Source organism: Schistocerca gregaria, chromosome 6, assembly GCF_023897955.1.
Source record: "Schistocerca gregaria isolate iqSchGreg1 chromosome 6, iqSchGreg1.2, whole genome shotgun sequence".
Lineage (NCBI taxonomy): Eukaryota > Metazoa > Arthropoda > Insecta > Orthoptera > Acrididae > Schistocerca > Schistocerca gregaria.
Genome location: NC_064925.1, coordinates 406,865,326 through 406,937,414, shown reverse-complemented (window position 1 = coordinate 406,937,414; position 72,089 = coordinate 406,865,326). Strand labels below are relative to the sequence as shown.

General features: G+C 39.9%; 1 protein-coding gene across 1 annotated transcript; it reads right to left on the bottom strand.

The window, feature by feature from the left end:
* Positions 1-22,191: 22,191 nt before the first annotated feature.
* Positions 22,192-67,364, bottom strand: LOC126279096 (ATP-dependent RNA helicase me31b). The gene is made up of 11 exons (XM_049979565.1): positions 66,846-67,364; positions 66,121-66,288; positions 65,674-65,752; positions 65,367-65,601; positions 57,261-57,404; positions 57,077-57,171; positions 44,177-44,299; positions 29,155-29,283; positions 24,455-24,635; positions 24,153-24,364; positions 22,192-24,045 (listed from the first exon to the last, which is right to left on the bottom strand). Exons 2-11 carry the CDS (start codon positions 66,195-66,197, stop codon positions 23,968-23,970), a joined length of 1,353 nt encoding a protein of 450 aa, XP_049835522.1. The 5' UTR covers positions 66,198-66,288; positions 66,846-67,364; the 3' UTR covers positions 22,192-23,967.
* Positions 67,365-72,089: the final 4,725 nt, after the last annotated feature.

Genomic DNA, 72,089 nt, shown 5'->3' with positions numbered 1-72,089 from the left:
CAGTGAACTATTTGTTCTTACTTAGGGTAAGTTTAACACAGAAAGATTAAGAGGAAAGTAAGATTTTTTAAAGTGATGCTTCCCCAGCTGCAGAACGTAGCTGTTATTTCTCTGTTATTAGTATTATCCACATAAGCTGACATATATTTATCATAAAATAATAGCTATAGAAACAGAACACAAATCTAGTTATCTCATAGTTGTAGCATGTGGAAGAAGTGCCTGGAATGCTATGTTTTTAAATTTTCTTGAATATCAACCTATTTTCAGTGTTCTCCATTATTTCAAACTGTAACTAGTTGAATGTAACTTACATTGAAATATCTTATATTTTACTTGTGTGAAGTACCATTTTTCTGAAATTGATGGCCTGTTATAATTGTTTAATGTAACAAAAAGTTTGATAGCACACTAATGCCCCTTTCTTGTGTGTATTCAATATACGTTTAACACAGTAAAATTAATAAGAAAGTAGTTTTTTTAAAGAAATCTGTAGCAGCTAGCTACTGTATTTCTCATAGTATTATCCACATAACCACATACGTATGTATTGTAAAGTAATTATCTCTGTGTGACAAGAACATAGGTACTATTCATTCAGTTAACAGGAAGTGTTAGTTATTGGATCAACATAACCTTAGCAGTGGAAGGAGTGGCTACAAATTATGTTTTTATATTTCTCTTCAGTTGTGTCATACCATTATTTTCTTTCTTTCAGAAATGACTGTGTTCTACCAATGAACAAGCTACTACAGACGCTCAGGTATTTTGCCCCTGGTGATTTTTTTCTGTCCATTGGATACTTTACTGGTGCTGACAAAGGGATAGCCAGCATGATTATTAAAAGGATGTGTATGACACTTGACAACATGCACAAGAGACAGTTTTTTAATTACTTCAGTTCTTAGATGTAATTAAAAGAAAAGAAATAAATATGCATTGATAAATTATTTTTATTCTGAAACCATTTGTATTAATTCTTAATTTCTAATCCTTGAGCTTTATGATCCTTTTTTAACCAATACGATTCTTTTCCCTTTTCTGGTTCTTGTCAAGCCAAGGTACCTGTCAGGTATTCTGCAGGCATTCAGCCAAAAGGCCACCTCACACCAGACTTTTTGGGGATGAGGTGTAACGGTGAAGACCAGGGGCAGTCAGACGGTCGCATGATGCCCTCTATGATCATGTTATCAAACTCAGCCTCGGCTGCCTTCAAATGGTCCAGCGCCAGTGGCCATGGTCGGCAGGAGATCGGTGGCCCCTCGGTTGCCTTGATATAGTGCACCGTGTTGTCCTGACATCCTTCAGTACACCCAGTGCCTTTGTTAACGCTGGAAAGTCCTTAAATAGCATGGCATACTCATCGTCAGTGGCGGTAATCAGCCATGCAGATTGGGTGGATGACTCTGGAAAGCCTCGGCCGTCAGCCCAGTGGTCTGGTCTACAAGGCAGGTGTTGATAATATCTGGCAAAAGGTTACAGTACGCCATGAAATTCGCTTCTATTATTGGCTCTGTCACATCCGCCACCATAAAATTCCAAAGGAACACAGAGCAGAGGCCAAAATTCAGCTCTGTTCTGTGCAAGCTGTATGTTGCAATAGGTGAGTTATTCGCGACCACCAGACAGAACAATGTACGTGGTCGGCGCTGGTGTAGCGTCGTACGTAGGAAAATACATAAGTTGCAACCAGTATCAATCAAGTACTTAGAGCAGGCGTGTCGATCACTGATGAATAGGAGCTGCGATGTAGGCCAGAAATCGGACGAAGCGCCTACCTTCAACTGCCGCTGACATTTGGAAATGCACACGGTTTGGTGCAGTGCTGCGTACATTCGCCAAAATGCCGGTGGTACCAGCACACATCCTACGGTGCGTCAGATGACGACGCAGGCGAGCAGGACACGGCTCTGGTGCAGGAGCGTCTCATGTATCTTGGCCAGCTGCAATCTCCACCAACGCTGCTGCACACTACCAGCTGGCTAGTCTGTTGCGTCAGTTGATCGACCTTCACCGCTAATGCATCATACTCAGCTCGCGCTACTGTGGTGGCTGTACTCATGCACTGTGTGGCTGATACTGTGATAGACTTGGGTGAGACGGCGTCCAGCACCTTGTCGGTTAATTCTGCCATGGCGTCTAAAGAACTCCTTGACTGCGTCACAATAATCATCTTGATAGATGGAATAAGTGACTGCTCCAGACTGTACGCAGCAGATGATCTGGTATGGTACCAGTGTCAATTTTACTTCCAAGATGCCGCAGATACTATGATGGTCTTTGGTCTCCAACATCTTCTTGAGTTACTACCTGACCGATGCACTCTTCTTGTGATGCAGATACATAACAGATCGGTTCCATATTCAACCTTTCGTATGCATTCTTTTCAGGTGGCATGACAGTGATATCTTGTACTTCTGCCACGTATTGCTGCTCCAGTTGGCTTACCACCAATGCAAATTTAGATGCGTTTGCGGTAAGGCCTTTTAATTTATCGGCTCTTCCGGTCTGGTTTGTGAATATCAGCCAACAGACATAATAGATAATGACAATAGTATGTGGTCAGAGTATAAATTTCTAATGGTGCTTAATACATACTTTGGGCGCTTGACAGTGGCTTTTTCCGTAAGGTCCATTCACTGTAAGTTTGACCATGAGTGACTCTTCTGAAAGTATTTATTTACAGGACTTTGTACATTGAATAATTCCAAAGGATTGGCTCATGCTGGACCATTCATAATATTTGTTACACAGATCCTTTAGCTATGCCAAGACGCCATTTAATTGGAATAATAGCTTGCAAGATAAATTAAATGAAAAATTAAATAATATCAGTGTATTAACAAAATATTACACTATATTTAATTACATAGACACTTAAAATAATTCTGTTGCTGTGTGTAACTATGAGTACAGTTAGTCAGATTGCGACTCAATAAAATATTAATAATGGCAGTGTGCCAAATAATTACAGGCAGCGATGGCAGATATGCGTCCATACTGGAACAAAACAAGAAAAAAAGGCGCTGTCTTCTGAGATAGACAACTGAGCCTTGTAATTATTCTAATGTTTCAGCGGTTTCACGCCACAATCGATACAACTGCTTATACTAGTTAGTATCTTAAGTAATTCTTTATTTATATTCTCAACTTATATCTACGTTTTTGCAATATATCAATGCCCATCCTGCAAATGTGGCTTTAAATTGCCCCCTGAATTGGGAGGCGAAAGGACGCACCTGCAGACGAGCAATTCACCCTAAAGCACATTCAGTACATTATTTACATACATATTCAAATACAATTCATGGTATACAATATTTGAATGAGGTGCGTGAATGTTGGTATTGCAGCTGCTATGCATGTGCAGTCGTGTATATTTCAGTGTGGGAGTAAAATTTTAGATTGCTAGTTGAACTTGCAACACAGTCATCACAGTTTATATACAGTATGTATGTGGAAGTGCGCAAGACGTCACTGTGACATGACACTCCACAAAGTTTTTACAAAAAATATACACTCTAAAACAGGTATAATAACCTCAAAACTACTACATATGTTAAAGCAAAATACATTTCATTTTTGGTCATTGTCTCTCATGAACAGTATTGCATTTAAAATGTCTTTCTTTGTTTCAGATTAGCTTTCTTTGCATTATGTGTCGTCTTTTGCAGTTCATATTCATACTACGTACAAAATAACGCAAAGGTAAGCATTGTTTCCGTAATTTGTATAATGTAAATGTTATTGCATATCAGCGTCACTGTTCACGGATTTGGCAGCCGATATGTGGGAATCAGTGATGGTGGGAATATTCACTCTTGCATTGTTTATTTTCACTGATAACACTGTTTTTCCTAGGTCATGCATCATGTGATTGTAGACCAGTGGATTTCCATTCCACAATGTATGTTCTATGAAGACATGGATGTAGGACTTTGGATGGCAAAAAGCTGGCATCGATCCTCAATTTGTCCATGTGAGAGGGGCCATAGTATTTCGAGAACATTACATTCCCGGAAGACCCATCCAAAATTCCTCCACCCGTGGAATTGTCTTCAAAGCTTTTGTGCATCGAGACAGCAGGTCCAGTGGTTTACCAGTGAGTAGGCACCAATACTTGCATGCCTACCAAGAATTCGTGCTTTCCCTACTAGAGTATTATCTGTTTCTTGCACTAGCATGCTGCATCAGTGTTGTTAGTTCTTCTCTTACTTTGCAACAGCTGCTGAGATAAAAGCTTTGGCAATGGACGGCTCCATTCATTTGATTCTTTGTCGTCAAACATAAGCTCGTTAGGCGTATAGGTTGCGTCATATACAATAAGGTTTTTGTGGACATTTTCAAATAGTGACAAGTAACTCACCCAATTAGAATTCTGTATATATGTACTCGTGAAACTGTTCAGTTCTCTGAAACTTCGTTTAGTAGCATTAGATTGTGGCCTAAACTTCGAGATAAAGATGCTCTTAATGGTATTGTCCTTTAAGAATTTACGTCATTTGTGGCCTGAATCGTATGTGGCGTTGTCAGAAAAAATTGCCTTGGGTTTTCCCACACGAGGCATGTAGTCACGTGACAATCGTCTGATGATTGCGTTAGCAGTTGCAGGTTTTATGGCATACAGTGTAACTTGTTTACAAAATATGTCATAAAATACTAAAATATACTTCACACCAACACTACTTGTTGGATGGGATCACTTATGTCCATACTTAGAGTTTCCAGAGGTTTGCTGGGTAATATGGAATGTAGACCTGTCTTAGAAGATAGGTTCTGAGATTTAGATTTCTGACAAGATACACGTTTTAAGTGCATTGTGAAACTTTCGTCTCATATTACTGTGTGTTACTGTGAAGACTTTGTGATAGGCTTACTCTTATCAGAATCGAGAGCAAAGGAACACCAACAACGATAGCTCAGGTATTTATGCCGACATTGCAAGCTGAAGATGAAGAGATAGAGAAGGTGTATAAGGATATTGAAAGGGTAATACAGTATGTAAAGGGATATGAAAAGCTAATGGTAATGGGAGTCTGGAATGCAGTTGTAAGGGAAGGAGTTGAAGAAAAGGTTACAGGAGAATATGGGCTTGGGACAAGGAACGAGAGAGGAAGAAGACTAATTGAATTCTGTAACAAGTTTCAGATAGTAATAGCGAATACTCTGTTCAAGAATCACAAGAGTAGGAGGTATACTTGGGAAAGGCCGGATAATATGGGAAGATTTCAGTTAGATTATATCATGGTCAGACAGAGATTCTGAAATCAGATACTGGATTGTAAAGCATACCCAAGGAGCAGACGTATAATCAGATCACAATACAGTAGTGATGAAGAGTAGGTTGAAGTTTAAGACATTAGTCAGGAAGAATTAATACACAAAGAAGTGGTATGCAGAAGTACTAAGGAATGACGAGATACAGTTAAAGTTCTCTAAGACTATACATACAGCAATAAGGGATAGCTCAGTAGGCAGTACAGTTGAAGAGGAATGGACATCTCTAAAAAGGGCCATCACAGAATTTGGGAAGGAAGACATAGGTACAAAGAAGGTAACTGGAAAGAAACCATGGGTAACATAATACATACCTCAACTGATCAATGAAAGAAGGAAGTACGAAAATGTTCCTGGGAACTCAATAATGGAGAAATACAAGTCGCTGTGCAGCATTTGATATGACCAGAAAAATCTGCGTTCATAAACAAGGCGTGTTTTATTGGTATTTTTATATATGACCCGACAGGTATGCACTGTGTAACCCCATAATGTTCTTAAAATTTGTATATTCTGTCGGTTGGTTTTATATATCACCAGACTGTTGTTCTGTGTATAAACCTGCAGATCCCATGAAATATCTATGTATGATCGTATTTCCGACCGCAGTGGCCGAGCGGTTCTAGGCGCTACAGTCTGGAACCGCGCGACCGCTACAGTCGCAGGTTCGAATCCTGCCTCGGGCATGATGTGTGCCTCGTCCTTAGGTTAGTTACGTTTAAGTAGTTCTAAGTTCTAGGGGACTGATGACGTCAGAAGTTAAGCTCCATAGTGAGCAGAGCCATTTTTCATGATCATATCTTATTAAGTATAGGACCACACAGATGTACATTTTTGTAATTCTGCAGTTCTCATGAAATTCGCATTTGCTTTCCGATATTTCCTATATGTGACCAGGCAGATGTGCAATTGTGTAGGTCTGCGTTTTTCATAAGTTTTGTATATGTTTACGTGATACAGTAATCTCTAGAGTTATGTACAAGCCTTAATGACGTAATGTTACCAAACACACACAGAGCGTTCTGACGTGAGCTGTGACATTCATTGGCACCTCTTCTGCTATCGCCATCTCGCGATGCTGCCTGTAGTGTAAGAACAGAGCCAGAGTTGCGATAGTACCTAGATTGCGCTTGTATGTGATGGAGACACTTAACATTTATAATGTCATCTCTCTTGGACGTCTATGTGCTACTTATGACAATTTTGTAAGGCCTGCATGTTGCAGGCAACGATTAATATCATCATTGTTTGCATTTATGTTGTAACCTGTATGTGTCCTATGGTATGTAACTAAATTTACCTGTATGCATGTTATACAAGTGGAATCCAAGCCCACTTTTATGGTGTTTTCTGCCCTCCCTAGATCTGATGATGGCGGCTTTAGTTTCGCCGAAACCGGTAATAGTGGAATAAAAAGAATTCATGTGATCTTGGCTACCACTTTATTGTTTTACTAGCATCTAGATCATTCCCACTTGAGCACAACGTGCTCCCTACAAAACATTTGCATTTGTCATTTCTTGCGGTGTAGAAAGACCATTTTCTGTGTTAAACAATTTCCCAGCAGATAAACGCATGAGCCTAAATAAAGAGAATTTGGATTATTATGAATTTATCATATAGCTTTTAGTGTGGAAGTCTCCAGAGAGATGCTGGCTCATGTTTGACGCAGAGCTCTTTCCATATAAGCAGAGAGGCTGCATCTCTAAGGGAATTGAATCCTGTGAGGAAAGAAGGAGGAGGACAGTAGTGTTTAATGTCCTGTCGGCAGTGGCGTCACTAGAGACGGATCACAAGCTCGGAGTAGGGAAGGATGGGGAAGGAAATCAGCCATGCCCTTTCGAAGGAACCATCCCAGCATTTTGCCTGAAATTATTCAGGGAAATCATGGAAAACCTAAATCAGGATGGCCGGATGCGGGTTTTTACCATTGTCCTCACGAATGTGAGTCCCATGTGCTAACCACTGCGCCACCTTGCTTGGTTGTCAGGAAAGAAAGGAATGAGCTGCGGTCGATAATAAGGGACTATTCCCGGTATTTGCCTATACTGAAATAGGAAAGAGCCCAGTGAAAATCATTTTCAAGGTTGTCGGTGGTTGGATTCCAAACATCTCACCTCCTGAATACACGGATTTGTCTCATCTCAGCTCAGCATCCCAATGCGCACGGCTACCCTGTACAGGGGAGAATTTAGAAGAACTGGTTGTTGTACAATGTTCTAAAACAAAGTAAAATACATCACTACAAAAGTCGGAAATCTGATATTCCATGTTTTTCCTTTAATGGTGCACGTTTGGTCATTTGATTGTGTACGAATGCATGCACGTTTTCGATTTACTTGTGCATGGAATTCCTGGCTTAGTTATTGTAATATTATGATGGCATAACTAAATTTTAGACGAAAGTGTGGGGGTTGGAGGGAGGCTACTGCCTTTTGTGTTCTGCGCCAAGTCATTTTGTCACTGTTGTGACAAAATTTGAGCTGTTGGCCATGTTAATCGATTTGCCCGAACAAGAGGTGGTGTCTTTTGTTATTAGGGGAATGAGCGCGGCGGGTAAGTCACACTTTGTCTTCCGTAATCAGCCTTCAACTTGGGAAGAGCTCTGTACCGCGGTTGTAGCGAAATCGGCGTTGCCGCTTGGGAACGATGTATGTCATCAAGTTAAGAGGCAGGCCACTGGTGCTGGCAAGGGAAATTCTGAAGTGTCGATATCTGCTGGAGCCGTAAAAACGAAACCTTGGCGTTGTTTCGGATGCGCTAGCACGACTCATTTGGTGCGCTCTTGCGTTCGCCCTTGCGCACCCAGAGCCGATAAATGACGCAGGGCTGGGCAGCGACCTCGGTATCAAGCCTTTAGACCCTGGCGTACCCATGTTGTCGCTCCCTCATCACCGCCCTTGCCTTACGTTTGGTCTCGAGTAGGTGACGAACCGATTTGTGCTCTTTTGGATTCTGGTAGCTCCTTTTCATTATTGAACTTCGAGTGGTTTTTGGAATTTGGCCATCTTACGAAAGTTCGGTGCAGAGATGTTCGGTGGCCAATGGCCAGGTGTTGCCTCTGCATGGTTGGGTCTGAAGGATTTTCCCTAGCCCTTGTTGTTAGCCTTGATCAAGGAGCTGCCCATAGATATAATTTTAGGGTGTGATTTCATCACCAAGACGGGCTTAGTCTTGGATTATTCTCGCTCCTGCGGAGAAGTTTGGTTTCTGTGAGTGCGCTAAACGTATCATGCATCAAAAAACAGACGCATTGGCCGTTGAGGCTGTGGCTAATGTGTTTGATCTTACCTATCTCTCATCACATCAGGCTTCTCAATTGCAGGGTTTGTTACACAGTTTTCCTGAGCTTCTTAGTGATAACTTGGGCGTTACTAATGTTCTTAATTACCATATCCTTCTATCCGGCGATATTCCTGTTAGGCAGTCCTCATATCGCCTCTCACCCCCTAAGGTGAAGATACTGAAGGCGAAAACATCACAAATGCTGCAATAAGGAGTTACTAGGCCTCCTACATCTGCTTATTCTTCCCCAATATTCCTTGTTCCTAAGGATCAGGAGCGCGATTTCAGACCTATGGTTGACTACCAGCCCTTGAACACTAAGATTGGCCTGGAATCTGTGCCTCTGCCTGATCTCAATAACTCTTTTACCTGGTTTGCCGGTGCTAATTGTTTACTGTTCTTGATTTGAATCAAGCCTATTATCAGATTCCAGTAGCTGAAGAATGTAAACATGTTACCAAAATTTGTACTGATTGGAATTCGTTTGAGTTTAACAGAGTTCCCTTTGGTTTGACAACAGGTGCGGCTGTTCTTACTCGTTTAATGGATAATATCCTTGGAACTTGAAATTAGTATGTGTGTGTATAATTATTTGGACGACTTAGTCATCTATAGCCTTTCGTTTCAGGATCATTTGGATCATATCCAGCAAGTTCTTTTGAGGTCACAGGCAGCTGGGCTCACTGTTAAACCTAGTAAGATCACATTAGCCAGGCAGCAGGTGTTCTTATCAGGTCACCTAGTGTCAGGTCAGAGTATTCGCATTGAGCAAGAGCTAACTAAGGCCTTACAGGCTTTGCCTCTGCCTACCGATAACTGTGGAATTGCTAGGTTCATAGGCATGGTGAACTATTTTAGGCGTTTTCTCCCTAATTTTTCTCAGTTCACGGCGCCCTTGAACGAATTGCGTTGGAAGGGAGTGCGTTTCGAAAGGGACCTGCCCAGGCCACGTTTGAGCATATTAAGGCAGCTATTACCAATCCTGCCGTTCTCGGAGTACCAGTCTTTAATAAAAGGTTTATTGTCCAAACTGACGCATCTAACGCTGGTATTTCAGCTGTCCTACTCAAGGAGTTCGAAGGTCAGAGGCAGCCATTAGCTTACGCATCTCATCGGTTAACTTCAGTACTCCTTCTATGAAAGCGAGGCGTTGGCCGTTTTGTTGGCATTAGAGAAGTACCGCTTCTACCGCTTCAGTTAGAAACAGACAATCAGACTTTGAGCTGGGTGTTGACTAGGCCACGTAAAACTAGCCATATTGCCAGATGGGCGGTACGCATTTCCGCATTTCAATTTGAACACTTGAAAGGCACTGAAAATGTCCTTGCGGATGTCCTCAGCTGGATGTTTGCCGAATTTACACCTAGTGAGGTTACCGGGGAGACAGATGGAGGCAGTCTAGGTTGTATCGTGTTGGGTGAAATTCCTCTTTTGTTTGATGATGTCGCGCAGCATCAGTATCAGGACCCTATTAGGGGCCCGATTAAGCAACGCCTTTTGCCTGGGGAACTGTCGGTGTGTGTATTATTAAGAGTGGCATTCTGTGTAAAAGGGTGGCGCATGCGAAGCAGCTCAAGATCTGTTTACCAGTAGCTCTGGTGCACCCAGTTTTTCGTTACTTTCACGATTCATTGGCGGTGGCCTCTTAGGAACTTATAAGACTCTGCAAAAAATCAAGGAGTAATTTGACTTGGCTCTCCATGAACCGAGATGTCAGAGAGATAGTATCCCAATGTCGGTTGTGTAATGTAGCCAAACGCGAGAATGAGATTTTCAGTCTGCAGCGGTGTGTGTGCTGAGATGAAACTTCCTGGCAGATTAAAACTGTGAGCCGGACCGATACTCAATCTCGGGACCTTTGCCATTCGCAGGCAAGTGCTCTACCAACTGGGCTACCTAAGCATCACTCACGCCCCGTCCTCACAGCTTTACTTCTGCCAGTACCTCGTCTCCTTCCTTCCAGACTTAACAGAAGCTCTCCTGCAGAACTTGCAGAACTAGCACTCCTGAAAGAAAGGATATTGCAGAGACATGGCTTAGTCACAGCCTGGGGGATGTTTACAGAATGAGATTTTCACTCTGCAGCGGAGTGTGCGCTGATATGAAACTTCCTGGCAGATTAAAACTGTGTGCTGGACCAAGACTCGAGAACTTGCCCGCGAAAGGCAAACGTCCCGAGTTCAAGTCTCGGTCCAGCATACAGTTTTAATCTGCCAGGAAGTTTCAACCCAAGAATGCTCTTCAACAGGGTTTGTTGAGTTCTGAGTGTGAGTCCTGTCCTATTCACGAAGTCTATATCTATTACCTAGGACCCTTACCTCGCATTAAGAAAGGTCACCGATACATGTTAGTTAGTATTGACACATTCTCCAGATTCACTCGGCTCCTTCTGAGTGGTAACGTCACTGCTACTACCACTATTTCTCATTTACCTAATGTTTTCGGTGTTTTTGGCCCACCTAAGCAAGTTGTCAGTAATATTGCACTGGCCATTCTTTCGGCTCCCTTTAAGGCATTCTGTTTTCAGAACTGTGTCAAGCATATCACAACTACGCCATATTATCCGCAGGGATCCTTTGCGAGAAGGTTAACAGAAATATTAACTCTGCTTTGATTGTTTATCATCAGAAAATGCCTAGTAAATGGGACTCTAGTCTTCCTTGGCTTGGTTTTGCCTTTAATACCGCCAGTCATGAAGGCTTCAGAGCTACTCCCGCCTCTTTGATCTTTCCCCCTATCCTGTTAATACCCTTTTTTCGAACTTGTGGGGGATTCAAGATTTAGTTCCGGTAGTTATTACTCCTCAAGTCATCAAGGAAAACTGGAACCGTGCCAGATGTAATATACTCCCGGCTCATAATAAACAAGCTAAGCGTTACAATCGTAATCGATGAGCCTTAACAGGGAGGCCAGGAGATCCGGTCTATGTCCATAATTTCCCCAGTAGGCAGGTGCGTGTCAGAAATCTGAGTAAATTTACTCCTCGTTTTCTCAAGCGATGCACCATTGTACGAATTTTAGGCCTAGTAAATCTGATGGTTAAGTATAACCAGCTCTGGTAAGTAGTACCGGGTTCACCTTAGCCTGGTTAAATGCAGTTGGTCTGATGATTGAGTCATCCCTCCCTGGCATCGTGTTTACGGGGGGGAGGTTGAGCTGTGGCTGGCTCGCATCATGTCTTTTTTTTTTAATTATCATGGTTGCAGTCCTGTCATATCTTACTTCTTCTTCAGTTACCACCATCGTCCTAACTGCCGTCTACTTCACGTCTGCTGTGCAGCGAGCTACCTTAATTTAAGCATTAACTGTATTTTTCTTACCTGTCACTTCTTCTTCTGTGTGTTTTTGCTTTTAGGGAGGTTTAATTGTCGAGTACTATTAATAGTGTTCCATAGATTTCGTGTTTGTTTTGAATGCAGTCAGAAAGTCCCTTTGGTCAACCATAGTGCAAGTAGTGCTACTGTTTGTTTTCAATACAGTCCAGGAACAGGTAGTGCTATTTTCACTGTTTTCTACACGAACTGGCTAGGAATCACAGTTTAGTCAATAATCAGCCGCCTTTAGTGAATTAGCAGTCTTGTTAAAAGTTGATTAAGCCTCTCCAGTAAATTGATTCCTTAGGATGGATAGGATGTGTGACTGCTGCGTACGGACGCAGGAGGAGCTGGCCACTCTTCGGGAACAGCTGAGCGTCAGCCATCTTCAGGTTGCTGCCTCGGAGTGTAGCGGCAGTGGGGAGTCTGGTGCGCTGCAAGGTACATCCCAGGTGTTACTTGCTTCACCCACTGTCCCTGCTGTCGAGACATCTTCGTGGGTACCGAGCGTGGTTGGGCCACCCTCTCCCCAAGGGGAGTGGCGGGTTCAGCGGCGTTCGCGGCGCACGAGGCGGAGGGTAAATGTGGAGGCTGTCCGTGTGGCGTCGCCCGCTCTGCCTGGGAGTGGACATGTGGCTGCTCCTTCAGCAAGGTCCGAGCAGGCATACGGGGGGGGGGGGGGGGGAGGGGTTTATTAGTTATTGGGAGCTCCAACGTTAGGCGGGTGATGGAGCCCCTTAGGGAAATAGCGGAAAGGTTGGGGAAGAAGGCCAGTGTTCACTCTGTCTGCTTGCTGGGGGGGGGGGGGGGTCTCATCTGAGATGTGGAGGAGGCCCTACCAGCGGCGATAGAGAGCACTGGGTGCACCCGACTGCAAATTGTTGCTCATGTCGGCACCAATGACTCCTGCCATCTGGGTTCAGAGGTTATCTTCAGTTCATACAGGCAGTTGGCGGAATTGGTGAAGGTGGAAAGCCTCGCTCGCGGGGTGGAATCAGAGCTAACTATTTGTAGTATCGTTCCCAGAACCGATCGCGGTCCTCTGGTTTGGAGCCGAGTGGAAGGCTTAAACCAGAGGCTCAGACGATTCTGCAGAGATCTGGAGTGCAAATTTCTCGACTCTGCTATCGGGTGGAGAAATGTAGGGTCCCCCTGAATAGGTCAGGCGTGCACTACACGCCAGAAGTGGCTATGAGGGTAGCGGAGTATGTGTGGAGTGCACATGGTGGTATTTTAGGTTAGAGAATTCCCTCCCTAGGCCCGACAAGACGCCTCCTGAGACACGGCAAGGTAGGAATAGCCAAAATGCAACAGGGAATAACAATATTAATGTGTTAATAGTAAACTGCAGGAGCGTCTATAGAAAGGTCCCAGAACTGCTCTCATTAATAAACAGTCACGACGTCCATATAGTACTTGGGACAGAAAGTTGGCTGAAACCAGACGTAAACAGTAATGAAATCCTAAACTCAGATTGGAATGTATACCGCAGAGACTGGCTGGACAGTGAAGGGGGAGGCGTGTTTATAGCGATAAGAAGTGCTATAGTATCGAAGGAAATTGACGGAGATTCGAAATGTGAAATGATTTGGGTGAAGGTCACGGTTAAAGCAGGCTCAGACATAGTAATTGGATGTCTCTATAGGCTCCCCAGGCTCAGCAGCTGTTGTGGCTGAGCACCTGAAGGATAATTTGGAAAATATTTTGAGTAGATTTCCCCACCATGTTATAGTTCTGCGTGGAGATTTTAATTTGCCGGATATAGACTGGGAGACTCAAATGTTCACAACGGGTAGCAGGGACAAAGAATCCAGTGAAATATTTTTAAGTGCTTTATCTGAAAACTACCTTGAGCAGTTAAACAGAGAACTGGCTTGTGGTGATAACATATTAGACCTTCTGGTGACAAACAGACCCGAACTATTTGAAACAGTTAACGCATAACAGGGAATCAGCGATCATAAAGCGGTTACTGCATCGATGATTTCAGCCTTAAATAGAAATATTAAAAAAGGTAGGAAGATTTTTCTGTTTAGCAAAAGTGACAAAAAGCAGATTACAGAGTACCTAATGGCTCAACACAAAAGCTTTGTCTCAATTACAGATAGTGTTGAGGATCAGTGGACAAAGTTCAAAACCACCGTACAATATGCGTTAGATGAGTATGTGCCAAGCAAGATCATAAGAGATGGAAAAGAGCCACTGTGGTACAACAACCGAGTTAGAAAACTGCTGTGAAAACAAAGGGAACTTCACAGCAAACATAAACATAGCCAAAGCCTTGCAGAAAAAACAAAAATTACGTGAAGCGAAACGTAGTGTGAGGAGGGCTATGCGAGAGGCGTTCAATGAATTCGATAGTAAAGTTCTATGTACTGACTTGCCAGAAAATCCTAAGAAATTTTGGTCTTATATCAAAGCGGTATGTAGATCAAACCAAAATGTCCAGACACTCTGTGACCAAAATGGTACTGAAATAGAGGTTGACAGACTAAAGGCCGAAGTACTAAATGTCTTTTTCCAAAGCTGTTTCACAGAGGGAGACTGCACTGTAGTTCCTTCTCTAGAATGTCCCACAGATGACAAAATGGTAGATATCGAAATAGACGACAGAGGGATAGAGAAACAATTAAAATCACTCAAAAGAGGAAAGGCCGCTGGACCTGATGAGATACCAATTCGATTTTACACAGAGTACGCGAAGGAACTTGCCCCCCTTCTTGCAGCGGTGTACCGTAGGTCTCTTGAAGAGCGTAGCGTTCCAAAGGATTGGAAAAGGGCACAGGTCATCCCCGTTTTCAAGAAGGGACGCCGAACAGATGTGCAGAACTATAGACCTATATCTCGAACATCGATCAGTTGTAGAATTTTGGAACATGTATTATGTTCGAGCATCATGACTTTTCTGGAGACTAGAAATCTACGCTGTAGGAATCAGCATGGGTTTCGAAAAAGACGATCGTATGAAACCCGGCTTGCGCTATTCGTCCACAAGACTCAGAGGCCCATAGACTCAGGTTCCCAGGTAGATACCGTGTTTCTTGACTTCCGCAAGGTGTTCGATACAGTTCCACACAGTCGTTTAATGAACAAAGTAAGAGCATATGGACTATCAGACCAATTGTATGATTGGATTGAAGAGTTCCTAGATAACAGAACGCAGCATGTCATTCTCAATGGAGAGAAGTCTTCTGAAGTAAGAGTGATTTCAGGTGTGCCACAGGGGAGTGTCATAGGACCGTTGCTATTTACAATATACATAAATGACCTGGTGGATGACATCGGAAGTTCACTGAGGCTTTTTGCAGATGATGCTGTGGTGTATCGAGAGGTTGCAACAATGGAAAATTGTACTGAAATGCAGGAGGATCTGCAGCGCATTGACGCATGGTGCAGGGAATGGCAATTGAATCTCAATGTAGACAAGTGTATTGTGTTGCGAATACATAGAAAGATAGATCCCTTATCATTTAGCTACAAAATAGCAGGTCAGCAACTGGAAGCAGTTAATTCCATAAATTATCTGGGAGTACGCATTAGGAGTGATTTAAAATGAAATGATCATATAAAGTTGATCATCGGTAACGCAGATGCCAGACTGAGTTTCCTTGGAAGAATCCTAAGGAAATGCAATCCGAAAACAAAGGAAGTAGGTTACAGTACGCTTCTTCGCCCACTGCTTGAATACTGTTCAGCAGTGTGGGATCTGTACCAGATAGGGTTGAAAGAAGAGATAGAGAAGATCCAACGGAGAGCAGCGTACTTCGTTACAGGATCATTTAGTAATCGCGAAAGCATTATGGAGATGATAGATAAACTCCAGTGGAAGACTGTGCAGGAGAGATGCTCAGTAGCTCGGTACGGGCTTTTGTTAAAGTTTCGAGAACATACCTTCACCAAAGAGTCAAGCAGTATATTGCTCCCTCCTACGTATATCTCACGAAGAGACCATGAGGATAAAATCAGAGAGATTAGAGCCCACATAGAAGCATACCGACAATCCTCCTTTCCACAAACAGTGCGAGACTGGAATAGAAGGGAGAACCGATAGAGGTACTCAGGGTACCCTCCGCTACAGACCGTCAAGTGGCTTGTGGAGTATGGATGTAGATGTAGATGAACTTGCTGTCTTCTCTTCGTGAGTGGCAGCAGAATTGTGTATCAATACTGCTACTGTTGTATTATCTTTGGAGAGGCGAACATATATTTTGGGTGTGCGGTGTGTGGCAACCAGTCGGTTGGCACAGAGTAGCAAGGAGGTCCCCGTCGCGCAGAGTTGAGTAGGAATCACTGTCGCTGAGCATATGCTGGTGGGGTTGTGAGGCACTTCTTGCGAGGGTTACAAAGCTTGTCATCCACCAATCTTTGACTCTGAAGTTGAGTACTGACTTAACCTACTATCAAGCCTCAACTGCTATCAATTCTCTTCCTTTGCTCCTGGTTGTTGCTTTCTGCAAGATTCCCGCAAGCAACAATGTTTGTGCATTGAAGTCGGTTATAGTGCAGCCATTTTCTTGGATGAGATTTGACTTAAGTCACTCCTTCATTAATGAAGTGCACCAGCGGTATCTTCTGCCTTGTGGCCATTAAAGTTCTGGTTACCTGCCCTGAGCGTTGACGTAGTTTTTGGCAGTGTGTTTTCCTCGTCGTGTTGTTGCTGTCCAGCAAGGCGTGTAGTTCGACAGCTGAGGTGGAGTGATAGTTTCGGGCATTTATTCTGACTTGGCTGGATTGGGCACCAGTATCCAGAACATTGCGTTATTGACATCTTGTTGTCGTTTTGCACATTGGGTAGAGCAGAACAGATTTTGTTGGTCTGTTTGTCAGCCTGACTTCGGTTAGGTTGCCTTCTGATTAAAGGGGTTGTCGGTCTGGCTGCCTGTCTCACCTAAATGTGCATTAGTGTTACTTCGCAGGCCGACCCTTGGAACCTTTTGAGCGCCACTCCTTGGGTTTTACATAGTGATTTCCTTGTAGTGTTAAGTACTAAGTGTGACCTTCGGCTGAGTATTAGGTTATTAAAATTGTTAATTTCTTTCCTTTTTAGGCCTAAACAAGTGAAATTGTTTTCTCCATGGTGTGTGGCCTTCAGCCGAGTTTACATGAAATGTTTTAAGCTAAGGCCCTCAGCCTGTTAAATTGAAAGCCCTTCTTCCTTAAATTGTTTGGTTGATATGCAGCCCTCAGCCTATTTAGAATTAACATAAAAAAAATCTTTGTCTTGGCCTTAAGCCGTAACACTGTTCTGGCTTAATGTGTGGCCTTCAGCCTATTTTTATTGAAGTAAAAAAATGTTTTTTTGAAAGAAGTGAAACTTCTATAACAACTCCTGTACCTCAGTTCCTTGCTTAGGCCTTGGATTTTCGTATGTGGCTTTCAGCAGATTTAAATCAAATCAAATGTGCTCTTTCATTAAAACCTTGAGAGATTTTAATTCTTGCTTATGGTATTGTGCGTTTTAACTAATAAAATTTATAAATTGAGCATAACTGACAGCAATTTATTTTGGCCCCTTGCCACAAATATAACCTCACTTGCTCTGTTCTGCTAGTCCAGGGATTTCAACACTGTTCTCACCTCAGCCTTCACTGGACATAATTACACCACCAGCCTAGTTCAAAAGCAGATTTCCCAGGCCACCACATCCAATCCTGGTACTGCTGATCACTCCAAAAAAACTTAGGAGTACACCACTTTTTACCCAGTATTATACTAGTCTTCAATGTTACTTCCTAAAATCATTCCCAGAAATGAGGTTCATTCTGTCAAACATTTTGCCCACCGCACCTAGAATAGTTTGCCATCGCCCTTGCAATCTCTGCCAACTCCTCGTCAGCTCCTATGCCACTTCTGCACCCAACTTCCTACACTATGGCTCCTACCCCTTTGACTGTCCCCAATGTAAGACTTGCCCTATGCACCCTCCTACCACTGTATACACCTGTTACTGATAACACACATACTATACAACAGAGAGCTACCTGTGGATTGACACATCGTATACCAGCTATTATGTAAACACTGTTCAGTCTTTTATGTTGGCATGACCACCACAAAGTAGTAGTAGTAGTAGTAGTAGTAGTAGTAGTAGTAGTAGTAGTCGTCGTAGTCGTCGTAGTCGTCGTAGTAGTAGCAGTAGCAGTAATCTCCAGTCCAGGGACTGGTTTGATGCAGCTCTCTATACTACTTTGTCCTGTGCAAGCTGCTTCATCTCCCAGTACCTACTGCAACCTACATCCTTCTGAATCTGCTTAGTGCATTCATCTCTTTGTCTCCCTCTGCAGTGTTTACCCTCCAATACTAAATTGGTGATCCTTTGATGCCTCAGAACATGCCCTACCAACTGATTCCTTCTAGTCAAACTGTGCCACAAATTTCTTCTCTCCCAATTATATTCATTACCTCAGTCATGTGATCTACCCATCTAATCTTCAGCGTTGTTCTGTAGCACCACATTTTGATAGCTTCAAGTTTCACTTCTTCAGGAACGATTTCCTTGCCATTGCCACTCTACATTTTACATCCTCTCTACTTCGACCATCATGTTATTTTGCTCCCATAATAGCCAAACTCACCTACTACTTTAAGTGTCATTTCCTAATCTAATTCCCTTGGCATCACTTGATTTAATTCAACTACATTCCATTATCCTCGTTTTGCTTTTGTTGATGTTCATATTATATCCTCCTCTCAAGACACTGTCCATTCCATTCAACTGCTCCTTCAAGTCCTTTGCTGTCTCTGACAGAATTACAATGTCATCAGTGAACCTTAATGTTTTTGTTTCTTCTCCATGGATTTTAATTCCTACTCTGAATTTTTCTATTGTTTCCTTTGCTTCTTGCTAAATATTCAGATTGAATAGCATCGGGGATAGGCTACAACCTTGTCTCACTCCCTTCCCAACCACTGCTTCCCTTTCAGGTCCCTCGACTCTTGTAACTACCATCTGGTTTCTGTACAAATTGTAAATAGGCTTTTGCTCCCTGTATTTCACCGCTCCCACCTTTAGAATTTGAAAGAGTATTCCAGTCAACATTGTCAAAAGCTTTCTCTAAGTCTACAAATGCTAGAAATATAGGTTTGCCTTTCCTTAATCTATTTTCGAAGATAAGTCGTAGGGTCAGTATTGCCTCACGTGTTCTAACACTACTGCGGAATCCAAACTTGATCTTCGCCGAGGTCAGCTGCTACCAGTTTTTCCATTCATCTGTATAAAATTCGTGTTAGTTTTGCACCAGTGACTTATTAAACTGATAGTTCGGCAATGTTCACATCTGTGAACACCTGCTTTCTTTAGGATTGGAATTATTATATTCTTCTTGAAGTCTGAGGGTATTTCGCCTGTCTCGTACATCTTGCTCACCAGATGGTTGAGTTTTGTCAGGGCTGGGTCTCCCAAGGCTGTCAGTAGTTCTAATGGAATGTTGTGTACTCCTGGGGCCTTGTTTCAACTTAGGCCTTTCAGTGCTCTGTGAAACTCTTCACGCAGTATCCTATCTCCCAATTCATTTTCGTCTACATCCTCTTCCACTTCCATAATATTGTCCAAAAGTACATCGCCCTTGTATAGACCCTCTATATACTCCTTCCATGTTTCTGCTTTCCATTCTTTGCTTAGAACTGGGTTTCCATCTGAGCTCTTGATGTTCATACAAGTGGTTCTCTTTTCACAAAAGGTCTCTAATTTTCCTTTAGGCAGTATGTATTTATCCCTTGTGAGATAAGCCTCTACATCCTTACATTTGTCCTCTAGCCATCCCTGCTTAGCCATTTTGCACTTCCTGTCACTCATTTTTGAGACGTTTGTATTCCTTTTTGCCTGCTTCATTTTTGTTATTTTCTCCTTTCATCAATTAAATTCAATATCTCTTCTGTTACCCAAGGATTTCTACTAGCCTTCATCCTTTTACATATTTGACCCTCTGCTGCCTTCACTATTTCATCACTCAAAGCTAGCCATTTTTTCTTCCACTGCATTTCTTTCCCCCACTCCTGTCAATAATTCCCTAATACCCTCCCTGAAACACTACCACCTCTGGTTCTGTCAGTTTATCCGGGTCCCATCTCCTTAAAATTCCCACCTTTTTGCAGTTACTTCAATTTTAATCTACAGTTCATAACCAATAGATTTTGGTCAGAGTCCACATCTGCCCCTGGAAATGTCTTACAATTTAAAACCAGATTCCTAAACCTCTGTCTTACCATTACATAATCTATCTGAAACCTAGTATCTCCAGGGTTCTTCCATGTACACAACCTTCTTTCATGATTCTTCAACCAAGTGTTAGCTATGATTAAGTTATGCTCTGTGCAGAATTCTACCAGGCAGCTTCCTCTGATTCCTTACCCCTATTCCATATTCACCTGTTTCCTTTTCCTACTCTCGAATTCCAGTCACCCATTACTATTAAATTTTCATCTCCCTTCACTATCTGAATAGTTTCTTTTATCTCATAAATTTCATCTGCAGAGCTAGTTGGCATATGAACTCTTACAACTGTGTAACTTTGTCTATCTTGGCCACAATAATGCTTCCACTGTGCTGTTTGTAGTGGCTTACCTATACTGCTTTTTTATTTATTAAACCTACTCATGCATTACCTATATCTGATTTTGTATTTATAACCCTTTATTCACCTGACCAGAAGTTTTTCCTACTGCCACTAAATTTCAATTCCCACTATATCTAACTTTAACCTATCCATTTCCCTTTTTAAATTTTCTAACCTACCTGCCTGATTAAGGCATCTGACATTCCACACTCCGATCTATAGGACGTCAGTTTTCTTTCTCCACAAAGCTATCAGTTACAATGAACATGCATAGGCAGAGTGTATAAATTGGCAATACACAATTCTTTACAAAATGACAGTCGTGACCTTGATGCCTATTTCATCACACCTGCCAAGTGGATGCCCCCCCCCAGGACACCTGTGTCTCTGAACTCCATAGGTGGGAATTAGCACTACAATGTGTCCTTGGCTCTCGTCACCCTTCTTTTTCATTTTCTGATCTTTATTTTTTGCTTCCACCCTCCCACCTCTATCACATTCTATGCACTTAGTATTTGGTCCTATTAACTCTTGCATAATTTGGCAGTAATGTTTCTCGCATATTAAGCCTATCTTCCACCTTCAACTTCTCACGTTTTCCAATCCATCCAGTGCAGTCCCTGAAAGCCTTTCCTACTTGTCATGTGAAATTCAGTCCTTTTCCTTCGCCTTCAGTCCTGCCAGAAGGAACCGGTGACTCCAAAAGCTTGCAATCTTTAGTACCTTCTTCGCGTGTATTCTTCTGCCCCTACTTGCCGAGTATATTTCTTTTCAGTCCAGTTACATTACAGAACCACATTTCTGCAGCTTCAAAGTGACCTTTCTCCTGTTTGGTGATGTCACATCCATGTATCAGGACACAACTAATAGTTATCAAATCTTTTCTTACTGTGGAAGCTGATGGGTTTGTTCAACATGTTCTTACTTTGTGTGACACTGCCAGTGCTACTGTTCACTTAATTTCCTTGAAATATCCATTGCTTTCCTCCACATGCTACTTTGATAGTGAAATCCAGTTACTTTGAGCTGCTCATTGCCTGTTTAATGTCAGTCTTACCTCCACCTCATTTATCTACTTTGCTACTTCTGTCATATTGGTATTTAGTTACCTCTACATGATTTCTCTTTTCACCTGGTCTACCATTATTTCATTGTCCTCAGCAATTCTGATGTGAACATTAATTTTGATTCCAGTGTTTTTCATTATTACTGGCAGATCTGGAAATAAGGTGACAGATGGGAGCCATTGTGCCCCTTATTTTTTTGTTCCTTGCTACCATTAATATCCAATATGTAATGAAAATTAGCTGCCCATCCATCCAGGCAGGTCCTAATCTGCACATTGCTTTAAATAATAACCAACCACATCAAATGAATTTTCTAGGTCACTGAATGCTATTTATGTTTTCTGTTTACTTATCCTTCCAAAATTTGACCTGTCAATATTTATTCTGGTTCCTTTCCCTGATTGTTAGGCCCCAAACCTGTCATTCGCCAATTTCCTTTTCTTCTTCGTTTTCCTAATCTCTCACCACAGAGATGATTTTTATTCATGTGACAGAAGTAAGATTTCCTTTCACAGTAACATCAGTATTTGCCATCTCAATGTTATCTTCCAGGCCTAAACATTGGATTCCTGTTTTTGCATAACTGATGGATTGTTGCAATTACTACTTAAAAACACACGTGCACACATGAGTTACAAAGAAATGCACACTCATACAAATGGTGGGACTTGGTAGATAATAAAAACTGCCTGGTTAGTGAAGGTATGTATATATTTTTTGTTTTTTCTTATTTCAATTCACCTTCTGAGAAAACTGGTTTTGAAATTTTTCATGATTTGACAAATAAAACAAACATTTTGAGAGAAATATCAGATTTGACAAACAAAGTATTATTTGTAACAAACAGAATAAATAAAATTTTAATTAAGATGCTATTTAATATGACAATTTTTCATATTTCTTTCCACTAAAAATGCAGCCAATTGAATACCTTCACATTTTATGTATTTTAAAGTTTCTTTATGCCAATGTGCCAAAATGTAAAATTTTAAATTCCTGGCCAAAATAGTCAATTTTGTTAATTTTTTAAATGCCCTTTTTTAGTGAAACCCATTTTTACCCAATGGCCATTTAACTGAAGAAGGAAAACAATGTGATGCACATATACCGTAATCTCTGCCAAGTGATTTCTGATTCTTCTGAGGAGTTACATAATTTTTTTCTTTTCATACAAACCAAACCAATGACATGCAAAGGAAAGCTGTGGTGATAAAATCTGAAGAGGTAATTTTGGTATGTAGGCATTTGACACACAGTGTCTGAAGTATTAATCTTCAATTTTTTGTGTGCAGCTTATTGACAGAAATCCACTCCCCGGTCAGTAACTGGATTTCTAAGGCTTGCTGCACTGAAGCCTTGTGTGCTTTGGATCTCTACAGGTACTCATTACTCACTTCAAGCTTCAGTATAGAACCTCCTATTTGCTTAGAGGCTCCGAGTTTCCCTGAATTCTTGAACAGCATTTTTCTTCACATACACAAATACTCACAGCACAATCACACATTCCAAACAATGCAGTATCTGTGTCATTTCTGACACTGAAGAACTTAACCGCTTTATAATAAACTAAATGAAAGAAACTCCTTCCAGCGACATTTTCACACACATTTGCATCTCCGTAATTTCAGACTATTACTTATTTACATGTCTCACACTACACGTTTCACAACAAGAAAATACAGTAGTCCTTCAAAATTAAAGATCTTCAGAAAGTGAAAGATCTTTGTTCTACAATAAAGACAATATTGCTTGCACTATGATTTGAGTTCTGATTTTAACGGACAGATTATCCAGTCATTTCAAAATTTGCACTCAATATCTGGCTATGGAAAATGCTTCAAGTGTGCTTTCATTCAGAATGACTTTGCTGCACAGATGTTATGCATCGAGATCCAAAAGGTGTTATCGGGGTAAGATGTTAGGTTACATGCATAGCAAAAAGCAGCTGTCACCTGGTGTGCTTCATTCTCCTGAAAGACTTTCCATAGCCAATCGACAATGTATATATAAAAATAAATTTACAAAACTATTCACTCTTTGTAGTTCTGGCAGTGGATCGAATTGGAAATTCCAGAATATATTTAGTTAAAATAAAAATTATGACTCATTATTCGTTAGAATGTTCAGCAATACAACTGATCCACTGTGAGAACAAAGCAAATAACAATCTAGAAATTTCTTCGGTCACTCCACGAGTGTAGATAGCGTCATACACTATATAAATCGTATAAAAAGTCTAAACAAAAATTCACACTGTCTATTCACATTCCACAAAAAGTGGAAAATATTCAAATGAAACTGTTTCCTCCACCAGGACGCAAGTTCATTTCGGCCTGCACTATGAGGAAGTTATGATTCTGTAGTATGTACAATGGGAAAAGACGAAACGAAACAAAAACTTCACTTTGTATCTAAGTGTCCAGCACTGTTACCACATTACTGGCACCGAAAATGAAATCAAAACTGAGTCTATTTGCTCACATTTGACTCATCAATTCCCTGAGTGTCTTCAATTTTCGTTGCAACATACAGCGAGGGATCAATCACCTGCAACAATAAGTTATTTTAAAATATTTTAGATGAATACTCACTGTGACTAAATTTATATAAAATAGTGTACTCTTGTCACTAAGCTGTGATCACTGTTTTCTCACCTTGGGTATAGGTTTGATCTCTGTACCTAGTTCCTGTTCAATACGATGTAGTGCAAATCTATCTTCGTAAGTAATAAGATTTATTGCTATACCAAGATGGCCAAATCTTCCTGACCTACCGATTCGGTGCAAATAAGTTTCAGCCATCTTTGGGAAATCGAAGTTTATTACTACATTCACAGCCTGAACATCTATACCTCTTGTGAACAGATCTGTAAAAGAAAGTGGAAAATACTTAGTTTATTCCATACACCTAACACTGACAAAGTCAGTGTCAATTGACAGAATGATAGAATGATTACCTGAACACACAAGATTTCTGCACAAGCCTGCTCTGAAATCGTGGAAAACACGATTGCGATGTGCTTGCGCCATTTTAGCATGAATGTAATAACAACAATAGCCCAATTCAGTTATTTTCTTGGCAAGCAACTCTACACGTTGTGTTGAATTGCAGAAAATTATGCTCTGGTTTATCTGCAACTAAATACAACAAAAAATTATGTATCAACATCAAGTTCAAAAGCGAAAAATCTCTAAATTCTGAAAAGAGCTCTTTCACACAAGTTTTAAGTCTAATTTTTGTCAAGTAGAACTTTCTATAAAAATCTGAAAAGTTGGTATCAGAATTATGAATTTATGCAAAAGAAATAATGAATAAATGAAATTTAGAGTTACTAGAAATTTGGAACTGCCACTTATCAGTAACACTACCATTTATATATGCTGAAGTAATTAACTTCTAAAAACAGTATCTTAATTACCAAGTATCAGTCCATCAGTAAATCAGATCTTTTACCATCAGTAAACTGGTTGCCAGATTAACAACTCTGCAATATGCTGCCTTTTTATTTCATGGGAAACTTTATGAAAATAATGCCACATCTGTATAAACATCTATAACACTTCAATGAAGAAGTGAATAAAAGCATCTTCAATCAGTGGATAAAAGACTCTAATACCCATTTTAGTCACACAGAATTTGAAGGTGATATGGCTAGGACACAATGTCAAACTTAACTGGAAACGGATTGTGACCTTTGCACTTTTTGTTTTTGGGCAATTTTTGACTGCAGGGCTATCCAGTTGTTCATATGCATTCAAGATTGCATGTAGTTGACCTTTAACTAACAAAATCAGTATTACTCATTTCGTTTTAGATCTGGTAAACAATCTTCTTGTGATGGTTTACGTGGCATATGTTTTCTAATTTTTATTTTGAAACCTGGTAAGATGAATTCTGAATGTTGGAAAGGCAGTATTACTGACTCAGGAAAATTATTACTAAACTTTTTAAAAGACAGGAGAGGAGGACCAAGTGAAGGGAGCTATATATATATTAAAGGGAACAGCCATGGGTACCAGGATGGCCCCCTCGTATGCCAACCTATTTATGGGTCGCTTAGAGGAAGCCTTCTTGGTTACCCAAGCCTGCCAACCCAAAGTTTGGTACAGATTTATTGATGACATCTTCATGATCTGAACTCACAGTGAAGAACAACTCCAGAATTTCCTCTCCAACCTCAACTCCTTTGGTTCCATCAGATTCACCTGGTCCTACTCCAAATTCCATGCCACTTTCCTAGATGTCGACCTCCATCTGTCCAATGGCCAGCTGCACACATCCGTCCACATCAAACCCACCAACAAGCAACAGTACCTCCATTATGACAGCTGCCACCCATTCCATATCAAACGGTCCCTTCCCTACAGCCTAGGCCTTCGCGGCAAACGAATCTGCTCCAGTCCTGAATCCCTCGACCATTACACCAACAACCTGAAAACAGCTTTCGCATCCTGCAACTACCCTCCCAACCTGGTACAGAAGCAGATAACCAGAGCCACTTCCTCATCCCCTCAAACCCAGAACCTCTCACAGAAGAACCCCAAAAGTGCCCCATTTGTGACAGAATACTTCCCGGGACTGGATCAGACCTTGAATGTGGCTCTCCAGCAGGGATACGACTTCCTAAAATCCTGCCCCGAAATGAGATCCATCCTTCATGAAATCCTCCCCACTCCACCAAGAGTGTCTTTCCGCCGTCCACCTAACCTTCGTAACCTCTTGGTTCATCCCTATGAAATCCCCAAACCACCTCCCCTACCCTCTGGCTCCTACCCTTGCAACCGGCCCCGGTGTAAAACCTGTCCTATGCACCCTCCCACCACCACCTACTCCAGTCCTGTAACCCGGAAGGTGTACACGATCAAAGGGAGAGCCACATGTGAAAGCACCCACGTGATTTACCAACTGACCTGCCTGCACTGTGATGCTTTCTATGTGGGAATGACCAGCAACAAACTGTCCATTCGCATGAATGGACACAGGCAGACAGTGTTTGTTGGTAATGAGGATCACCCTGTGGTTAAACATGCCTTGATGCACGGCCAGCACATCTTGGCACAGTGTTACACTGTCCGAGTTATCTGGATACTTCCCACCAACACCAACCTATCCGAACTCCGGAGATGGGAACTCGCCCTTCAGTATATCCTCTCTTCTCGATATCCGCCAGGCCTCAACCTCCGCTAATTTCAAGTTGCCGCCGCTCATACCTCACCTGTCTTTCAACAACTTCTTTGCCTCTGTACTTCCACCTCGACTGACATCTCTGCCCTTAACTCTTTGCCTTTAAATATGTCTGCTTGTGTCTGTCTGTCTGTCTGTGTGCGTGTGCGTGTGCGTGTGCGTGTGCGTGTGCGTGTGCGCGTGCGCGTGCGTGTGCGTGTGCGCGTGCGCGTGCGCGTGCGTGTGCGTGTGCGTGTGCGTGTGCGTGTGCGTGTGCGTGTGCGTGTGCGCGTGCGTGTGCGTGTGCGCGTGCGTGTGCGCGTGCGTGTGCGCGTGCGTGTGCGTGTGCGTGCGTGCGCGTGTGCGTGTGTGTGCGTGTGTGTGCGTGTGTGTGCGTGTGTGCGTGTGTGCGTGTGTGCGCGTGTGTGTGCGTGTGTGTGCGTGTGTGTGCGTGTGTGTGCGTGTGTGTGCATGTGTGTGCATGTGTGTGCATGTGTGTGCATGTGCGCGCGCGCACACCTGTCCTTTTTTTTCCCCTAAGTGAAGTCTTTCCGCTCCCGGGATTGGAATGACTCCTTACCCTCTCCCTTAAAACCCACATCCTTTCATTTTTCCCTCTCCTTCCCTCTTTCCTGACGAAGCAACTGCCAGTTGCGAAAGCTCGTAATTCTGTGTGTGTGTGTTTGTGTGTTTTGTTCATGTGCCTGTCTGCCGGCGCTTTCCCGCTTGGTAAGTCTTGGAATCTTTGTTTTTATATATATATATATATATATATATATATATATATATATATATATACACACCTTTTTATGAAATAGGATATCCATTTAGTCCCATTGCACAATATTTTGAAAAACTGATTTTGTCCTCAGACCATTTTCAAATTCTATTGTTTGCATACTAAATTATGTGATCCCTCCCTATGTCTGTCTTTGGAGCTGAACTGTAACATTTCAGTTCACCATGAGGATAAAAGCAGTGATGCAAAAATATAAACAATGTGGAGCAAACTTTCCTCACATATTCACACTTACTGTTTTGATGTACTCATGTTGGTGATAAGTTTATGAATTAATTGTCTTAAGCAAGGGGTGACCATGAAGTGCTCTTTACTTGTAATGGAGTCAGCTGGACGGATGGTTAACAAATTTCACAGAATGTTTAACTATCAGGTGAACATGTTGGACAGTTAAGTTTACAAAGATCATAACTGAACAGATCTGATATCCACAATGAACACTGGGGTTGAAAGAAAATGAACATTTGGGTGAAAATCCGTCTGCATGCTCTTGCTGCAACTACTCACAGTAGAGCAATAATGGAATAGTAATAATCTGCTAACCTACTAGTTTTAAGTGACAAGTTGGTTACCTCTCCTTTAAACTAAGGTAGTTACTGAGATTTAAGCTGCAATGTGGGCATGTCCTGGCAAAGTAATAACCACTTTTTAAGGATAGTTTATAATTAACAACTTGTTCAAAATTTACTTCTATTGAACTTCAAAGACTTGCAACAAAACCTTATACAAAGCTGCAGATCAGCCATAAATGACTAATTATGAGACCTAGGATGCAAGTATTTCATGTACAAGAAATGCTGTCTCTGGTATTTTCAGAAGGCCATACTCTTGTAGGCCTCCTTCAGTGACTGCCCCATCCAGATTGTTACTCCAACATACTGGTGGGCGGCACACCAGTTGAATTAGACCAGTTAGAGGCAGCCTTGCAATAAGTCTGAGAAGTATTGCATTATTAGTACTTATTTGCGTAACATCAGTTTGCAGGAATGAGCACAAACAAGCCTTACAAAGTAATAATAGTACAGACCCATTCAGAGACCACTGCCTGGTACCAGTATTTCAACTGGCTGTAACAGTTTGTGAGATTGAGTGGGTGATGATGGGAGGCTTTCTGATGGAACATGGGTACATTTATCTGGGTACATGAACTTTTGTAATAGTCTACACAATGGAAAAATAGCATTGTGATATGAAATTAGCACAACATGAGTATTCAGACTTTCTCCACTGACAGGTATTAACATTAAACAGCAATTTTTTCACTGCACTATAACTAATGAAATTTGTTATTTCATGCAGGATGGAAAACACACTAGGTTAGCAATCCCTCTGACAGTATGAGTTTTCGATGCTGTGTACTAGTTATAGCTATTTCATAAAACTTATTCTTCAAAAATCTATCACAAGTAAAATAGTTCAAATGGCTCTGAGCACTGTGGGACTTCTGAGGTCATCAGTCACCTAGAACTTAGAACTACTAAAACCTAACTAACCTAAGGACATCACACACATCCATACCTGCGACCATAGCGGCCACACGGTTCCAGACTCTAGCACCTAGAACTGCGCGGCCACCCTGGCCGGCTATCACAATTAACTTCAAGGTTAAAGCATTAAATTCTAGCACTGTCCGAACACTTTCTTATTAAGAACCATTACACTTAACATAGTCTATGGTAGTGTGACAAAATTACCTTGGAAAACAATGTGTTGAGGCAATGAACCTTCTGTCTCTCTTGTACAAAAGCGTAGTACTGTGTGACACCCTTTAAGGTAAGTTCTTCCATTAAGTTAATCTCATATGGTTTCCGTAAGTGTTTTTCCTGGAAAATAAAGTAAAAATATATATGAGAGAGTGAGTAAGGAATGGTGGTGATTCATTTTACTCAGCTTGTCTAGAATTCAGTACATGATATGCAGTCCATGGTTTAGTAGTTTGTACCGAACATAAATAATCACAAGTTCCTGACGTAACTCTTGCCCTGTTGAGATATTTTTGGAGACATACTATGGACCTGTAGTTTTCTTCTAGTCATATCTTTATAAGTAATTTGTCTAAACATACAAGTATTACAAGCATAAACATACAACTATTACAAGCACTAACAGACAAAATTTCATTACTTACCCAAGGAACAGGCAGGAGAAAGACATACAGTTGTTACATTAAGTAAGAGTATCACTTTCACCAGAAAGAATGACAGCAGATGAGCTGTTGTGGCTTTTCCAGCACATTCAAATGAGCATCACAATTGCTGATTAAATAGAAAACATTGAATTGCCAACTGAATGTACAGCTACTTTAATAAAGGTTGCCACTGTTCTCATGGTTTTGGGGCCAAAGGTAAATTATATTCAGTTTCATTACTGGCTTCAGTACAGTTCTGTTTCTGAAAGATTACACGCGTGAAATAGACAAAGTGTTATTTGTTAAGTTTATAATCTTAATATTTTAACTTTATAGCAGTGATTAGTTGGTTTGGGGGTTAGTGATCAAACAGCAACATCATTTGTGCTATTGGATTAGGGAAGGAAGTCGGACGTGCCCTTTCAAAAGGAACCAACCTAGCATTTGCCTGAAGCAATTCAGGGAAATAAGGATGGCCAAACGCAAGTTTGAACAGTCATCATCCCTGTATGGCAGTGAGGCCAGAACTTTTAATGCTAAATCCATTAACACTATGTTTGTTCAGTGAGCAATGGGGCGATGCATATCTGTAATCACCAAGGCAGATAACTAACTGATCATGAAACAAGCTTGAGTTTAAGATACTCTGTTCACTCCAGCACAACAAAATTAAAACACCCAGGACAACACATGGAACATGTACTCTAGATGGATGACTGAATGAATAACACATTCAATGCTGGATCTCAAGAAAAGTAAAGATAATAACTATCATTTAAAGAAAGGTTGGTAGGAATCGTGTACGAGGAACATGGATGCTTACAACTGATAACTGCAATCTATTGTAAATTATGCAAGTGGCTTTCATCTAACAGCGATTGTCAAATGGCTGTTGATACCATGTCAATATTCTTATCTATTTTAACACAAGCTACCATTTGAAAATCTTAATGGTTCTGACACTAGTAATTAAATATCTACAAATATCGCAATGGAATAACTTTTTGTACAGGTTTTCTATTTTAAACTTTCTACCCTCAGCATGTCACCTCATTGCTACAGAGAGTTAATACAGTATTGAATAAAGTATCTATATGAAGATTATGGTGTGGGTTGCACAGTCCCCCCTCAGCAGTGCTTTGTGATAATAATAACAATAATAATAATAATAATTATTATTATTACCCAGTAATAGCACAGTGCAGAATCAAACTGCTGCTCCCTTTTAGCTACATCACTCCACAGGTCAAAGGAATGTAGAAGGATGACACACTGAGGCACTGTGGTGGATGACTACTCCAGTTCATTAGCAGGCCTTAAAACAGCTGCAACAATGCTGTTGAGAAGCCTGTGTAATTACCATGCAGAAGACTGAAGCATATATTAGTGATCAAGAATTGACAAGGCCCTTTCTTGTTGAAATCAGTCTGACTAGATGAGATCAGTGTATCATCCAATCAAAATGGATGAAGTATACTAAAAGGATAATAGAAAGACAGACTGATTGATCAATTGAAAGGGGTTTGTGACTGAACAGTGAAGTTGTCAGTCCCGCAATTCCAAAGTCACACTTAGAAGAGAGACAGGGTCCGCTAAAACTGGAGGAGTCAGACTAAAGTGAGGGAGTTAAAACACACAGAAGCTATAAAAGGGTAGCCCAATGCTAAAAACTGGGAAAACAGTGGGATAAAAGAGTGGTCTTTGCAAGGAGGTGTGGTCATGGATCCCAGACCAAGACAACATGAAGAGAGGCTCCAACCACAAGCAAATTGCCCCTGATCCAGGAGCAAAGCAAAACCTTGTATCTGAAAATAAAAACCACATGCCGGGAGGAAATTGAGGACCAGTTCAACCACCTGTGAATCATCTGCTAATATTAAATTTAAGCAATCTGGAACACTATACTTAATACTAAAGGCCAAAAGAATGTGACATTCCACCGATATATGGGATATCATCAGTCTGGCTCCACAACCGTATTGTGGAGGTGATTTGTTACTCAAGAGGAAACAGATTGAGCCTGGTATGACCAATATGTAGACACCATAAGACAGTGGACTTCTTCCATGAGGAGCAGAAGGGAAAGCATCAAACTGCAGTAGACACTCTGCAGAGAGTATCATTGTAAGCAGTAGCTCACCAGATGTCATTCCACTTTTGGACAAAGAGAGATTTGACATACATCTGCATCTCTGCAGTTGGAATCATGGAAGTGAATGGAGGTATGCATCTGTTTCTCTAGCCAAATAGAGAGCCAGTTCATTCCCTGGGATGGCCCCATGACTTGAGACCCAGAGAAAGACAACTGAGCATGCAACACAGCCAAGTGTAGAGAGGTCATGGATAGCAGAGACCAAAGGGCAATGAGAGCAGCATCGGTCGACAGCCTGCAGGCTGCTCACTGAATCAATACAAATTAGAACACTGTGGAGGGAGGCCTGACACACAAAATGGTGAGCTTTGAATGGCTAGAAGCCATTCTGTGAACAGACTACATGATTCTGGTAATAAATTGTGTTCTAAGCCAGTGTGAGACTTTAAAGCTTATCCTGCCTTATCTACTGTCTATGTAGACAGTGGCACCCTACAACTCTACGAGAATGGCATGTACAAGATGCCAGAAAGCTGTAAGTGCAACAGAGACCTTAGGACCCTGGAAAAGGTTGGTCCTAATCCGTGGTCTAGGCACCACCCAAGAGCGAATGTGGAAGAAATACACAGGACACATTCCAGTAAGAGAAGAGAGATCCTGATGGGGGAAGTGAGACACATTCCAACTGGCAATCCCACCCATGGGTGGTTATCAGGAGGGAGACATCCTTCCTTTGCAAAGAGGACAGGGTACATGGGATGGCCAGGGAACTGGTAAATGGCGATTGCGTGGGAAACCACGAGTTGGTTCAAATGGCTCTGAGCACTATGGGACTCAACTGCTGTGGTCATTAGTCCCCTAGAACTTAGAACTACTTAAACATAACTAACCTAAGGACATCACACACATCCATGCCCGAGGCAGGATTCAAACCTGCGACCGTAGCAGTCGCATGGTTCCGGACTGCGCGCCTAGAACCGCGGGACCACCGCGGCCGGCGAAACCACGAGTTGGCTTGTCATATTTGTAGACGGCAAATCCCCACTTCTGTGAGGAGACTTAACAGGACTAGCATGAAAGGCATCAATAGCCAGACATCCCACAATGGTAGAAGGGTCAAGTATTCGCATAGTGGAAAGAGCTGCTGAGTCACAAATCCTACAACCATAATCTAGTCTGGAAAAGACCAGAACATGGTAAAGATTGAAAGTAGCAGCATGGTCTGCATCCCAAGATGTATCAGTCAGGAGGCAGATAGCATTAAGCTTCTGTATACGTGTAGTCTTTACGTGGCGAATATGGGGTAGCCACAGCAAAGGCTGCCTGACATGGTGGCCATTGCTGGGAAGTTCAGATGCTTGAGGAAGACAAGTAACCACACCCTGGAATACTTGGGGAGGAATAGTTCAGGTATTAGTAGTGTAATGCATGTGTTGTCAGGGGGCTAAGTCTGATGGGTACATAACAGCCCCACCACACATACTGGTGACCTAGCGGGGTTAAGGGGGGCTACAGCAGGGAAGGAAGAGGGGATAGGAATCCACACCATTGATGTTAAGGAAGGAGTTCTTCCCCAAATGGCTCACACTAGAAACAAGATTTAGAAGTGGAGGCCACACCTCAAGCAGGGACCTAAATGCTGAAAAGAAAGAACAGGCAGAAGGAACAAAATTAAAGGCAATACAAGGAACCAAGTAAGTAGCCAGGTCAATATAAATCAGAACACCGAGGGGAAGGAGCGAGGCTAGAGAGGAAGGGGCAGGGTGAATGAGGAATGGGCTACAATAGTTCGAGGCCTCATAAAAGAAATGAGCCCCCTGAGGGCCAGGAAGCAAGTTGGTTATCGGGATGATGAGTCATCAGACTGACAAGACTACTGACAGCAGGAATCTTCCAAGAAGAATTCCATATTGATGACTATCTATGGCTTTACAAATGTTTTATCTGAAGACTTTGTAAATGTTATATAATTAACTAGCTGGAGCATCTGGCTTCACTCATGGAGTTTATGTGAGATTGTGTGGCAGTTGGAATAAAAGGGTAAACTTTACAGTGTAATGGGTTAATTTTTTTATTGAAAATGTTCCAGCTATTTACAATGCTTGTTTATAAACAACAGTTTTCATTTTGTTACCTGGGCTACATATGAACAAATTTTAGAATTTCCTACTCTAGAGTTATGTATAGCTGACAGTGAGATAGGAGTCAGAGGATGATAAAATATTTTGAAGTGAGTCATTGTGCCTTGTTAACTGTAGAACTGTAGGGTAATTTGATTGGAAATCAGTCTTTTCGATTGTAATGGCAGTTCAGTAGGGGTGGAGAAACTTCACCGGCCTTTTACCTTCAAAGGCATGCCCTTCAGGTAAAAATGGGACCCAGCATGGAAGGGGAGCGGGAGGAGGGGTGGGTGGGCATGTGGAGGCATTTAACTCCCCTGATCATATCGGGACTTTTCCAAGTTTTAGTGACACGCATTGTACACTTATATACTGAGTAATTATTTCACACATCCACTTGATATGGAATGCTGTGAGCTACACACACTTTATTAGTGTATGGGTATATAAAGATCTATTACCTAGTTATTTATAGATTATAAAAAACACTGATTTAAAACTAAGGACTTAATTGTTTTTCCAACACACTTATTCAATATCCATGAATACACATACTTCAACTTTACACATCCCTGCTATTTCAGTCAGTTTTCTAACTCTGTTTACTCTCCTTCCACTGCATTACTTGCTTTATCTCTTATCTGGTAAATTTGGAGTCTAGATAAATAATTACAATGTTAAAAGACATAACACCACCTTGGTTTTATGCTACAATTTAGAATGTTGCAATAATCAATTACTACAGTCTTGCTTTGAACTGGACTACAGCGAAACTGATTGCAAAAACTTAATACATATTAATTTGTGCCTCCACAAAAAGGGCTATAAAAGGAGCCTACAAGAATATTTTGTTAGATCCTAGTGTTCTATGAGAAAATCTTAGGACATTGTGATCATATGTAAAATCAATGCAAATGTCCAAACCTTCCATTCTCTCATTGGTAAGTGTTTAAACAGAAAAAAGCAAGCAGAATATTTTAAATTCTGCCTTTAAAATGTATTTATAATTGAACACCCTGAAATACCAATGTGTCACTGCTGCACAAACAAAGGTGATACTGATACAAGCAACTCAGGTATTAAGTTAAACCACTTAATGTTAGCAGGGCACGACATTACATTTCATGCATTGCCAGAGTGATCCTTCTTCACACACACACACACACACACCACTGCTACATGTTTGGAACCCACATGTTAAACATTAGATGGTTGTTGATGTTAAATATCTTTTACTGTTTACATGTTAACATTAACCCGATGAACTTGTCTGTTCCAAAACAGAAATGGTGGATGCAATTTATATGTATAAATGGCATAACTAAAAGTGGCTCGTTTCTATTTTCTTCTCTGGAATAATCAACCTGTATTTTGCACACAGTCAGTGTCTCAAAATTCCAGTTTTTTACAAAATAGCACAGACATTCCAAGTTGGAAACATGAGTCTCTCAGAATCAGAACAGATTCTTTAACACTAGCATGAAAGCTACATTGCTTCATTATTGCACAATATCTTGTGAACATTAGTCGCAAGTAAACATGTTGATTCTATTTTCCTAGATTTCCAAAATGAAACACTCACATTAACTACTAAATGCCTGAAACACTGGAAGAATGACAGCTTTCCTTAAATGTGGATAAATATCAGATTATGCCTCCAATACAGAAATAGCCATGTAGTATCTAGTTGCAAGATTACTGAGTAACATCTTGAGCAAGTCTCACCTGTACATGTTCATAATGAGAGATTACATAAAGAAATGATATGAGCCGGATTATAATTTAAGATACTTACTAGGGAAAGACCATTAGTTGACAATTATGGGGATGTGTGGAGCACCTGTATAGGAAACTGCAAACAAGATGCTACTATTGCACCTTAATAGACAATTGGATAAGTTTTGACTACCTGTGTTTGAGGAAGAAAATTAACTGTTCTGCTGCAGCAATTTTTTATCTCACAAAACGATCATGAGCATTTGATGGGAGATGACACAGTCATTCTTCTTCTGCACCCATATGTAAATGATAGAAATGGCTGCCTTAATATTCCACATTGCATTACACAGTGGCTTGTGGAGTATCTGTGGATGTAGACAACTCTAAATTACAGGTTCATCTTTCAACCATTTACCTGGCCAAAAGTCCTGGTTAACCTTTTTCCCCAACTGAAGTCACAATTATATCTTCCATTCCATTACATGATCCATCTCCTTGCCTCTCAGTAATTCCCCATATGCAAATCTCCTTGGATCACAATTTTTTTGAAAGTTTTTACACTAAAAGCTCTTTTCTCAGTGAAATAATGTGATACTAAACCTACCGTTTCAGATGCTATGGTTAGGGACAGGGAAATCTCTTTCTGACGAAGTAACATGAAATGTGATTTTTGTGATGCATCATGAAATTTGTAATGTAGCCATAAAAAAGTTAATCTGAGGACAGCAGTTTATGAATGTTCATAAACTGAAAGTTATTGAATGTTAGAAATGCATTTTCACTCCTGATCTCCTTAAGACAGATCCTTGTATAATCAAATTGACATTTTATTTCGCACATAACTAACATTGGCGTGATAATGAAAACACCGAATCGAAAGAATGATTTTTATGTCCATTTCAGAACAGTTCTATTTGTATTTTTCTCTTTCCATCCACCCAGTTGCTTTCTTCAACTGCCTTATATACAAATACTCAACTGGTTCTATGATTTACTTGAGCTGCTTTCTTTTCAATGCTTTGATTTTATGTTTAGTTCCCGTAACTACCTCTAATATTGCTGACAATTTTCATGATGTGAAATCTGAGTGACTTCCTCAAATTCTGTGTTTCTCATTATTTTCTTGAACATACTGAAAATTCTGAACAGTGTCATTTCAAAGGCCGTTAAAATAAATGCTGACAAGTCAAGAGCTTTTCCCCTTTGTATGACTACCTGACAAATTGGTAATCCATACTCTTTGGTCCATTCTAATGGGTGTATCCTTAATAGTGTGCAAAAATGTAACATGAAATAGGGAAAGCTCCACTGAACAATTTGAGGTATGGAACCCAGGGTCAGGGAAGTCAGCTTAAGGAGATATGAGAGTCAACTTTTCTACCACTTTGCTTGCATTACTGTTTTCCAGATTATTTACAACTAACATACATGCATGTTTACATTTGCTGTGCTGTTAATTCACATGTATGTCCGCAAACTACCTCAATTCGATATTTCATGGTCGCCGGCTTGGAAACGGAGTTCCTATTCCATGGTCTGCGAGGTCACCTAACATGAATCCCTTGATCATTTCTTAGGGGATATCTAAAGTCACGTGTGTAACACCCCAGTGCATATGCAGATGGAATTAATTGCCAAATTGTAGCTGCCTGTGGTGTGAATCTACACACACTAAGGATATTTGACAGGGCACATCAGAATCTTGTTCGCCGATGCCATGCTTACACTGAGGTTGATAGCCATCAATTTCACCACATTTTTTAAGATACACTACAAATGGTACGTTCATTGTGTCAACGACAGCATTTGCAATTAACTGTAACTAATGTTAATAAAAAGTACACAGTCACATGTTTATATTTCCATTCCCCTTAATCTGCCTTTTCCGAACCCAGGTTCCCTACCTCAAACTTAAGTGGAGCATCCTCTGCCCTGAATAATTTTTGAATGCTCTTACAGAAACATTGTGTGCAATTTGCCAATTACACTACAACTATAAAATGCACATTTTCTGTTTTATTAAAATCCATAGGCTTTTCTACACAGTGAATTTTGTCATGTTCATCATGGAGAGGAGGCATGCGTATCTAAACATTCTTTTTTCTGGCCCATATTATTTACTTTCCTGGTAAGTAGTGTGATTACAGCAGTGTTCCAATCAGAATTTCAACAAATTTTCATTTAATTTTCTCATATCTTCTCTAAAGCATTTACAAATAGTTTCATTTATTTAATCATATAGTAAGCACATTCCCATCATTGTTATGCATTCTTCTTGAGCGTTTCATTGTCGTCGTCGTCATCAGTCCTGAGACTTGTTTTATGCAGCTCTCCATGCTACTCTATCCTGTGCAAGCTGCTTCATCTTCCAGTACTTACTGCAACCTACATCCTTCTGAATCGGTTTAGTGTATTCATCTCTTGATCTCCTTCGATTTTACCCTCCACGCTGCCCTCCAATACTAAATTGGTGATCCCTTGATGTCTCAGAATATGTCCTACCAACTGATCTCTTCTTCTAGTCAAGTTATGCCACAGATTTCTCTTCTCCCCAATTCTATTCAATACCTCATTACTTATGTGATCTACCCATCTAATCTTCAGCATTCTTCTGTAGAACGACATTTCAAAAGCTTTATTCTCTTCTTGTCCAAACTATTTATCGTCCACATTTCACTTCCACACATGGCTACACTCCATGCAAATACTTTCAGAAACGACTTCCTGAGACTTAATACTCCCATGTTAAATTTCTCTTCTTCATAAACACTTTCCTTGCCATTGCCTGTCTACATTTTATATCCTCTACTTCGACCATCAGTTATTTTGCTCCCCAAATGTCAAAACTCCATTACTACTTTAACTGTCATTTCCTAATCCAAATCCTTAATTTTACTTATTTTCTTCACACCAGCAATACCTTATTTGCAGAGTTGCCCTCAAGTCTCTAAGCCATCATTTTCAAAGATGGATAACTTTTGTTTCATCTAGCATAAATATTCTTATTTGTAGTCTGCACCTTAGAAGTATATGGTCAGCTGAAATTTTGAAACGGTTGATAACTATTTGGTAAAGTATAGTGAACTTCATTTTTGGTTTCATTTAGTTATTTGAGAATGATTTCTCCTGAAAAAATATATCAAGACAAACTTCTCAAACACACTCCATAATTAATGACCTGTTGCCCAGTGTCAATTATAGCTCAATATGGGCTGCCTGATCCTTGAAAAAAGATGAAGTCACATACTGGAGGTTTACTTGGTCTGGCACATTTTTAATCTGCCAGGAAGTTTCGAGCACATTGCTGCATCTGCATGTAACGAACTGGGTTAACAAGGAACACAGTTATTACTGTCTCAAGTATTGATCAGAACTTTCACCCTGAAGTGAACTGTTCTTGACTGTACAAATACTTTAGAGGAAGTCAGTATGCAATTACTACTATAAACCAGAGTGACAGAATCAAGAGCAGAACATATAACACAGAACTTTTAAAATTCACAGACATTGGAAAGCAGTGCCCCTGGCAGCTGGCAAAGAAGCTGCTTGACAGCTGCAATTCACTTCTTACCGTGAACACACTACACTCCCCAACTTGACACACGAGCCTTACTGGTTGGTGTCTGTGTCGACAGTTGACAACAACAATGGCACACAACTGCGTGGCAAACACTACATCAGCCCCTACAATGGAATTTTAGCTTTGTCACAGAATTGGGCAGGAAATGAATTTGGAGGCTAGACTGGGTTGTGCACACTTATGTCAGCATTGGCCAATTGTTGACCCAGTGGTCAAGATTGTGGTGCTGGTACTAGAGGATGCTGAGGTCTTGGTGCAGTGGATGTTAGTTCTTCCTGGAAAGTGTATGCAGCCTTGACAGTTGGTGGCAATAGTTGTGGGCTTTCTGTTACCACGACATCCATTGTCTGTGTCATTCTTCATAGGGTCATGCTATGGGCCAGACTACAGCAATTTCAGTGGTGACTTAACAGTGCCCATTCAGAGAATCATGTGCAAGTAGTTTTAAGTCACAGGGCACGTAAGTGATTGGCGTACTGTCTTGAGGTTGAGGAAGGTCATATTCTAGTGACATGGTCCCTTAATTGCCACAGGAGTTCCAGTTGAACTTGCTTTGCAAGGAGCTCACCTCAACAAATTTCTGTTTCTGTGGTGATATTCTCCACTTGTGTTGCCTCCATCCAGTACATAAAACAATATTATTGTGATCAGATGTCACTGGCTGTTCAATAGAAGAAATGCTTCTGTAATGTTTCAGTGCACATTGGAGAAACAAGATATTGCATCTAGAAAATCATATACTAGTGTACGCACATGACATGACACTTTACACCACTGACATTGGAGGCATGTGGGGTCCACTCTTGGCAACCTCTCCACCTGTGGCCAGACGAAACTGTGACAAGACTGAAAACTGCCAAAGACTTAGTGCTGACATGAAGTCAGCAGGGGCGGTCATGGCCTGACCTGTGGAAAGTCAATACAATTCAGCCTCTTTTCCAGGAATGTTGACCAAGTGCAGCTTGAATGCCAAAGTGATTGTCGATCAAAGTCTGTAATTCTGCCTTTCTGCTGTGCCTTGGCCAGTACTGTACAGTCTATTGGTTGTAAAACACTGCTGATGTGTCAAAGGTGTCAACCACCACCCTGTCAATGCTGGAAATGTGCTTTATGTCCACGTCAAACTGGCTTATAAATCCTCTTCTGTACTAGTGGGGAGTGCAGCTGATGATATTCCACTTGAATGGCTTGTGAGCCTTTTAGATAGCGAATTTCCTTTCAAATGTGTGGCCGGAGTTATTTAACTATACAACACTGCCAGGAGCTCATGGCCATATGTGCTCCACATCCATAGCAACAAAATATGCAAGTGGTTGCCACACATCATTTAACCATTGTTGTAGTGACTTGTCGAACTGAGGGTGCACGAGTAGTGCTCCATTTGCCAAACTATCTTGCGGCCTTAAGTGTGTGTATGCATTGGCACAGTCCAAACCACTGAATACTGTTCAGTCGTGCAGTGCACGATTTTGGTAAGTCAACAAAGGTGCAGGATCACCATCAGGTACAGCTCTGGCATTGAAGGCACGATGATCACCGCACAGGCACCAGGCTCTTTCATCAGGGTGAGGTGCAGTGCAGATGGACTATGGGCTACATGATGGCTGGATTATTTCTTCAAGCATCATGTCAAATTCTGTTTTAGGAATGGCCAAATGACCAGTCCAAATGCCTGGGTCTACAAGATATCAGAGGACCACCTGCAGTTTTAATATAATGCACCATATTGGGTGTCTTACACACATGTGCAGTCAGAGGTCTGCTCAAAGTCAGAAATTGTCACAGAAGCACACACTGTCACCTGTATCATCAAAGCACTGCCCACCAATTTATCATGGTGAAAGCCCACTGCCATGTCTGACAATGCTGTTTACCAGCCAAGAATTTACTACATCCAATAAGAAACTAATGTTCCAAGAGGTTGGTTCCTGTAACTGGCCCCCAACATCAGTGACCATGAACACAAACGCGAACAGATGACAATCCCAAATTCAACTATCCACTTTGTTCCATATGTAGAGATGGAAATGAGTTACTAGCAGCACTGGATAAATGGAATGTCCTCAGCAGTTTACAGCTGGGCAGTTAAGTTCTTTGTACGATGCTTCAATCTGAGCCAGTGCCTATAATGATGATTGGCTTCAGGATCTCCAGAGGTGGCACTATTCTGCATGCATAATTTCTGCACTTTTGCTGATTGCCTCTAATCTGATTGTGGCATCATTAATGAAATGTTAAACATAGTGGCAGAGCTCGCCAATCACTGACCTGCAGCAGTAATCTGCTCCTCTGGAGTATTCTTAGTGTATCATCAGGAACAGTAACTGCATCCACCTTGCTGCACAAATTATGCAGATATTCCAACAGCTTACAATCACCTGTGTTGTCTTGTGTCAACACTTGCCAGATTTACTCCTTGCCAAACACTGCAACTTTCTGGTTTAATTCCGATTTATGGCTTCCATGTGAATTCTCTTCAGGCAGCACAGTAACTACATCTCTTACTCCCACGGCATTGTGGCAGTCAAGTTGACTCACTATGAGGATGAATTTCATCACGTTGGGTGTAATCCCTGTCTACTATTGATCATCTTGCATAACAAATCCAGTGGTGCTTTTCAACCTCCTTAAGCTCAGATTGCTTCAGGGCCACCACTTGTCTACGACAGCTCTATTTGGACTGCCCAACTTTTGCAAACTTAACACACAGGCTGTATGTTAACTGGAACACAATCCATGACTGCAGCAACTCTTTAACAAACATGGTGAACCGAGATCACAGCAGTCATCATTGTCAAGTATTGACAAACTTTAACTCCGAGGTAAATCATTCATGAATGTACAAATAGTCTAGTGGAAGTCTAAACAATTACCACCATAACACAGAGTGACAGAATCAAGAATAGAATATGAATCATACATCACACAAAAATTCACTGCAAGGAATAAACAATACACAGACATGCAAGAACTTGTTAAGAACATAGCACACACTGGCAGCTGGCATAGAAGCTGCAGTTCATTTACCACACACAACACCACACCACTAAGCAAAGGAGTATCACAGGTGGCATGAAATTTACAATTGGCCACAATGGAAACATTTCACTGCATCCAAGAAGCACACCAGTAAACCCTCAACTGATTCTTTGTAAGGAATTAAATTCCCACGTGTATAAAATAGCTTCAAACATCTGGTTACTTTACAAATGAGGTAACATGAAACCTCCTGGCAGATTAAAACTGTGTGCCGGACCGAGACTCGAACGTGGGACCTTTGCCTTTCCGAGTTCGAGTCTCGGTCCGGCACACAGATTTAATCTGCCAGAAAGTTTCTTATCAGCACACACTCCGCTGCAGGGTGAAAATCTCATTCTGAATTAACATGTTAAAAGTTTGATGTGAAGCATCTAAGTGCGAGAAAGCTTAGGAAAGGTTTGAAATTATGTATAATGTCTGCTGGATGTTGCAAAGTGCTCATTCTGAAATAATGGATGAATGAAGTACAGGTATTTGCATGCCATCAGTTACATTTCCTGAAGAAAAATACACAGTTTAACTGTAATATCTTTCTTGCTGTCTTAAACTTAAGATTATACCTTTCAGTGAGTAGATGGCATTTTACATTTCTAACTCCTGTCAATAATATAATGAAAACCAAAATTTCATTGCTCCTGGAAGCCATCACATAGGCAATATGCAACTGGTACTGGGTTCCAGAACAGTCATTTAAGTGACTGACTTTCAGTCTAATGAACATTCTTCTCTTTCATCCTACTTTTGCATTAGCATGTTTTAGCAATGCTCCATCTCTTCTTAGAACTATTCTACCTCAGCAGAAGTTTACAATTTCTAATTATTTCCACGTAACTTTCATACAAGTCTTCCTATTATGTTCAATGTGTATTTTTTATTTTCTTGTATAAATTAGCAAGGAAATTTTCAGTGAACTAGTCTTGGTGGTAGTGGCGGCAGTGGCAGCAGCATCCTGCCACAACACCCAATGGAATAATTTAGCTGGGTGACCTATTTGGCCAAAGACTTCCTCAGGCAGAAAGGAAGATTCACACATTCTTATCTTCTCATGCACACATTACCGCTATGTCTGGTTGCTCTTGCCAGATTGCAACTGTTATATTGGAAGAAACCAGCAATCCTGAATGAAGCAGGGACAGGGGAGGATGACAATGGGGTATGGGTAGGCACACAGAAGAGCACTCTGTGGCTGATTGTGCAAAGACAAGAAGGCAGCAGGACTAACGTGCCAGGCACAGCACAAAGAAGCTGTGGGGGAGGGGAAAGGAAGGTGGGTTACGGGAGGAGGGGTGCACGAATGGAAACAGGTGAGCAGAGAGAAGGTACTGGTGAGTGTGTTGGCAGAGAGTGACTCAATACGTGTGAATGGATGTGAATGTGAATTGGGAGGGGGGATATGATAAAACAGAGCAGAAACTATTTGGCAGATGGTGTGGGGACAGTAGGTATCAACTACTAAGCTCTACACACCTTCCAAACAGTTTCTGCCCCCTTTGTCCTATCACAGCCTCCCAATTCACATTATCCAACAATGTGTGCATCACACACTTCCAACATGCCCACCAATGTTTTCTCCTCTCTGCTATCTCATGTCCCCATTTCCTGTCCCTACGGCTTCGACACTACCTGGCAAGCCTGTCCTGTCACTTAATACTCTGCAATCTCTCCCCCCTCTCTTCTCTGCCTCACTCATGATGGCTGCTTTTGTTCTATCTTACAGTCGCAGTCCATGGAACACAGAAAACTAACACAGCACTGGATACTGAAGTGTTCAGCCCAACAAGATTTAAGAAAAATATTCTACCCCATCAGTAATACTTGTCTTTGAATCCCAAACCTACTCATTTGGCAGTAATATAATCACTGGAAAAATAAGCGTCCATTTATACAAAATGTTAACAATTGCAATGAAGGCATTAATACAGTAAACCTAAAACCATTGACATGTGACATTTAAAATAAGCACTTCTCTTTGAAATAAGCAGATTTTAAATTCAGTTACCAATTAACTGGATTAGGTGCTTACTGCTTACGGTCTTACCATGAACTGCTTCACTGAGAGGGGGAAAGTAGCGGAGTACAGCAGTATCTGCCTTTCTGATGGTAACTGTGCAATGACATGATCCAGCATGCCTTTGAAGTCTTGTGAGAGTAGTTTGTCAGCCTAAAAATCAAAGCAAAAAATTTAAGAATTATTACTACTTCTCTCTCTCTCTCTCTCCACACACACACACACACACACACACACACACACACACACACACACAGCAATAATATTTCTAATTTAAATTATAATTTGGAAAGCCCTGCAAAATTTAAAAAGATTTTCTGTTTGTGAGGAGATTTCGAGTAATGTAAAGTCTATTGTAAATGTGGCAAAAAGATTTAAACCACCCTTCACAGAATGTAATACTTACTAAAAAATCAAAGTTGTTATGCTCACTTTGGACAATTTTATGTGAGACTAGTACAAGCAGCCCAATTCTTGACAATTTCGATTATGCATGCTTGTGCAAATATTCAAGCATATGCATGCTTGTGTATGTATGAAGAATGAGGAGGCTAGTGGAAGCCTTTGTCAGTAATTGGATTTGATTTCCATTTTTAATTTGGTCATGTTAAATTACATTTTGTACATAAGTTTTATTGTAATGTAGGCTAAGTCAAAGAATACAATATTATATGGAGAAAGAGACAAGAAAAAGAGCAATACTGTGAATGTTTCCATAGCGTAACTCCCATGATTAGTTAATCTGGGAATAATATTTTCGTTTCTTTAACCACTATTCCCAGAATAAGTTTTTTCCGTAATGGCAAAAAGGTTTTCAAAGCCAGTGCATCATCACCTGGGCTAAACCGTTTCTGATAAAATGATGCTTGTATAAGCATCCTTGCATCATGTGGAGATGTGCAGAACTGGTGTGTGATTGCACAAGCATGCTTGCCCATGGTTCTTGTCAAGCATGCAGTTACGTGTGTAGCCACCATAAGAGATCACATCTCAGGACTACAGAATAGGTAAATGATATACTACATTTGTTCAAAAAATTCAGAACATTCTTAATTTTGTGGCAATGGTGTGATGGTGTTGGCATCCCTGCACATGCCTGTGTTTAATGTGTTTTACATCTGTGGGTTATTGTTCAAGGCTGCATTGAGTGGAATGTTGAGCCACACAGTTTGCAAATTTCGAGATGCAAGCATTAGAGGAGCAGTGTATCTGCATTAAATTCTGTGTGAAACTCAATAATACCATTACAGATACACACTACATGATGCTTGAAGCTTATAGTGATGAGTGCTTAATTTGTACTTGGTGTTACAATTTGTTCTCATGGTTTAAAAATGGCCCGACAAAGATGCTCTGTCAGCATGTACTTCGACTTCTACTGATGAAACTAATGTCTGGATCATCATCAAAATTAGGTACGCCAATCTAAGACAGACTGACTGACTGAAATATACAGAAGAATGTAACATTTCATTCGGTTCGTGGCATAAAATCCTGACAGCATCTTGGAATGCATCGTGTTGCCACCCATGTTGTCCCACACCTCACGAGTCAACACCAGAAAGACCTTTGCTTCACAATCAGAAGAGCTTCCAGATCACACAAACAACTAGATGTTTGTTAAGAGAACCATAACTGGCAATGAGATGTGGCTCTGGGATTATGATGTTGAGAACAAGATTCAATCTTCACAATGGGTCAGACTAAAAAAAAGCTCATCAGGTCAAATGTCAAAGCCATGCTAATTGTTTCCTTTGACTTTGAAGGATTAATTCATCATGATTTTGTGCCACAGGGATGAACTTAATGGTATTTTCGGGATGCATTGTGACACCTGCAAGAAACTGTGAGAAAGAAAGAGCTTGAAACATGAGACAATTCAAGGCTCTTGCATCATGATAATGCACCCACAAATCATCCCTGTTAGTGTGTGACTATTGCACAAAAAACTAAATCACTGTGCTGCCTCCCACACTACTCTCCAGAGCTCACTGCAGTGGGCTTACTTACAAAGGATGAAGATTTGCAATGATAGACAAGATAAAAGAAAATTCACAGTGCTTCACACGATCCAGCGGGAGGCGTACCTAGACTGCTTAAGGGTTTGGGAGTGGCGTACCTATAGTGTAGGAGAGTATTTCGAAGTAGGCCATGCACAGTACATAAGAGGTACACAAAGAAAAATTGTGGCCTAATTTATGGAATTTTTTGAGCTTACCTCATACTTCAATCCATGGTTGCTACAGCCTGCACTGCATAAATTCTTTGCCTCCAATATTTACTGAATTAATAGAGAAACACAGTATATGCAATGTGGAAAGTTCCAGAATCACTCCTACATTCTGTCCAGTTACAGGAGGGTCATACAGGTTGTGCAAAAATGGTTGTCCTGCTTGAATATGAGAAATTCCACAAACCATGCACCTAACAACAGTTAGGTGGGTGTATGCCTAAAAAAGAGAAAATCCATACCACACACACAACCATGCTGGAAGGATATCTGAAGATGCAAGATAAACAATGTTACTGAGAAAGTGCAGCATTCTTGCCAGTGGTTGCAGGAGCAATGAACTGGACAACTGACAGATCTAGCTTTGTAACACTGGCCAATATGGCCTTGCTATCTTCCTACTGTGTATGGATGAAAGCAAGAGGAAATTACAGCCATTATTTTTCAAAATGCATTCATATTTACTGTACAGCTCAGTGACGGCATCCTCTTATTTGAATCAATCTTTAGGTAAAACAGACAATCCTTAGGCAAAATAGGGGGCAGGGCACTATTTGAATCTCAAAATAAGCAAGTTATCAGCAAAAACGAAACTGGGATTCTACATTTTGCAACATAGAATGTTAGCTTCCTTTATAGGTTAAATAATTTAAGAAAATTTATAGGTCTTAGTTGTAGTGGGAATTAGGGATATGTGGGGGCAGGAAGACCAACACTCCCCATTAGGTGAATAGAAGTTTATCCACACAAATACAATGAGAACTAATAATGAACATTAAGGAAAGTGCTCCATTAAATTCCAGGCTTGAAGCTGAATAAACTACATTTATAATACATCAGTTTAGGCCATCTTCAGATTAATTCAGTCTTCAAGCTCACTCTGAATATGGGCGAATGGTACATGGCTGAAAAATAGATTAAGTGGAATATTTGTAGCTGCACTCTTGAAATTTAATGAACAGACATTGTGCCATAAAAAAATGTGATTAAGATATTCTAGCCAACATAATGATGGCTTTATTACAGCCAAGATAGATACAAAGCCAATATTCAATTAATTTACCTACTAGCTCTGCAAATGAAAAAAGGATGTATGATAGAAATTATACCAATGGTTAAGGGAGATGAAAATTTAACAGTACAGGAATTTAACAGTATGAAATGGAAGAGAATGAACAGCAGGAGAACACTGACATTAGAAAAGGAATTAATGGGGGAAGCCTCCTGGTAGATTACTACACATAACAGGTTTTTTACTAATATTTAAATTAACAATCATGAGAGGGGGCCAAACATGTGGAATAACCCAGAGATACCAGAGGGTTTTAGATTTTTATCACAGTATGACATTTTGAAACCAAGTTTTAAATAACAAAATTTTTGGAGGCAGCTGCTGACTAATTTACTGATTATAAAAACGGAAGACATTGCAAAAAATTAAGAAACTGAGGAATCTAAAGAAACAGGTTGTTTAGTATGTCAGAGGGAGCATTAGGGGCCAATTGGTGGAAACAGAAAAGCAATACAATCTAAGACTAACATTTTTGAGAGATTAAACAATGAAGCAGCAGGGGATCAAGAAAGACAAAGCCTAGGCCCAGTAGAAATCACTGGATAACAGGGGATATTTCATTTCACTGACCAGAAAAAGGAAATACAGAAATAGGCATCAACAAAGAGGCAACATATCTAAAAATTGAGACTAAGCGTAAAACTGAGAATCATCAGCATGAGCCACATTTATGAACCTTTCTTCCCTGGGGGCACACTGACACCCTTACATATATTTCCCTAGATGCACAAAAGCAGACATGAAAGTACATAGATTTTTATTATTATGGAATTACAAGTACAAATTTATTATGTACAACTGTTTGATAGAAACATATGAACATAAGACCTAAAAAATGATCCCAGAAGCAGAGACATGAGATTTAAAACTAGTGTGACTTGTCCAGCAATTTTTGCAATGCAGATCTATGTGTGAACAAACTCTTGACAGACACTCTTCTCACTGTCCACAACTAGGAGACGAAACCTGCAGTCATGTTATATTCTTGAATGTAGAAATCCAGACTTGTGTCAGATGTTGAAAATGGTAGTAAGAGATTTGCTTTATTTGTGTTATCTGGGTATTCAACTTTTAGATCCAAAACACATCAGCAAAACATTTTCTTTAAATTTCAGTCCTGGGACTGTATCTGATGATATTTCTCTAACATGCTATTTTTTCTGAGCTGTTTAACTCCTATCTGGACAGCTTATCCTCATCAGGTGCAATCAATCACTCATGGCCAGTAGTCAAGATCAAGGGAACACATTTGGATATTCCTTCTTGTAGCTCTGATAGATGCACTTTTTGTGTTCCTTTATCTAATTTTTTTTCTGTATTCAATTCACTTGACATGATGGCCACAGCTGGTAAAGTAGATCATTCTTGTTGCATAGATCCAAAGATCAAGTTTTTTGATGCTGTGTTGATTTTATAACTTAACTTTATGATTGTTTCAAGCCACTCATACTTGAATTCAAAGCATTAAGTTTGTTGAAAGTTTCTGAAAGGTAAGCCAGCTCACCACTTGGAACAATGTTTTTTTTTTATAAAGACATTCACAGTAATTCAAACTTAACAATAGTTTCAGAAAAGCAAGTAGTTTAAATTGTATAGCTCTGGTAAATAGTTTTCCTTATGATCTACACATTTCTTTTCTTAAACAAGAGCAATTTTATGTAAGTCTTTACACAGTTGAACACTGGAACAACCAAATAATTTCCATGTGTAATCTTTACCATTAAAGCATCTATGTAACAAGCAATGTAATCATTACTAATGGGTTTTTGTTCCACACAAGTCAGAAACCCCTTTATATTTCCCATCATTGCAGAAGCACCAACAGTATATACAACAATGCTATCACTCCACTTTATTATCTTGAAAGAAACTCAAGAGCAGTAAATACACTGACTGCAGTGCTTGCCATTTCCAGTTCTAAACAAAACTGGTTTTTACTCAATTTCTGACCCCCAAACAAATTTCACAAAAGATGATAATGAGCTTTTCTGGAAGTGTCAGTGCTTTCATCCAACTGTAGATTAAATTGCTCAATTTTTTAGTTTTGATAAATTACTTTGGATATCAATGTGTCAAACTACCATTTGACAGATATGTTTGAAGTATCAACCATTTGTGTGTTGGCCAAATTGGCTCTTTGTCCATGTGTGGGGCTTCGGTTTCTTGGAAATCATTTCAGTAATTCTGAATGATAAAATTGCTTTATCAGAGCTTCATTTGTTTTTTCATTATGAAAGTATACAAACACTGAAAATACTCTTTTTAGAGAAGCTGCAGTAGTGTAGCTCCAAATAACTTTTCTGCCTGTTACGTACCACAGACTTATTTGATAACGCTGAACTCCACACCAAATGTTTTTGTCTAAGCTTATCCCACTCAGCTGTTTACACACATCCGAAATTTATGTATTATTCTTCATAGTGGCTGTTATGTTGGATCTTGCCTGATCCTGGTTTTAGACACTTCAGAAATCCCATGTGTGGCCTCTAGAATTTACGATCATCAGAACACCAAGTCATCCTCATCAACTAGCATTCTCAGTAGAGCAGACTAGTAACAACATTTTACCTATGCAGTTACTCCTTGGTCCACTGGTGCATAATGGCAGTCACAATATGAGGTGAAAGACAATGAGACCATCACATACAAGAATCCTTTCATCAGGATGTGAAGGAGCATTATCACGCAAGGAAACAGCCATCTGTGGCAATCCTTTCCTCTTCTAGAAATGCCGAACACCTTGGAGAAAAGCGTGAAACCGTTTTTGAAAATTTCACTATCCACCCATGCTCCTTTTTGGTTGTGATGATACACAGGAAGATCCTTAGCTGCAATCTCCTTGAATGCTCATGTTGTATTTCTCCACCAGTAGTTTCAGAAGCATTAGTGGTGCACAAAATTATGATGCATTCTTTTGATGACTTGGGCAGTATCCAGGAGCATGAACTTTGCTCTTAAAATCAAGGGTTCTATTTGGTAGGCATTTCCGATACATACCACTCATCCACACTGTACATTTGGTCTGGTGTGAAATTCTGTTCTTCCAAATACCGGGTGCTTATAATGAAAGTTTCCCTATATAACACATTACAGCATGGAAACAAACTACCATACAAGTACCAAACTTTGTAGCATTAACGTACAGAGGATGGGGGTGCACAATTTCTATGCATCTTAATGCCACCATTCAGTTCCAACCATGGCCACATGGTACTGCACTCAATCATGATTCAGTCTCACATCTGACCAGTTACAGTGCACTTTTTACGTGTCAACATGAGCTTTGACAAAATAAGTAGGGCATTACTGGTAAAGCTCTATTATCAAAATAACAAGAATGCTGTAGCTGCACTTCGAGAATATCACCGGCTGAAAGGATTATGGAAGGCTCCTTTCTCCATCTGCTGTATGGAGCATGAAGAAGTTCGAATCAACTGGAGAACTGGGTGTCGCTCTGAGAAGAGGCCATCGACATGCTGCACCACAGGTGGTTGATGATATCGCTGTTGCTATGGCAGACAATGCTGCACCCAATTCCTGATTGTCAGGCAGTGCACATGCTGTGTCATGACAGTAACACCCTGTGGTCCACTGTACAGAAAGTCTTCGACCCATTCTCAAATGGGACCTGCACATATCTCAGAGCAGCCTGCACCACAGGAGACAATGACTTGACTTCACCCTCCACTTTCTCGTAAGGACTGAAGTTGATTAGGGCTGGCCCTGGATCATCCTCTGGACAGGTGAAGCTCATTTCTATCTGACAGGTGAGGTGAAAACAACTGCAGAGTGTGGGGATTTTCATCTCTAGTCACTGAAGTTCCTCTGTATACTGAACATGTCACAATATGTTATGGCTTTCCAGATACATTCATCTTTGGTCCATTCTTTGATAAATGGTTGGCACTCAAGGACGAAAGACATGCAGTGAAACAGGCCTGTGTTACTGCAATATGCTTTGCCAGCATGTCATACCCACCCTACAGGAGACACATTAAAGTGGCCCCATTCTACATCAGTCATGATGAAGTTTACCGGCTTCTCCAAAACATTTGGGAATGGTCAAATTAACAATCGATTATTTCCAAATACTTGGCTGGCATGATCACCTGATCTCTCACCTTGTGATCTGGTTGTGGGGCTACCTGCAAGACAGGGTTTACGAGGGGAACATTAACACATGTGCTGATATGAAGTGCAGCATATGAAGAGAGGTAGCCAGCATACCTACAGATTTGCTTCGTTGTTCTGTGCAAACTGCAATGTTGCACTTTCAGACCCTTTTGGATACTGCAGAGCACTATACTGAGCCCCTTTTGTAGCTGTAACAGTACTGGTGTGTAATGGTATGCTGTACCATAGCAGCACATTTAAAGTGTTAATTTAATTGATTCTGCATTATTTCTCTTCCTCATGTCCCTGACATTAATGCTATCAAGTGTGGTTCTCATTCATCAATTAGGTTCTGTGGTAAATGGAGAAAGTTTACTTATAACCACCTGGTATTTCTGAAACTTACTGGAATTGATAAATTGCAGCAATATTTGAATTACGCTTCTCACTTTACACAGTAAGTCCACAAATCCTATGTCAAGCCATCACAGCCTTTGTTATCCTGCTGGCCATTTCCCATTTCCATTTAGGTTGAAACTAGTCTTTGTCACTGTTGTCTCGTCTGCTCTAAGGACGTGTCCATACCAACGTACGCGGCTTTCACTTTACCCACTACTGGTGCAATGCCGTATAGCCTGTGAGCTTCATTATTTGTGACATGGTCATGCAATATTAATCCCATGTCCACCTAAGCATTATTTGTCTCCATAAGAGCAAGTCTTTGCTTTACTTCTTTTGTTGAAGGCCAGCATTCAACCCCATACAACACAACTGGACAGATTACCAATTGGTATGCTTTTGATTTGAGCCTGTTTGGAATTTTCTTGTCACACAGTACTCCACTAGCTGAACATCATTTGAGCCATGCACTGCTAAGGCGGCAGATGGAGATTTCTGCAGTGAGATTTCCATCGGCAGCGATTGTCGGACCCAGTTACTTGAAAGTTCTTCCTGTTAGGAGGTCAACACCATTGATTCTGATACTTACAGAGTTATTTAAATCTGTGGAAAGGTAATATGTTTTCAACACACTGAGCTGTAGTCCTACATCTGAAAGCCAGTCATTCCAGGCTTGGCCTAAGTTTTAGATCATTCTTATCTTCACTGGCCAGCAGCACATCAAAAACATACAGTAACATTAAGGGTGAGGTTTTCTGCAGGTTTCTTGTGATGGTACCCCGATAGTGAAACAGGAGCAGTGGGAGAGCAGATCCCTGATTAACTCCCACAGAAATAGGGAAGTCGTCTTAGTCCGGCAGCTGACTGTATCCGGCTTTTCGGGTTCTGGTAGAGCAGCCTGACGCAGCTGATGAGCTCTTCGGGTACTCTATGTTCTCACAGGGCAAGCCAAATTAACTTGTGTGGCACTCTGTCAAAGGCCTTTTTGAGGTCAAGAAAAGCAAAGTGTAGCCGTTTTGACTCTTCAATAAGCAGGTGAGCTGCATGGATAACATCTGTCGTCCCACAACCCTTCATGAATCCACACTGATTGCTGGAGAGAATTTCTCAGATCCTTTTATCAATGATGTGCTCAAATACTTTCATGGTGCGTGAAAGAAGGTTTATTGGATGTTGGTAGTTACATTCAGCTGGACTTCCCTTCTGCTTCCAAATTGGAACTGTTGTGCTACATGTCCAGTCATCTGGAATCCTACCCTCCTCAATGATCTGTAATCAACCATTCAGCTGAATCCCAGTGTTTTAATTTCCACAAGTCTGCAGAATATGATATGGCCCCGTTGCATTTCCGTTTTTCATTTTCTGTAATGCTTTGACAACCTCATCCTTGGTGACTGATGTAATGGGTCCCTCTAATGGAGTTGACACTAGAATTGGAGCATGTGGAAACTCCTCAAAGTATTTCCTCCATCACTCTGCTACTTTCTTTCTGATGGTGGCTAGTTTGCCTTCATCACTGATTCCCCAGAATCTTTCAATGTCTGCAGTTTGTTTATAGTACTGCTTCGCCAGTTGAAGTTCTTGTTCTTCATTAGGTTTTTCTAGTTTATTGCAGACTTAGCTGAAGTGGGCTGATTTGGCTGCTGCAACTGCCTTCTTTGCTGCATTTATAGCTTCATAGTAATCCTTCCAGTTTTCATATCTCTTGGAGGAGATGAAAATTTTATATAGCTGCTTTTTAAAGAGCCATGTTTGGCTATCTTTAAGGGCATCCCATGTTCCTATGTCAGTAATAGGGGGAAGTGTGAGGGATGAAATAATGTCTCTCTCTGCTTCTTTGAGTCGCCACCATTTAGTACGTGCTGGGCCATTGCATTCTCTCTTCCTTTGATTTGGATATTTTATGCACAATTTGAAAATAGCAGGCAGTGTTGTATAGCAACTGTTTCATACGGAATAGACTTTGCATCCAAAACAGTTTAGGTCACGTCGCTGTACAAGAATGAAATCTATCTGGCACATGTTACCACTGTAATAAGTCCAAAGGTGGGCCATCATCATCTTGAAGGTGTTTGTGATGACTAATTTGTCTGTTTCTGCAAAGTTCAATATTCCCTCCCCATCTACATTTCTATGTCCAGCCCCATTACTACCGAGGCATCTGTACCCATCTGCATTTGAATCAACATGACCATTGAGATCACCAGATATGACAGTATCTTCAGGTGGCACTTCTAAGATCTTATATCAAGCAACATCCAACAGTCATCTTTTGTCTTGTGTGCAGCCTGTTTGCAGAGCATAACACACAAATCTCTGGATGTTCCTCTCATCTGTAGCCAAGACCACTTTCATCAAACTGTCATCAATCACTCTACTTTTGCTACAGAGTGATAAAATTTCAAGCTAACAATCATCCCAACCCCTTTGATTTCTGAGAAATTGGGAAAGCACAACATAACTGAAAAGTCACTGGTTCACAGGGCACATCCTAAGGGATCGAAGAATTAACAATTTGGGAATGGAAATTGACTGTGGGAGGCAAGGGAGTGAGAGAGATGGTCTTCAATTTTTACAAAGGCTTAACAACAGTAAATGGTTCAAAATACTGTAATCTGTTAGCCAGAGGATTACATACTGTTCTGCAGAAGAAAACTGTGGAAAGAGAATAACTGGCAGACTGTGATTAACACTTGGGTTAACACAAAGCTTGGAGTATGACTCCATACACTGTATGAATGTAGAATGTCTTATGTTCAGGAGACAAAATGGCTGGGGAATTAAGTATACTGTTTCTCGGTATTTCCTTATCTGCTTTATAAGGAAAATTCCTAATTTATAGCACAAGCCTAAATCAAATTACCATGAATTCTTGTGCAGTTCAATATATCTTTCACAACTTTTCACATAGCATCATGAAAGAACTACTGATCATTACTATAGCACAAAGTATCTGCCTGATCCAAAATCTATGATCTTTTCAATTTTAGAAGAGTGTTTCAGGGGATGCACAGGAAGGTACAAATTGACAGGCTTCAACATTATACACTGATTGTCACCACTGATATCGTGTGTAGTGTCTTACCTAAATGAACCAACAGATAGTTTAGTCATAGAACACCATAAAAAATGTCAGTCTTTCAGTTAGGTTGTATAATCACCTGTATCTACTTGTTTGTTGTGACAACTTTCTGTTAAGCAAGGTCCGTCTGTATCAAAAAAGTTGTCAAATTTTGGGAAGTTGGTGTTTTACAGTGTACTTCAGACAGTTACCCACAGACGAAATGTACACTAATCTTCCATTTCAGCACTCTGCATTCCTATATTGGTTAACAGGTAACTGATCATTAGCAGTAAGTAATGACACTTATCCACCAATTCATATTGGTTTTTGTATTTATTCTACAAAACAACAATACTATCTAATCACATCTAAAAACAAAGATGATGTGACTAATCAAACAAAAGCACTGGCAGGTCGATAGACACACAAACACAAAATTCAAGCTTTCGCAACCAACGGTTGCTTCTTCAGGAAAGAGGGAAAGACGAAAGGATGTGGGTTTTAAGGGAGAGGGTAAGGAGTCATTCCAATCCCGAGAGCAGAAAGACTTACCTTAAGGGGAAAAAAGGACAGGTGTACACACTGTGTGTGTGTGCGCGTGCGAGTGTACACCTGTCCTTTTTTCCCCTTAAGGTAAGTCTTTCTGCTCCCGGGATTGGAATGACTCCTTACCCTCTCCCTTAAAACCCACATCCTTTCATCTTTCCCTCTCCTTCTCTCTTTCCTGAAGAAGCAACCGTTTGTTGCTAAAGCTAGAATATTGTGTGTATGTTTCTGTGTCTATCGACCTGCCAGGGCTTTTGTTTGGTAAGTCCATCATCTTTGTTTTTAGATATATTTTCTCACGTGGAATGTTTCCCTCTATTATGCTATCTAATCATATAGTTGGACTTTTTCCCTGGAATTTCCAGAAGTATAGCTGGGTTTGTCAAGGAATACAAACAACAAAGTTTTACAATGAAGGGAAATATTAACTAACTAAACCTTAGTTAAGCACAAAATGTTTCAGAAATTTTGCAATAGCCTTTTTTCTGGGAGCAGGACGGGGTAATGAAAAACATGTCATCTGTATTTCCATTAAAAACAGATGTATTCACATGTACCCAAAATTTCTAAATCTTCCCATGCTTAGAAGTGGATACAATTGTTGAAGAGATCTGCATAATGCTTTTAGATGATACTTTCTAATCAAAAGGGAGCAATATACTAAAACCTCATTTATCAATTCCTCATTAAGCTGGGTTCCCTATATCTGGATTCATTTTTGTTCCTTTTTCCTGTAATAGAAAAATGCATACTGGAGAACATGAAACAGGCATACAGAAGACACCTACTGTGTAGTTTCTGTGCTGCAACCAGTAAATAGAAAAAAGGGTTTTTTAAGGTTGCAGCTTATTGGGCTCAAGTAACGTAACTACTGATTCTGAAGTTGTGGAAAACAGTATGGCCCATCATTTGCAATTCCATCACTAAAGTATTCAATACCTCACTCCTTAGAAATGTTAGAAAATATTCCTGGTTGTTCGGATATAGATGATAGTGATGAAGGTGCCTAGTTGCAGACTGACAGTGATTCTGCCTTATGGTATGATGAATTCTTTACTGCAACATGTTGAACTGCAGAGAATGGCAGTGGTGGTGAAGTGGGCAATGGAAGTAGCATTTCAAGGGAAGAAATAATGCCTCATGTGGAGGCCACAATACAGATGGAAAAAATTATGGTTTACTTAGGATGTCACCTGAAAACTTCAACTGAACACTTTAGTGAAAAGTCGAAATGACTGTACTGTTCACCATGCCACCCAAGTATCAGAAAAGGGTGTTTGTTACACTTTCAGTAAATAAATATGAATTCACTACAGTAACTTAAAAGAGTTTATGTGCCAAAAAAGCGTCTTTTCAGTAACAAAATGGAAGGTTTGTATGCTGCAGTATACATTCTTTGGAATATTTCCATATTATCTGGGGTTTTCTTAATATGGATTACAGTTGATTCTGAATAAATGAAGTTCTTATGTGTTGGTAAGTATGAACATCAGGTAACACACTGACCTCATCCAATACGAGCATACGGCAGTGTTCCATGTTGGCGACGTGTTTATCCATTAGGTCCAATATTCGACCAGGCGTCGCAATTACAACGTGCACTGGAAAATTTACAGGTTGATGTTATTTAGGCTACATTCAGATAACATATCCAAGTCTTATTTCAGAAATAAGATTTGTAACTTATTACCTGTCTGGTAAATCCTCATAATATCATCTCTCAGATTTGTACCACCAGTAGTTACCATAATTTTAACTTTCATGTGTTTTGCAAGTTCTATGCATATTTGACTAGTTTGAAGGGCCAACTCTCGGGTTGGCACAATTATAAGTGCTGTGAATAAAGAAAGAATGGATGTCACATGAAATACATGAAGTGAAACATCAAATTACTAAAATCTTTCAACTGAGGATGAAAGCATTATTTTGAAAAATTTTGATTTTAATAATAATTGTTAAAAGTATACAGACACATTTTGTTACACATTTTCTCTATACTGAAAACTGATTTTATCCCAATACAGAACACCTTCGGACTATAGTTTTAGTGCTGTGTGCAGAATTCATATATCACTAAATTTCTCAACATAAAAGTGTGACACTGTATTAACAGACATTTCACTAATGCAGGTGACCTGAGTTCCTTCACATGACAGTACGTAAAGTCTTCTCCGAACAACATAATATGATTATCCTTTCACCTTGCCCCAACCTAAGATATGTAGAATTTTTAATTCCTTAAATTCTTTGTCCTGCATACAATGAATGTCACGCAACAGACAAACAAAAAGCAGGCGTGTCTTGCCTACCTTTACATGATAATTACAAAATGTGTCACTTTGGGAGTAAATATTCAACCCAAAATCTCCACTCACTTCCCCAGCCCAAAAGCAAACTGAATAATTTAAGACTTTAAATAAAGGCTGTAAGTGCCATAGTAAGGAATCTTATGGTTGTGTGTGGAATTGGAGCTACATGCCAAACCCAATAACATAAAAGGCTTTAACTGCCCAAAAATGTAACGCCAAAAGCCATCAAAATATAGTATGTGATTTAACAGCCACAGCTGTTAACTTAGGAAAGGTTCTATTTTCGGCACGGTTTCTCCTCAGTGTTAGATAAAATGGCAGAGGCAGTAGATTTTTGTAACAGTTTAAAGTGGAAGGAAATGAGTAAAGGAGAAGGTACTGAGGCAGCAATGAGGAAAAACCTGAAAATGGAATGAACGAATACTTATGTTATGCAATAAATGTATTCCTGCAAAAAATCACCCAGAACAGGATTTAAGTCTTATTACTGATCCCTAAAATACACCATAAATGGGCATAGTGTTTATTCTTGAGTTACAAAATGTACTGTTCCAGAAAATGGAAAGGACATGGTGCAACATATCTAGATAAAAAGCCATTTACTGTAAGTCCCATGAATGCATCACACCTCTTAGATTTCATGAAAGCAGCAGATCATAATACAAACTTAGCACATCTAAACAAATCCAGAGTACAGTGGCTGTGGTTGCACAAACTTTAGCCTCAAATAGCAAAGACCAATAGAAGCTCAGATGAAACTGAGGCCTGGGAAGGTATCCCCATTCTGAGAAAATGTGTACAAGTTCAGGCTGTCAAAAAATCCTACCCTGGATGTTAGAAGCCACATCCTTTAGGAAAAGAGGAAGTATTTGATTGAAATGGCACAGTACCTGACATATGACAGCATACACACTTGCAAAATCAGAATGAGCATTTACCATCTTTCTGCTGAGCACTGAACTACAGCACTTAGAACTTTTCACTGCATTTGCACTTCCAGGAAGTTTTTCAAGCTTGGAAACTAAATCCATACTATGCTTAGCTTTTAAATAGAACATATGAACAAAGCAATTATGAATGTTAATTATCTTGCATACTCAAAATCATTTTCCTCTAATTCATAATTTTCGCACTTAAGAAGTTTTTGTATTTCAAGTCTTCAATTTGTGATGCAGACTAACTTCTTGCAAACAGGTTTTCAGTTAGTTCATTGTGATAGTTATTGCTTCACACCCCTCTTAACAAAAAGCCCAGGTGAAAAATTAAGAATTAGATATATACAGATAACTACATATGACCCATATTGTTAAACAGACTAGTTCTAGAAAATCTTTAATGATTACAACTTAGAAACAGTAACTAGATAGTAGTTGGTTTGCTGGTTACTATTTTTTATTTTGTATATCTCCATGAATTTTCATGCACTTACGTTACTATCATCAATCAATAATATAAGAAGGTATAAAATTATTTAAATGAAATTAATATTTATGAAACAAATAGGTCTTCTGTGACCTCAAACAGTCACAGTAAGGTGCTAGCTAAACTATGCTGTGGAGTATATAATAATGAAATTTAACAACAAAAATAATTGACAATATAATGTAAATGGATAGACAGAAAAACTATCCAACCAGTGGCAGCAGGGACACATGGACACACAGTATCAATGAGCGTGCTTGTCCGTGTACAGCAGGGAGGAGGCACATGATCTGAGTGACCAAGGACAAACTGTGATGATCCAGAGGCTTGGCATGAGCATTCATTTCAGAAACTGCACGACTTCTCAGTTTTTCAAGTTCTGTATCGAGTGTCTTCGACATGTGGCAAAAATCAAGGTGAAACCACTTCAGACATTGTGGGGCAGGGCAGCCACCCCTCACTACAGATATCTGACATCACAGGCTGGGCATATTGGTGAAATGGGACAGATGATGAACTGTGACAGAACTAACATCAGAGTTGCTGAGCAGAGTACATGTGCATCTGAACATAGTGCATTGAACACTCCTAACAATGGGCTTCCGCAACCAATGACCCGCACATGTGCTAACACAATGACATTGGCAAATATAACTGACATGAAAACACGATCATCAGCACTGGACACTGGCACATTGGCAGACTTGTTTCTGTTCATACCTATGGCAGGGCATGAATGTCTTCTAGGGGAATAGCTCATTGACACCTGTACTATGAGGCATTTGATTACTACGTTTCCCAATGGCAGTGGGATTTTGTAACAAGATAATATGCCGTGTCACAAGACTAAGAGTGTGATGGAGTGGTCAGGAACATAGTGGCAAGTCTCAATTGAGGAGCTGCTCCCCTCCCCAACCCACCAGACCTGAACATGACAGAGCTCATTGCTGCTTCCCAGAAATTACAGGAATTGGATGACTTGTGCATCCAAATATGGTGCAACTATCTCCAGCGAACTACCAAGACTTCATTGTTTCCACATCACTGCTGTTATCTGTGCCAGAAGTTGACATACTGGCTATTAGTAGGTGGTCACATCTGGCTGATTAGTGTATTCTACATGCACTCATGGCAATATGCATCAATTCATCATTGGATTTAATTCAATATTACGAAAAGCTTGTGAATTATAGAGAATAACAAATGGAAACAGACCATGGTAGTCCAGCAGAACTAATTGGTAACTAGAAAAATTATGGGACTCAAAATTTACAGTAAACAAAAGTTTACAACCAAAGAATGTTAGTATAACAGTTTTTAATAAAACTTCAAAAAGATTGCAATGGTGAAATTACTTTCTGGAAGAACTGGAAATTGTTCTTTGACATAGTGGAAAGAATCTGATTTAGGGAGTCTATGTTCGGTCTACATCTGCAACTATACTCTGAAAAACACCAAACCACCATGAGGTGCATGCATGGCAGAGGGTACGTACTGTTTTACCAGTTATTAGGGTTTATTCCTGTTACGTTCATGTGCTGAGTGCAGGAAGAATGATTGACGTAATGCCTCTGTGCATGCAGCGATTAGAATAATCTTATCCTCACTATCCATATGTCAGCAATACGTAAGGGGTTGTAGTATACTCGTGGTGTTGTCATTTAAAGGAGGTATTGAAACTTCGTTAATACACTTTCTCAGAATAGTTTAAGCCCTATCTTCGAGAGTCTTCTAGTTTAGTTCCTTCAATATATGACATTCTCCCACAAATTAAACCTGGTACAATCTATGCTGCACTGCTCTGTGTACTTTCAATATCGTCATTAGTCTCGTTTGGTATGGGTCCCAGAATTCTAGGATGGTTTGTGTGTTTTTTGTAAGTGATCTTTGTAGACTGATTGCACTTCCACAGTATATTACAAATAAACGGGAGTCTAGCTGGCTGATTCCATATGTGACTCATTAATATTGACTGATATTATACAATAAAACATTTTTCCGTTTTGTGAAATGCACAATTTTACATTTCTGAACATTTACAGAAGTTGCCAGTCTGCACAACTTTGAAATCTTATCAAGATCTGAGAATATTTATGCGTCTTTCAGACTATACATTATAGACAACTGAATTTGGAAAAGTGATTTTACTATTAATATTGCCTGTGGGGTCATTAATATAAAATATGAACAGCAAGGGTCCCATCATACTTCCCTGGGGCACGCCCAAAGTTACTTCTAAATCTGACTACTCTCCATCCACATTAACATGCTCTGTCCTTCCTATCACAAAGTCCTCAATTCAGTCACAGATTCCACTTGATAATCCATATGTTCATACTTTTGACAATAAATGTAGGTGTGGTACTGAGTCAAACGCTTTTCTGAAATAAAGAAATACTGTATCTACCTGGCTGCCTCGATACAAAGCTTTCAGTATGTTAAACGAGAAGTGAGAGTTGGTTTCACATGATCAATGTAAACCCGTGCTGGTTGGCTAAAAAAATGGCTCTAAACACCACAGGACTTAACATCGGAGGTCATCAGTCCCGTGCTGGTTGCTCACCGAGCTCAAAATGTGTTATAAGATTCTACAATAAATCTATGTCAAGGATAATGGATGTTAGTTTTGTGGATCACTTCTACTACCCTTCTTGTAGCTCCGTGTGAGCTATGCCTTTTCCAAGAACTGGGCACAGTTTTCTGTTTGAGGGATCTACAATAGATTACAAGAGTCATAAGAGGGGGCTATAACACAGCTGTAAATTCAGTACACAATCTAAGATTTCATTGGGGCCTAGAGCTTTGTTCAATTTTAACGATTTCAGCTGTTTCTAAACACCACTGACGCTAATACTTATCGCATTGATCTTCAGTGTTTTAAGGATTGAATTGCGGCAGTTATCCTGAGGTTTCCTTTATGGACATTTGAAAACACGAGTTACCCATTTCAGCTTTTGCTTCGCTACCCTGAATTTCAGTTCCTGTCTCATTAGCTAGGTGCTGGACACTAATGTTTGAGCCAATAGCAGCCTTTCTGATAAGAGAAATGGACACAGCAACTTTGAATGGAATCTTCTACAATCTGATAAATGTACAAATAGTGAAGAAGCTATGGCATGTTTTTGCTGCAGTTCCTAATTTTACATGTGATTTTGCATGAAAATCAGTCATTACCAGACTGGTAATCTTAGTATCATGTAAACTGAGCAGCACTAAAATGTAAGAATGTGCTTTCAAATGCCCAAAATAAGACAGACGAAAAATAGTACTGAGTTACTGAAGGGAGTTCTATGTGGCTGGCTAATGTATCACCCTCAAATTGTTTCCCTAATAGCTTTTAATTTTAATTTAATATTTAAAGAGTTAGTCTAACATTCCCAAAACAAGTTTTGCTTATTTCAACCACTCCCTACCTGCCAGGGTTACTTTTTGCCTTAAAATTTTGTCCTTTTAATTGACTTTTCATCTTATTGATTGAACTGTTACTCTTTATTTATCCACAATATTGGACCCACAATTCAGAAGACACCCATTTATATGCAAACAGATTACCACCTCTTATAACCATGCACCATAAGTGACAAAATTCCCTAACATTAGAAACCACTCACCATCTTAAATGCTAAAAGTTCCTGTGTAGTTTGTCTTCCAAGTTAAATCACTTTCATTTCTTACTGTTACATGGAGTATTATTAACAAAAACAAATGTCAGGCTACAAAAGACTATAGTCCTTATTACCTGAAACACCTGATTTTTAGCAATTCATTTCTTTCTGAGGTTCAATGTTGCAAACCAACTCACCTACCATTGTTTAATAGGCTGAATATTATTAAAGGGCTATTACTGAGTGAAATGAACTTTTGTCCTGCATCATTACTGTGAGAGCTGATCACTAACGTTTGCCAGTTACATTCTGAGAACAGCAACTGCTGATATTTGAAGTGTGAGTATGTTATTAACATATAGTACTTTTGATTTGTCCACAGCTCATGGTCTTAGGGTAGTGTTCTCACTTCCCACACATGGGGTCCCAGGTTCGACTACTGGCAGGGTCAGGGATTTTTTCCCTGCCTTGAGATGACTGGGAGTTGTGTTTTAACAACCACCACCACCGTTGGTATCCTTGTATATTAACAGCTTGTTACCTCTAATGAAAATTTGTTGATTACCGAGATTTTAGATACAATAAGATAAAAATAATGGGTAAAGATAAACATTTGATAACACAATCATGGATGTAAGAGCACTGACTGGCACATATATGTATTCATATCGTGAGATTTCTCGAAGATTGGGTGTATCAATCATTGTCAGGCTATAAAGAAGGAAACTTATTTTCGTGAGGAATTAGTTCCTCAGAAGAAAAGGTGTGGCACATCAGAGCACTCCTTGGAAAAGATACACCATGAGAACTAATTATGCTTTTACAAAAGAAATTAAAATGAAACTGCAACACAGTGGCATCACTGCATCTGAAAGAACTAAGACAAGCTTTCACAAATGAACAAAGCTTGTACACCTCAGCTGAAAGCCAAAATAACTGTTACTGTGATAAAATGTCCTGCATGAGGGAAGGACACAAGTATTAAGATTTGGTCTTCCATAATTCTGTTAGCTTCATTAGATAGTATTTGCCTTAGTACAGTAGCGATGAATTTTATAAGTTCAGGGCTAATCCTAGAGCAAATCTCTATGGCTTTTTCATTTAGTTTCTGGCTTGCTGTAACGACAAGTCAACAGTTGAAATTTTTGTAAATAAATTTCTGTTTGTACAAAGATGCACTGGTGAGAAGTACCATCCTCACTATTTCATTGATTTAAATTTGCTGCACCATTTTGTGCAATAGGTATGGTCTACCTAGCCATGCCTAACTGTATGTCAAAGTTAAGGTCTGCAGACGAACATCTCACCTAAGTCATGATATAGTCATCGGTGCCATAGGCACTGGACATGTGTACTTTTGACGGCAGGAAGATAGGTACAAGGAGCAATTAAGGAGAAGGTTACTACCTCAAAAGAATGGCTTCCTAAAAGAGAACTATTTGTGCAGGCCGTAGTTCCACACCCCATAGCACACTGAGTAAAACCTTTTTGCAGGAAGAAAATTTCCTTTTGTTGCTCTGGCCAGGAAATTCGCCCATAATGAATCTAACTGAAAGTTTGAGAGCTGGTGAAAAGAGAAGCAAAGGAAACAATCACCACAAAATTGTCTAGTTGGAAACTAGATTCAAATCTGGTATCATCCAACAATGCAGGACACTGTACAAGCCCATATTAACAGTATATGCAGGTGAACTGGAGAATTAATAGCTGCTAAAGGTGGTGTGACAACAGGTTTTGTTCCACTTATTGGACTTTTTTAAAAACCACAAATAAAACTGTCTGGTTTGGTGGTTGTTAATCTGTAATGTTTACAAAATTAAATCACTTCATTTAGACTGATTAAAATAATCTTAGCAGCTTTTTGTATCTCGTAACTTTGTTAAAAACTCAATACGGCCAGGGAGCGTATGTGGCATGAATTCCTTCAGACTACTATTCAAGTGAATAGGTGTACACACTGCACATTTGCTCTTCCTAAATGGTATCCACAAATGGCCACAGTCTTGAGAAATGTGTGAAATAACAGGAATGCAAATTCATGGCAATCTTTCAATCACGAGAAGAAACAAATCAGTCATTAATATCCTTCCACTATCACTTTTTAGTTAATGAAAATGCAAAAGTGAATTCAGTAAACATAATGTGTAACCATAGTAAGAGTTTAGTGAATGTTCCACGTTAATTCTGAATATGACCTGGGGGACCTACAATTAGTAGTTATAGGATAAATAACAAAAAATGAATTGCTTATAAGTGGCCAACAGTCTTGTGTGCAAAAAAAAAAAATTGTTCAAAGACTCAGTCTCTCAGTAGTCACAGCATCGCCAATACAAAGTTCAGGAAAAACACAGTTCTTGCTCCCACAAAAATAACGATAATATTAGTTTTCTGAAAGTATCTCAGGTTTCAGCAAAGCTTCTGATTTGGCTATTATGCCATTTGTGAACACACACTACTCACCTTGAATGCAATCTTTCTTGGGATCAACTTGCTCAAGAACAGGTATTGAATATGCACCTGTTTTTCCTGTTCCATTTTTGGCACGTGCCAAAACATCTTTACCAGACAGTGCAATAGGAATACTGGCTTCTTGTATTGGAGAGGGCTTTTCCCACCCTTTTTCAAATATTCCCATCAGCAATTCTCGTTTAAGACAGAATTCTTCAAATTCATTCCCTCTCGTGTCCGTAACATCCTACACAAATAAAAATTCATTACATTTTCACATAAAACAAGTTGCAACTGTTTTTAAATCATTAATTCTTACACTTGTCTGAATCCGCCTGTCCTTTGGTGGAATTTTAAGCTTTGACTTCCATCCTTTATCATCTGTCACATCCATGTCCCTGTAACAATTGTTAATTTCACTCATAACAAATAGTTTAAATTGTGAAATGCTTAAATTTCTTTGTCATTCGAACACAAGTGAAACACATGCTTTCAGCTGTTTCAATTTGTTGCAATATTTCGTGTAATAGATGTGGACTACTTATCTGAGCGTAACTTTACATCAAAATCACAATGAAATTGATACACACCTACTGTGGACAATTATGTTCCGAAGAAGGTAATCAGCTCCAAATGCAACGAGTTAACTAGCACAACTGCTACAACATCTCAACTCTTAGGAACTTCAGTTTTTTGGAGGCAATAGCTTGTAAAGGATTAGTGACTACCAGTAGCAGTAGGCATTTAAGACTAAACACATACTTACATTTTTTGATTATTTATGCTGTTTATCGGTGGTAACAGCGAGACATGATTGGAATTCACATGCGTTTCTGTCATCATGATGACTTCTTGTGGCCTCAACGTGTATTTAAAGCCTCTATGGAATACGGATCCTTTGGTCGTGTTAACGATCTAAAACGCTGATCCTCTTCTGCAACAAAACGTGAGTATACACGTCACCGAGAATTAATAAATTAAATTACATAGGGTATTCAGGTACAACATTCACAAAGTGGGTTTCAGTGTTATAATGAAGTTGCACTACTTTATTGAAATGGTACCTGTCGTGGTGTTTTCTGGGTTATTTGTGCACAAAATATTACAACTTTCAACGTTACTACGCCGACCTGAAAACTAATCTGACAGACCTACTTAACTATCAATACGAAAAAAAGTTATTTTCACATTCCTTGTAAGTTACTGTACTTAACACTCCTAGCACTCACACTGCGGGCATATTCTCTGTACAGAATAACGCCCCCCGAGTGAAACTAATTGAAGAAATCTAACCACATACTTGCCCGCTTTGTGTAATCATGTTAAACTTTTATTTAATGTAGTGATTAAAACACTTTGAAAGATCTATTAACATTGTGACAAGACACTCTCACAAATTTAAACGAAAATATGGAACGTAAAAGATGGCCTCTACGTCAAACTTACGTCTACTCAGTTGCAAACTATCCAGACTATGTTGTAGCTTATTACCTTAACACGTAGAGCTCAACACACGCTACACTTCCCAATCTTCTCTCATTCAACACCAATACACCAGTAAACATATCTCATTCCCTTATTCAACCGCTAAAGCAGCTTCTGCCAGCAACGAACGTGCTTGCACACATCTAGCGGACAGTATTAGAAACACTCGACCCAAAAGGATATCAATGATGTGCTTTCTCAAAACTTTGAGATCATTTTTAAAATTCCTTCAATTCTCAGTTTTTTTTAAATTAAATTATAGGCACTTTCATACTGAAATCGTGGAGAAAATATTGGTTTCTTCAACTCTTGTGTCAATGACGCCTGGAAATGTTAACCAAAGAGTGTTGGAATAACACTGGAATAACCTTGATTTAGATGCGTTCGCAAAACAAGATGAAACTGATTGGGGTAAGTTATTTTAAGGGAAGGAAATGTATTAATTTCCTTTACTGTCGCAACAGCAATACTTCTAGAAAGTCTATGCCTCTTTTGGGAATTCTTTACTCGCAGCTCAATACTAGCATCTGCGATTACGTTACGATTGGATTAATTATAACATTGAACCTAAGTTGCTTATTGTATAATTGAGATGAGTAGTAGTAACAGTTGGTCTAATCTTGAGCTATCAATCAAAATCATTTACTGTATACTATCTGTACGTAAAATCTTATGCCAACAAAGTGCTATCAGTACTCTCTACACAGTAAAACTTCAAAAATCTCTATTTTTCAGTTTTAAACTATTGAGCCGCTGATAACCTGCGACTTCGTACTTTATGTTTTTGCATTTATATGGATATTCAATTGGTTCAGTTTTAACCCTTAAAGTTCTGGGTGCGATCTCTCATCTCCCTAGCGCTTATTGTTACTCTGTTGCTAATCCTTAAGGGTAGGGTATGATATTACAGCGTTATCTAGTTGTTCTTTCCCGAAGCCATCGTGGTTTCCTTCGTCAGCAGCCACTTGAACGTGACGTGGACTTAAACTATTACTGCGTCTTTCGAACTAGTGGGCTCTGAGACCGCACATAGGACTTTGCATTAAGGATTCAGCAACGAGGTCTTCGTATGCGAATCATCTTACAGATCCTGACTTTGAGTATACTGTTTTAACGTGATTTAGGGCAGTTGAAGTGATGTTGGATCAGATAAAGACAACGAAATTGAAAGTGAACATAATTCAGAATAGGAACAGTGTAAATGTGAACACGAATTTGTTTTACCATCTGTAAATTCGTAGAACGAAACAAATGATCAAAGTGATGAAGAAAGAAGTGTAGAAATCGAATCTTTAGTTAAAGGATCTGCTTGAAATAGATCTGGTCGAAAACATATCGCTGGTCGTCGAAGCCTCTTCCAACAATGGGTACTTACATTGTTTCTCAGCATGTTGGGCATAAGTGGGGTGAATTCGTTTGTGCTTCACAATTCCTGCAAAGACAGTACACAGATGAATCTCTTTAATTTTCTGAAGCAGCTTACAACTCGTTGGTGACACCCGAGACTGAAAGTGAATAAACAACTATCACGTAATTCGTGAGCTTTGTGCATCCATTCACAGTGTTTTGGGTGTAGCAGAACCAAGAGTTGAAGTCGTTGTAGGACGATTGGGAAAACGCTAAACATGCTTGTCCAATGACCCAGAAAAGGAGAGGAAGACGCCTTATATTTGCCATTGTTACAAGAAGCCAATCTAACTTTAATTCTGTACAAAAAGTTGTAACTAGTGGAAAGAAAACCTCTAAGAAGAAAACTAAAAACCTAAAAAGTACTAGTGTCATTATCGTTTTCGAATGTTTTATGGAAGTTTTTCGTGTTTTTATTATTACATCTATAATAACGATAAAAATATAGCAGATGTTAAATTTAGAATACAGAATATTTTAGAGCTTATAGCGTTAATATTATCTAGTAGTATTATATTAATTTTGTGCAATTTTCTGTTTAAATACGGTTTTTCCTAAAAATAAACTTAAAAACGTTTTTGAATGTATTTTTTCTGTCCTAATAATGTAACCTTTCACATAAAAACCAAACTGTTTCATTGAAATTGCGAATTAAATTTTTGTGGGTAATCAAATACACTGGTCTATCAGACCACACCTGGAACAGAGTGTCACAAAAAAATGATTCGGCAAGCTAAAGGTTAACAAGATTTTGTTGTTGTTGTTGTTGTGGTCTTCAGTTCAAAGACTGGTTTGATGCAGCTGGCCATGCCACTCCATTCTGCACAAGCCTCTTCATCTCTGAGAAACTACTTCAAACCACATCCTTATGAATCTGCTTACTGTTTTCATCTCTTGGTCTCTCTCGACGATTTTTAGCCTCTATACTTCCCTCCAGTACGAAATTAGTGATCTCTTGATGTCTCAGAATGTGTCTTACCAACAGATCGCTTCTTCTAGTCATGTTGTGCCACAATTTTCTTTTCTCCCCAGTTTCGTTCAGTACCTCCTCATTAGTTGTGTGATATACCCATCTTCTCTTCAGCATTCTTCTGTAGCACCACATTTGAAAGATTCTATTCTCTTCTCGTCTGAACTGTTGATCATCCATGTTTCACTTGCAGACAAATACAACTTTCAGAAAAGTCCTCCTGACACCTCAAACCGCTGCGATGTTAGAAAATTTCTCTTCTTCAGAAACAATTTGCTTGCCATTGACAGTCTACATTTCATATCCTCTCTACTTCGACCATCATCAGTTATTTTGCTGCTCAAATGGCAAAACTTGTCCACTGCTTTAAGTGTCTCATTTCCTAATCTAATTCCCTCAGCATCAACTGATTTAATTCGACTACATTCCATTATCCTAATTTTACTTTTGTTGATGTTCATTTATATCCTCCTTTCAAGACACTGTCCATTCTGTTTAATTGCTCTTCTAACTCCTTTCTGGTGTCTGACAGAATACCAGTGTCATCAGCAAACATCAAAGTTTTTATTTCTTCTCTATGCACTTTAATTCCCACTCCAATTTTTTTGTTTCTTTTATTGATTGCTCAGTCTACAGATTGAATGACATTGGAGATGGGCTACAGCCCTGTCTCACTCCCTTCTCAACCACTGCTTTCTTATCATGCCCCTTGCCTTATAACTATCATCTGGTATCTGCACAAATTCTAAACAGCCTTTCACTCCCTTTATTTTATCTCTGTCACCCTTAGAATTTGAATGAAAGTATTACAGCCAACATTCTCAATAGCTTACTCTAAGCCTACAAATGCTACAAATGTAGGGTTGCCTTTCCTTAACCTATCTTTTATAAGAAGTTGTAGGGTTAGTATTGCATTGTGTGTTCCTACAGTTCTTTGGAATCCGAACTGATCTTCCCTTCTTCGGCTTCTACCAGTTTTTCCATTTTCCTGTAAAGAATTCATGTTAGTATTTTACAACTGTGACTTATTAAACTGCTAATTTTCAAATCTGTCAGCTCATGCTTTCTTAGGAACTTTAACTATTATAGATATTTGTCTTGAAGTCTGAGGGTATTTCACCTCTTTCATACATCTAGCTCACCAGATGGCAGGGTTTGTCATGGCTGGCTCTTCCAAGACCATTAGTAGTTTTAACTGAATGTTTCTACTCCTGAGGCCTTGTCTTGTCTTTCAGTGCTCTGTCAGATTCTTCATACAATATCATATCTCCTATCTCATCTTCATCTATGTCCTCTTCCATCTCTATAATACTGCCATCAGTGTATAGAGCCTCTATATACTCCTTCTACCTTTCTGCTTTCCCTTCTTTGCTTAGGACCAGTTTTCCATCTGGGTTCTTGATATTCATACAGGTGGTTCTCTTTCCTTCAAAAGTCTCTTTATTTTTCCTGTGGGCAGTATCTGTCTTTCCACTGGTGATACAAACTTCAAAAGCTTTACATTTTTGTCCTCTAATCATTCTCACTTAGCCATTTTGCACTTCAAGCCATTCTCAGATTTTTGACATTTGCGTTTCCTTTTGCCTGCTTCATTTACTGTAGTTTTATATTTTCTCCTTTTTTCAATTAAAATCAGTATTTCTTGTGTTACCCAGGTATTTATAACAGCCCTTGTCTTTTTACCTATGTGATCCTCTCAAAGCTATTCATTCTTTTTCTACTGTATCCCCTTCCCGTGCTCTTGTCAATTGTTCCCTAATGCTACTTCTGAAGCTCTATACAACCTTTGGTTCTTTCCGTTTATCCAGGTCCCATCTCCTTAAATTTCTATATTTTTTTCAGTTTCTTCAGTTTTAATCTACAGTTCATAACCAATCAACTGGGCCGGCCAGAGTGGCCGTGCGGTTCTGGGCGCTACAGTCTGGAACCGAGCGACCGCTACGGATGCAGGTTCGAATCCTGCCTTGGGCATGGATGTGTGTGATGTCATTAGGTTAGTTAGGTTTAATTAGTTCTAAGTTCTAGGCGACTGATGACCTCAGAAGTTAAGTCGCATAGTACTCAGAGCCATTTGAACCATTTTGAACCAATAAATTGGGGTCAGAGTCCACATCTGCCCCTGGAAATGTCTTACAATTTAAAACAATAGCTATCTGAAACCTTCCAGTATCTCCAGGCCTCTTCCATGTGTACAACCTTCTTTCACAATTCTTAAACCAAGTGTTACCCATGATAAAGTTATGCTCTGTACAAAATTCTGTCAGGCAGCTTCCCCTTTCATTCCTTAACCCGAGTCCGTACTCATCTACTACTTTTCCTTCTCTTCCTTTTCCTACAGTCGTATTCCAGTCCCTTATCGACTATTAAATTTTTGTTTCCCTTAACTATCTCAATAATTTGTTTCATCGCATCAAACATTTCATCAATCTGTTCATCATCTGCCGAGTTAGCTGGCATATAACCTTGTGGACATGGGCTTGATGTCTCTGTTGCCTACAATAATGCATTCACTATGCTGTTTTTAGTACCTGACCTGTGTTCCCATTTTTTAAATTCTTTATTGAACTTACTCCTCCATTCGCCTATTTGATTTTGTATTTATAACTCTGTATTCACCTGACTAGAAGTCCTGTTCTTTCGGCCACCAAACTTCAATAACTCCCACTATACCAAATTTTAACATATCCATTTCCCTTCTTAAATTCTCTAACCACATGCCTGATTAACAGAGCTGACATTCCACACTCCAATGCGTCAAACGCCAGTTCTGTTTCTCCTGATAATGACATCCTCCTGAGTTGTCCTAGCTCCAAGATCCAAATGGGGGACTATTTTATCTCCATAATATTTTACCCAAGAGGATGCCATCATCA

Coding starts and splice junctions, on each gene's coding strand:
- LOC126279096 (XM_049979565.1), bottom strand. CDS start 66,197: ATGATGACAGAAACGCATGTGAATTCCAATCATGTCTCGCTGTTACCA. Junction 65,602..65,673: donor ACAGGCGGATTCAGACAAGT/GTAAGAATTAAT, acceptor TTATTTGTGTAG/GATGTTACGGACACGAGAGG. Junction 24,365..24,454: donor CAGAAATCTTGTGTGTTCAG/GTAATCATTCTA, acceptor TTTCTTTTACAG/ATCTGTTCACAAGAGGTATA.